The 72,089-nt window shown below is 42.5% G+C and overlaps 2 protein-coding genes and 1 pseudogene across 6 annotated transcripts; all 3 read left to right on the top strand.

Moving 5' to 3' along the window:
* The first annotated feature begins 27,299 nt into the window (after positions 1 to 27,299).
* Prnp (prion protein (Kanno blood group)) lies at positions 27,300 to 41,074 on the top strand. 3 transcript variants are annotated; one of them, XM_071608784.1, is made up of 3 exons: positions 27,300 to 27,484; positions 30,366 to 30,445; positions 38,701 to 41,074. In XM_071608784.1, exon 3 carries the CDS (start codon positions 38,711 to 38,713, stop codon positions 39,422 to 39,424), a length of 714 nt encoding a protein of 237 aa, XP_071464885.1. In that variant the 5' UTR covers positions 27,300 to 27,484; positions 30,366 to 30,445; positions 38,701 to 38,710; the 3' UTR covers positions 39,425 to 41,074. The 3 variants fall into 3 exon arrangements, with proteins under 3 accessions (XP_071464885.1, XP_027811457.1, XP_027811466.1); XM_027955656.3 differs by having other exon boundaries at positions 27,300 to 27,488; XM_027955665.3 differs by lacking the exon at positions 27,300 to 27,484 and adding an exon at positions 27,534 to 27,601.
* An 8,165-nt stretch (positions 41,075 to 49,239) lies between these two features.
* On the top strand, positions 49,240 to 50,426 carry LOC114107576 (heterogeneous nuclear ribonucleoprotein A3 pseudogene; annotated as a pseudogene).
* An 11,770-nt stretch (positions 50,427 to 62,196) lies between these two features.
* Positions 62,197 to 68,434, top strand: Prnd (prion like protein doppel). 3 transcript variants are annotated; one of them, XM_071608783.1, is made up of 3 exons: positions 62,197 to 62,250; positions 64,841 to 65,416; positions 65,773 to 68,434. In XM_071608783.1, the coding sequence occupies exon 2, from the start codon at positions 64,852 to 64,854 to the stop codon at positions 65,386 to 65,388; it is 537 nt and encodes a 178-aa protein (XP_071464884.1). In that variant the 5' UTR covers positions 62,197 to 62,250; positions 64,841 to 64,851; the 3' UTR covers positions 65,389 to 65,416; positions 65,773 to 68,434. The 3 variants fall into 3 exon arrangements, with proteins under 3 accessions (XP_071464884.1, XP_071464883.1, XP_071464882.1); XM_071608782.1 differs by having other exon boundaries at positions 64,841 to 65,424; XM_071608781.1 differs by having other exon boundaries at positions 64,841 to 68,434.
* Positions 68,435 to 72,089: the final 3,655 nt, after the last annotated feature.

Raw genomic sequence — 72,089 nt, 5'->3', positions numbered from 1 at the left:
TCAGTCTGAAATGGACCTGAGATTCTGAATTTTGCACCAGCAACCAGGAGAAGCTAATGTTGCTCATCCACAGCAGTAAGGCCATAACACACTCTCTTCTTTTGACCTGCCATGATTTGGATGTGATTTGTCTCCCAAGGGTTCATGTGTTGGAAGCTTGGTCCCTAGGGTGGCAGTGTTGGGAGTTGGTATGGACCTTTAAGAGGTGGGGTCCAGAAGGAGGTAATTAGGTCATGAGGGATTAAGGTGGTTCTCCTGGGACCCTGAGTGAGTTCTCATCAGAGCGAGTTGCTGGAGTGAGACTGACCTCTGAATTGTTCTCTCTGGCTTTTTGTCCAGCTATGGGATCTCTCTTTTACACACCTCCCACCTCCATGATGCCCTCACCAGAGATGAGCAGAAGCTAGGCTGTGCCCTCAACCCTCCAGAACTGTGAGCTAAATAGACCTTTTTTCTAACTCTTCGGTTACTCACAAGAAATCTGTGCCTTGACGGGTTTCTGTAACAAAACTGGAAATAATTCTAAGAGTTTTAATTCCAAACCAGTAGATTTCAATTGCAGACATGTAAACTCAAGTTCTTAATTGCATCCTTTATGGCAGATGACTTTGCTCCAAGACTACTTAGGGATCAAGAATAAAAAAACTCAAAGTGGGAGATTTCATCCCAGGATCTAGAGGAGAAGGAAGGGGACCCAGGAGGCCCCTCAAATGAGGAGGCAAATCCCTTGTGTCTACGGGATTCATTGCAGAAAGAGGAACGAGCAGGGAAGCCACTATTAGAAGTCAGAAGGAGCCAAGTTCAGGGAGCAGTTCCTTTGGGCAGTTTGTCTCAGCTGGAGGTTGTGTGGTGTAAAAGGAAAACAGAGGCTCAGAGACTCCCCCCTGGTGTTTGTGTTTTTGTTTTTGTTTGTTTTGATATTGGGGTTGAACCCAGGGGTGTTTAACCACTGAGCTGCATCTCCAGCCCTTTTTATACTATATTTTGAGACAGGATCTCTCCAAGTTGCTCAGGACGTCACTAAATTGCTGAGGCTGGTTTTAAACTCTCTATCCTCCTTGCCCCAGTCTCCAGAGCCACTGGGATTCTGGGCATGTGCCACCATGCCCAGGGGCCAACGTGTCTTGATCAGCGATTGAGTCATGACTGTGGAAGGTGGAGAAAGTAGCTATTCTCAAAACTCCTCTTGCCCAGTTCTTTTATGAGGACTCACATGTCAGGGGAAAATATGTAGCTCTCAGGCCTCTACCTGTGCCCATCTGCGTCTCTGTCTCTAGTGTTCACAGATGCACAGCTGCATACAGCCCTGTGGTATCAAGAGAGGAAAGAGCATCTTAATGTAAAAAAAAAGGAAAACTGCTACCACACCAAGAAAGAAAGCTTTCCTCTCCTTTCATGGAGCCCTTGCCTCAAGAGGTCCCAGCCCCTGCTGCTTATTGAAATTAACACCTCATTACATCTAAAGGCGCTGTCATTAGCTCCCCATCTATCATCTCCATGAAGGAAGTTGCAGAACCTGTGTTTCAAGTTCAAGTGTAATTCCACGGACATACTTGCATCTCTTCAACATGGATTGTATAAGTTTATCTCTTATCACCAAGGATGTTAAAGAAATTCTGGCTTAGGGATATGTATGTAGTGCCAGGGTGCCAGGTACATGCCACATCCTATACACTTTGGAAATCTAGATGCATCATGTGATCCCATTCTGACTATAAACATACAGTCTTACCCAGAGGACAATTGCTCCCTCGGTGACGCACGAACAGACCCCAGACCACACATTATCCCTGCTACTCCTCAAAGCACCAAGCAGATTCCACCTGTGGCGCCAGCACTATTGTTCCCTGTGTTGGAAAAAGAACTTTTCCAGATATTCATAGGGCTTGCTTCTCCTTTCCTTCTAATATGAAACAGAAAGAGAGAAGGGCTGGAGATGTCAATTTGGATGTTATCAGCAAGTAGGTATTGTTTGAAACCATGAGGGTAGATGAGGTAGTGTAGACAGAAGCAAAAAGGAGACCGTGGCTGAGGTCCTGGGGCACGTGTCCAGGAACAGCAGTGAGGGCGAGCAGGCAGCAACAGAACGAGAGAGAGATGCCCATGAGGAACAAGGGAACCAGACATGTGGCCCTGGAGAAGCCAGGGGAAGAGAGTGGCTGAAGGAGGACAGGGTGATCTGCACTTCAAATAAAAATGGCAGTTTGAACACATGTTCAAACACAAATGTGCAAACAGGGAAATGGAAGAGGAGACTGCAGCAAGGACATTTTGAAAAGTATAAAGTAGCCACCTGTAATCCCAGCGACTCAGGAGACTGAAGCAGGAAGATCACAAGTTCAAGGTCAGCCTCAGCAACTTAGTAAGGCTCTAAGCAACTTAGCAAGATCTTGTCTCAAAATAAAAAATAAATAAAAAAGACTGGAAAGTATAGCTCTGTAGTAAAGCAATGGCTTCAATCCTCAGTACAGAAAGAGAAAGAGAGTAAAAGAACTGAAAACAGGTGGATGAGACGTAAATAATGGCACTGATCCCTGGAAGTGAAATCCTAAGTTGGCAGAGGAAAAAGCCTAAAACCTTCCCTATTTATACTTTCAAATTCCCCAAATCCTGAATAATTGGTGAGACCTGGTCCTTCTGAACGTGGAGATGAAAAGGGCTAACATAAAGAGAATTCATCAAAATACTGTTAAAATGTGGTCAGATCCCCAGATCTTGCCGACTGTGGTCAGACAAGCCACAGGCTCTTGCCCGCCCCAGCAGAAGCCTACAGAGACCTATTTCCTCAAGTGGGTGAACAGAGGCCCGGTTAGGAGACACCAAATTTGGTGGAAAGCAGGTTTGCCACACAGAATAGAGGAATTCATGAATGTGGGTGCTCTGGATGCTGGGACAGCCCTTCCCCCAGACTCAGGCCTTATTTGGTTTCCAGAATGCCTGCCACCAAACCAACAGGAAACAGAGAGAAATTTCCAGGGGAAGGGCTCAGACAGCTGAAGCCTGGGCATTCAAAGCATCGAATCAGCTGTTCAGTGCTCATTCTCCAGCTCGGCAGGCGGGCAGGCAACGGGACAGCTGAGAAAAACCTCTACCAGGAAAGGGACATCCCAGGCAACCAGAGGAAATCAAAATGAGACAGAGAAGAAAACTTCTAAAAAATTGTCACAGACTCCCTAAGGGAGATAAGACAGGAAATATTGTCCATGGAATAATAACAGGATGTTATAAAAATGAAAATCCAGGGCATGAAAAGAAAACTTAGAATATTAAGATCATTGTGATAAAACCAAAACACAAAATAGAATGGAAGAAAGTTGATGAATCCTTCTGGAAGTAGAGGAAAAACAAGAAAGAAACGGAAAATATGGGGGAAAGATAAGAAAAAGACCAATCTAGGAGGTCTTCTGTATCTGAATAATACCTAGAACAGGGCTGGGGTGGAGCTTGCCTACCATGTGCAAGGTCCTGGGTTTGATCCCCAGCCTCACAGTAATCTAAAATAAAGAGAGAACAGGGAAACCAAAAAGAAAGAAATCATCCACAAAACCATGTAAGCAGATTTTCCTGAACTAAAGAATATGCTTTTATATTGCGAGAACAAAAAAAAAAAATGGAGCCATTCCCCCATAGTGTTACCACCATGACATTTCAGAACACTGGAGCAAGGTGCAGTGGTGCACACTGGTAATCCCAGCCACCTGAGGTTGGAGGATTGCAGGTTCAAGGCCAGCCTGGGCAACTTAATGAGACCCTTTCTCAATATTAAAAAAAAAAAAATTAAAAGGGTTGGAGGTGTAGCTGAGTGGTAGAGCATCCCTGAGTTCAAGCCCCATTACAGGGAAAAAAAAAACCAGACCACCAGAGACAAAGAAAATATCTTTCAAAGCTTCCAGAGGAAAACAGGTCACATACAGAAGACCAGATAGTTTTGGACTAAACAGCAACTCTGGAAGCCAGAGACAATGGATAATGCCCACCAAACACTCGGGATAGGGGCAGGGAGGAGAGACACGTATCTAACCCAGAATTCTAGACCCAATGAAATTAAAAATTAAATTTGAGAGTAGAATAAAAATATTTTCCAAAATGCAATAATAAAATGTTCATCTCCAAGCTCCCTATTGCAGAAAGCCACAAGTGGATGTTTCTAGGGAAATAGAATTAAAAGAACTTCTCCCAACCCACAAGTCATCTTCAAAAAGATAGAAGGAAAAGAAGAGTTTTATTATTGAATGAGCATTAAGCCAGAATGCAATGCACCTCAAAGGAAATATGCTAAAAGGCCTCAAAGACAGAAAGAAACTGTCCTTTTGCATAATCAAGGAGACAAGATGTTAAGTACCTGTTTTCAATGATGAGCCCTCACCTAGGAGAACCTGACAGCACCCTTTGTCACACATTGTTTATCCTAAATTCACCTGGCATTTGGGGTGGCCATCTGGTGGATAATTAGGTTTATCCAGAAGAAAACTACACTTGGCCTATCTTCATGACAGGAGGTAATTTGGAAGAAGACATCGCCTAAGTTAGGCTCCTTCCCTTCTGTAGAAACTGGGAGACAGGAGCATTATTTCACTTTATTACTCTTGGTGGTTCCATTTCAAAGACAAGGCTCCCAGCTGCTTGAGAAAGACATTTCTGGGTTGCAAAGCTGCCCAGAGTTTTCTTTAGCTTCTTAAAAGATTTACCTACATTCCAAAAAAAACTTGCAAGTGGGGCTGGAAATGTTGCTCAGTAGTAGAGCACTTGCCTAGCATGTGTAAGGCACTGGGTTCAATTCTCAGCACCATATAAGTAAATTAAAAAATAAAATCCATTGACAACTAAAAAAAAAAAAAACTTACAAGTGTTCTAAAGTAAAATCTTGAAAAGGGAAGGAAGGAAAAATTAAGCCCCTTATTTTATTTATTTATTTATTTAATCTAATTAGGCATATAGGACAGCAGAATGCATTTTGATTCATTGTTCACAACTGCAGCACAACTTTTCATTTCTCTGGTTGTACACAATGTAGCATCGCACCATATGTGCAGTCATACACCTACCTAGGGTAATGATGTCCATTACATTCCACCATCTTTTCTGTCCCCATACCCCTCTCCTCCTTTACCTCCCCTATGCCCAATCAAAGTTCCTCCATTTTTCCCAGGCCCTGCCCCCATTATGGATCAGCATTCACTTATCAGAGAGAATATTCGGCCTTTGGTTTTTTAGGATTAGCTTACTTCATTTAGCATGACATTCTCCAACTTTATCCATTTACCTGCAAATGTCATAATTTTATTCTCTTTTAATGCTGAGTAATATTCCATTGTGAATATATACCACAGTTTCTTTATCGATCCGATTATTGAAGTGCATCTAGTTTGCTTCCACAGTTTAGCTATTGTGAAAAGAACTGCTATAAACATTGATGTGGCTGCATTACTATAATATGCTGATTTTAAGTCCTTTGAGTACAGACCAAGGAGTGGGATAGCTGGGTCAAATAATGGCTCCATTCCAAGTTTTCTAAGATTGGTTACACCAATTTGCAGTCCCACCAGCAATGTATGAGTGTGCCTTTTCCCCCACATCCTCACCAACATTTATTGTTGCCTGTATTCTTGATAACTGCCATTCTGACTGAAGTGAGATGATATCTTAGAGTAGTTGTGATTTGCATTTCTCTAATTACTAGAGATGTTGAACATTTTTTCATATATTTGTTGATTGATTGTATATCTTCTTCTGAGAAGTGTCTGTTCAGCTCCTTAGCTCATTTATTTATTGAGTTGTTTGGTTTTTTGAGTTCTTTATATTAGTGCTCTATCTTATGTGCATGTGCAAAAAATTTGCTTCCAAAATATAGGTTCTCTCTTCACCTCATTGATTGTTTCTTTTGCTGAGAAGAAGCTTTTTAGTTTAAATCCATCCCATTTATTGATTCTTGATTTTTATTTCTTTAACTTTAGGAGTCTTGTTAAGGAAGTCAGGACTTAATCTGACATGATGAAGATTTGGGCCTACTTTTTCCTCTATTAGGGGCAGGGTCTCTGGTCTAATTCCTAGGTCCTTGATCCACTTTGAGTTTTTATGCATGGTGAGAGATAGGGGTTTAGTTTCATTTTGCTGCATGTGGATTTCCGATTTTCCCAGACCATTTGTTAAAGAGGCTATCTTTTCTCCAATGTATGTTTTTGGCGCCTTTGTTGAGGATGAGATAACTGTATTTATGACGGTTTGTCTCTGTATCTTCTGTTCTATACCATTGGTCTACCAGTCTATTTTGGTGCCAATGCCATGCCATTTTTATTACTACAGTTTTGTTGTATAGTTTAAGATCTGGTATTGTGATGCCTCCTGCTTCACTCTTCTTGCTGAGGATATAGCACTCTTTTCTGTTCAAAATACTAGAGAAACTAGGCATAGTGGGAACATAGCTTAACATTATAAAAGCTATCTATGCTAAACCCAAGGCCAACATCATTCTAAATGGATAAAAAAATGGAAGTATTCCCTCTAAAAACTGGAACAAGACAGGGATGCCCTCTATCACCACTTCTATTCTACATAGTCCTTAAAACTCTAGCTATACCAATTAGACAAAAAAATTAAAGGAATACTAATAGGAAAAGAAGAATTCAAACTATCATAATTTGCTGATGACATGATTCTATACGAGGATCCAAAAAACTCCACCAGAAAACATCTAGAATTAGTAAATGAATTCAGAAAAATAGCAGGATATAAAATCAATACCCATATCAGTGATGAATCCTTGAAAGAGAAATTAGGAGAACTACCCCATTCACAATAGCCTAAAAAAAAAATAAAATACTTGGGAATCAATTTATCAAAAGAGGTGAAAGACCTCTACAGTGAAAACTATAGAACAGAAAGAAATTGAAGAAGACCTTAGAAGATGGAAAGATCTCCCATACTCTTGAATAGGCAGAATTAATATTGTCAAAATGACCATCCTACCCAAAGCACTATAGAGATTCAATGCAATTCCAATTAAAATCCCATGTCATTCATTATAGAAATAGAAAGGGCAATCGTGAATTCATTTAGAAGACCCTTATTTTTGTTTTGTCCTTACATTGTGCCCCACTGAAGTGAGAGTGTAAACAAAAAAAAGAGGAAGACTGAGTGGTGACAAGAGGCCCTGCTGTGCCAGGCAAAGATCACCCCTGCGGTGGTGGGCAAGCACAAACCCAGAAAATGGCAGTGCAGACTGGAACCGTCAGAATGCTGGATAGCCTTCTTCCGGGAGATGAGATTACTATTCCTGATGCACCAGAATTCATGGAAATATAAGAATAAATAGGCCAGGTACAGTGGTCAATGCTTCTGCAGTCCCAGCTACTCAGGATGCTGAGGAGGGAGGATCACTTGAGCCCAGGGAATTTAAGACCAAACCCTTCTCCAAACCAAAGCAAACCAAACAAACAAACAAAAACAGCAAACAAAGACATAGCAACTTCTAGGCACAGTGGCACATACCTATATCCCAACAATTCAGGAGGCTGATGCAGGAGGTTTGCAAGTTTGAGGCCAGCCTGAGCAATTTAGTGAGACCCTGTCTCAAAATAAAATTAAAATCACTGAGAATGCAGTTCAGTGGCAGAGCACTTGCTTAGCATGTTCAAGGCCCAGGGGTTGACTCCCAGTATTAGAAAACAAAATAAAACAAAAACTAACTGTTAACTCTTGGGGAAAAACAAAACACAAAAGTTGAAGAGGATAGGAAAAATGATCATAGTCTACTATGTGGCTCAGTTGTGTGTAGCATTTTCAGACCCTGTCAACTTCAACACTAAATATTAATTCACATAAAATGACAACATATCTTTATTAGAATGATGGAAGTAGGGTAGGAAGGGGAAGGGTATGTGGGTAGAGACAGGGATGGCCACATCAGAAAGGGCAAAAAGAGAGATAAATTTTCACCTTCTGCAAGGCAATGTTAAAAGGTCACCTTTATAACAGAAAAATCAAGATCTAGCAATGGAAGTATGTCCAATACAAGTATTCCAGTACAGGAATAAATATTAAAATAATTAGCGAAAAGAGACAAAAGTCTTTGCTTTCAAGTGGGCAGGGGAGTCCCGCTAATTTCTTCCCAGACCCCAGGGAGCTCTTTGACCATATGAACTATGTATTACTGGGGTTCGGAAAAAATACCCCTCAAAAGCAAAGTCTCTCTCTAACTTTCTCCTGCCTTCCATCTCTCATCCCTCACTCTCCCCTGAGGCAAGTCATAGAAATTAGAATTCCTCTTCCCTTGCAGGTCACAGAAATCAGAATTCTTTCCCCCCACAAAACAACCCATAAAACCTTCAACTTTCAGCCTCCCACACCCACTGTGTAAGCATTGGCCATAAAAATTGACCTACCTTGATTGATAGTAGTTCATATGACCCTCATTCTGAATGGTCCTACCCCATTCCTGGAGGAAGATTGCTGCAGAGAGGGGCCAAGAAGAATCTGGACGGACAGTCCTCCTGGGGTTTCCCCACTCAGTCCATTCCCATGAGATCAGACCCCTTTTGTCCAGTGACATTTCTACCTGGTTTTCCTTGCTTCATTAAATCCAAGCATAAAGATGGATGGTTCATCCTGGGTCTTTGGATCTTCAATTTGAATTTGCCATGTCACATAAAGCCATGATCAAATAAGTTTGTAAGAGCCTTTCTCTTGATCATCTGTCTATGGAGAGCTTATCTCAGCAGACTCAAATACCCAACCTGCAGAGGGAAAGTTAAAACTTCTCTAGAGGATATATAATTTTGTTAAAAATTAGGAAGTTTAATGATAAAGACTTTTCAAAATCTATCATTAGAGACTACATTCCTGAGATAGAGGAATAAGACAGGATGCTTATCTTTATGGAGTTCAGAATATAACAGAAAAAAATTATAATGCAGTATGATACAAGTGATGGACTAGTATGAAAAAGTTTGTTCATCACTTGAAGGTAAAGACTAGACTTTTAAAATGTTCTTATTAGTGCATTATGGTCATTCATTGTAGTCAACAATAGTGGGGTTCATTTTGACATAATCATACATGCATGGAATATAGTCTGCTCCATTTTAGTCCCCATTGCTTCCTTCCTCTTTCCTTACTGCCCTCCTCCCTCTCTTCCCTTCTCCTACTCTATTGGTCTTTCTTTTATTTGTTTATTATTTTTTAATTGGTGCTTTATAGGTATACACAAAGGTGAAATTCATTATAGTATATTCATATACGTACACAACATTATTTGGTCCATTTCATTCCAAGTTCCTTCTTTTTCCTGTCCTCCCTCATCCTCTATCTCCTTCCTCTATTCCTCTGAGCTCCCTTCTATTTTCTTAGGATCACCCCCACTGCCTTTTCCCCCCCATATTTTGCTCCAGCCTCCACCTATGAGAGAAAACCTTTGACCCTTGACTTTCTGCATCTGGCTTATTTCACTTAGCATGATGTTCTCCAGATGGATTTATTTACCACCAAATTCCATAATTTCATTATTCTTTATGGATGAGTAAAACTCCACTTTTTCATTCATTCATCTGTTGATAGGCACCAGAAATGGTTCCATAACTTAGCTATTGTGAATCGCACTGCTGTAAACCATGGTGTACCTATAACACTATAGTATGCTGGGTTTAGCTCTTTTGCATAAATAACAAGGAGTGGGATAGCAGGGCCATATGGTTAGTTCCATTCTTAATCTTTTGAGGAATCTCCAAACTGATTTCCAAAGTGGTTGTACTAATTTGCAGTCCTACCAACAATTTTTGAATGTAGCTTCTCCCCTACATCCTTCCAGCAATTATGGTTATTTGTATTCTTTCTCTATTCTAACTGGAATGAGAAGAAATCTCAATGTAGTTTTGATTTGCATTTCCCTGATTGCTAGGTATGCTGAACATTTTTTCATATATTTTTGGTTACTTGTATTTCTTATTTTGAGACATTTGCATTTTGTTTAAAGACTAAATTTAGTCATATCTTCAGTATCCTGCATGGCACGTGGCAGGAAGAGGCATGTGAATGACAGGTGAATGACAGAAGGAATACACCCAAGCATTTTGCACTGAAAACAGAAAATAGAACATTTTACTGCTACAGTATTGGAATATAATAAATACACATTTGATCTCTACCCCCTGGTTCCTGGCAAAAAGTTCCTAAAACCCTTTCCAATTCTGAGCTCTAAGGGTGCTGGGTGCATCTTTTATTCTAATGGTTGGCCTTTGACATAGAGCTAATGGTTGGTTCCTGACATAGAACTCCTAATCCCTTGGAAGTTCCCAGATGATAGGAGCATCTTTGGTTCTAATGAGGTGACTCTGCAAGTTCCTGAATGGGGGCTGGTCTCCAGAAAGATCAAGCCAAAATTAGAAGCTTGAAACTTTCATCCTCACCCCACTCATATCCTCCAGGAAGAGAGAGGGACTGAAATTAGAGAGAGGAGATTGAGTTAATAATTTATCATGCCTAACTGATGAAGCCTCTATAAAAATCTTTGAGATGCTGGGTTTGGAGATTTTCAGGCTCTGAACATGTAAAAGTGCCTGTAGAGGGACCTTCCTGGAGCAGGCATGGAAGCCCACATTTCTTCCCAAATACCTTGACCTATACTCTCTTCCACCTGGCTGTTCATCAGCATCCTCTATAGAGGATATTATATATATATATATATATATATATATATATATATATATATATATATATATATAATATTATATATCCTATTAATAGGATATTATATTAATATCCTATTAATATAATAAACTAGTAAATGGAGTTGTTTCCCTAAGTTCTATGAGCCATCCTAACAAGTTAGTTGAACTCAAGAAAAAAGTCATGGAGATCTTGATTTATGGGAGGTTGGTTAGAAGAATAGGTGACAACTTACTATTTGTGATCAGCATCTAAAGTGGGGGCAGTCTTGTGGGACTGAGCCTTAACTTGCAGTATCTGACACTAACTCCACGTAGAGAGGGCAGAATTGAGTTAAATTGTCAGCCATCTCATTGGTATCCATTAGAGAACCATTTATTGGTAAGAAGAAATCCCCATACCAGAGGTGAAATATTCTATTGTGAGTAAAAGGATAAGAATATTTTTAAAAATCTCCTAGTCCCATATCTTTATAGCAGAAGAAAACAAATCCAGGAATATTTCACAGCAGATCTAATATTTGAATGATGAGCTGAAAATATGCAAAGAGTTTCCTCCACATGGACAAAGCTTGGGAGAATATTCAAAGCAGAGAGAACAATTTATACAAAAAAAAAAAGATGGAAGGATAATAATGTGGTATCAGGTAACACATCGACCCAAAGCTGAGTACCATTCAACATTAAATATTTGTTTCTCACTCCTGCATCTGCAGGTTGGTTAGGATGGGGCTAACATGAACTTAGTTTAACGGGCTTGGTTCTGAACTACAGGTTGGATCCAGATGTATTCCATCATATTTGGACCAAGAGTTTCCTGCAGAAGCTCTTTTCATGATAGAGATGAAAGAACAAGAAGTCAAGCATATTTCAACCCTGTAGACACATTGCATCCACAAACATCCCACTGACCAGATTAATTAATGTCTATGGACAAGCCCAACATCAATGGGTTGGGGAAGTAACTTGTTCCCTCACTGACGTGTTGTTAAACATTATTCCTAAACAATAATCCAAGATCTAACAAGTATTATGGGGATGATGAATTTCTATTTGCATTTTCCTTGTTTTTTGTTGTTGTTATTGTTGTTGTTTGTTTGTTTCATTAATAGGATGGTCAATCAAATATGGCCACCAGAGGAAACAGGAGTGGCTCAGGAAAAAAAAAGTTTACTGTACTCATACATCCTAGAGACGGAGGCACAACATGCCACAAAGAACCAAATGGGAAAGACATAGGGAAGGTCAGGAGTGAGGGGATGACATGAGGCCAGAGCCTGTGTTGGGGTGTCCGTGGGAAAGGTAAGGTAGAACATGGTGAGCAGTTTTGTACTGGCTAGTTTGAATCATTTTCTTGGGCTCTAAACTATATGGATGGTTTCTAGTTGCCTAGTCCCTGAAGCTGGAATGATTAAGGCAGAAAAATTTCCCTCGGGAGATGCATAGGAGGGTCAAAGAGACGAAGTATGGTTTAGTGATTGAATAGTTAGGGTACCAAAGACATGCTTCTGGCTAGTCGTTTGCTATCTGTAAGAGAAGACTAGCTCAGGGAAGAGCAATCTCTTCCTAGCCAGGTGTTTATTAAGATATCAAAACCTACTATATAAAAAGTATAAAATATATACCCTACAATCCTTTAAAACAAGAGTAAAAGCTACTCAACTAGCACCAGACACAAGTGACTATTGGGCCTACTATGATTTGAATAAGTATTCCCCAATGGCTGATGTATTAAAAAGTTGGTCCCCAGTCCATAGTGCTATTGGAAGGTGATAGAACCTTAAAGAACCAGTTCCTACCAAAACCAGACAAGGACACATCAAGGAAATCAAACTACAGACCTGTATCCCTGATGAACTTAAATGCAAAAATACTGAATAATATATTAGCAAATCATGATCAATGACATTAAGAAGATTGTACACTATGACCAAGTTGGTTTTATTCCGGATGCAAGCATAGTTTAATACATGCAGATCAATATATGTAATTCATAACATTAATAGGAATAAGGACAAAAAAATCACTTAGTAATTTAATACGCATTCATGATGAAAAAAAACTGAAGAAACTAGAGATAGAAGGAACCTACCTCAATATCACAAAGGTTATATATGAAAAACCCAAAGCCAACCTCACTGTAAGTAAGGAAAAGCTGAAAGCATTTCCTTTAAAATCAGAAACAAGACAACGATATCCACTCTCACCACTCCTACGTGATACAGTGTTAGAAATTTTAGCCAGGCAAGAGAAGAAAATGAAAGAGATAAAAATGGAAAAGAAGAAGTCAAATTTTCACTGTTTGCAGGTGATATGATCCTATACCTAGAAGATCCAAAAAACTTCACCAAAAGAATACTAGAGCTAATAGACAAATTTGGCAAAGCAGCAGGTTACAAAATCAGCATAAAATTCAATAGATTTTCTATATACCAACAACAAATTTGCTGAGAAAGAAATCAGGAAAACAATTCCTTTCACAATGGCCTCAAATAAAATACCTAGAAATAAATCTAACCAAGGAGGTGAAAAACTTCTACAATGAAAACTATAGAACATTGAAAAAAGAAATTGAAAAACACCTCAGACGATGGAAAGACCTCCCATGTTCACAGATAAGCAGAATAGTTAGAATGGCCATACTACTAGCAAAAGCAATTTATAGATTCAATGCAATCCCCCTCAAAATATCAATGACATTCTTAACAGAACTAGGGGGAAAAAACCAGTTCTAAAATTCATTTGGAAGAATAAAAGTCCTGGAATAATCAAAGCAATTCTAAGCTTAAAAATCAATGCTGGAGGCATCACAATACCTAACTTCAAATTATACTACAGAGCGATAGTAACAAAAACCATATGCATTGGCACAATATTTTTTCCCTTTAAAAAAAACACAATGGTACAGACTAGAAGACACAGAAACAAACCCACATATCTACAGTTATCTGATCCTTGACAAAGGTACCAAAGAGATAGCCTTTTTAACAAATGGTGCTGGGAAATGGGTTATCCACATATAGAAGAATGAAACCAGACCCTTGTCTCTCACCTTGCACAAAAATCAACTCAAAATGGATCAAAGACCCAGAAATTATACCAGAAACTATGCAACTCCTAGAAGAAAATATAGGGTCAACACTCCAGCTTTTAGGCCCAGGCAATAACTTTCTCAGTAGGAGCCCTAGAGCTCAGGAAATAATGCCAAGAGTAATAAATGGGATGCCATCAAATTAAAAAGCAAATTTCTGCACAGCAAAGAAAACAATTAGGAATGTGAAGAGAGAACCTACAGAATGGGAGAAAATGTTTCCTAGCTACTCTTCTGGCAGAGGATTGATATCTAAAATGTTAAATATTAAATAACTCAAAAAACTTTACCCCAAAAAATCAAATATCTCAATTAATAAATGGACAAAGGAATTAAACAGACAATTTTCAAAAGAAGAAATACAAATGGCCAACAATATATGAAAAAAAATGTTCAACATCATTAGCAATTAGGGGAATGCAGATGAGATTTCATGTCAGACCAGTCAGAACCATCTCATCTCAGACCATCAAGAACACAAATAATAATAAATGCTGGAGAGGAAGTGGAGAAAAAGGAACACTTTTGCACTGTTAGTGGGATTGTAAATTAGTAGAACCACTGTGGAAATCAGTGTGGAGTTTCCTCCAAAGGCTAGACATGGAATCACCATATGAGCCAGCTATGCCACTCCTCCATATTTATACTAAAGAATTTAAGGTCCTCATACTGCAGTGATACATGCACACCCATGTTTATAGCAGCACAATTCACTATAGCCAAACTATGGCACTAGCCTAAGTGTCCATCAACTGATGAATGGATAAAGTAAATGTGGTATATATACACAATGGATATTCATTTTATTAACCCATAAAGAAAAATGAAATTATGTCATTTGTAAGAAAATGAATTGAACTGGAAACCATCATGTTTACAAAATAAGTCAAACTCACAAGATGAAGGGTTATGTTTTCTCTCGTATGTGGAAACTAGAGAGAAAAAAGGAAAAGAAAAATGAAGGTGGATCTCATGAAAATCAAAGGGAGATCAGTAGAGGAAAGAGATGGAGACGTAGGAGGCAGGGAGGGATGGGGGAAATTCTGGGAGTGATAGTGGCCAAATTATATTGTTATGTTGTATATTGTGTGCATGTACAAATATGTGATGACAAATCCCATCAGTATCGACAATTATAATGCACCAAGAAAAAATATGAAAAAAAGATGAGGAAAGAAAGAAGGAGAAACAAAATAAAAAGAAAGAAAGAATATTCATTAATGCATACTCTAAAAAAAGCTGGGGCCTAGTAGGAGGAAATTAAGTTATTGGGGGCCTGACCTCAAGTCTCTTCATCCTCTCTTTATTTCCTGGCTGTCATGAAGTAAGAAACTTCCTGTGTCATGTGCTCCTGTCGTGTGTTGCCCTGACGCAGGCCCAAAAACAATGGGCCAACTAACCATAGACTGAAATCTCTGAAACTAAGCCAATATAAACCTTTCATCTTTATAAGTTGATTATATCAGGCATTTTGTTCCAATAACAGAAAGCTAACTAATATAAAGTACTCAAAATGGGGCAGGGATTTACTTAATAACTGAATTTTAGTTGCATTTAATTTTAAGTTAAATTTAAACAGCACAAATGGCTTACAGCTATTACATGGAACAGGAAGCCGTAAACAGTAAAGTTCAAACCGATATTTTGATCTGAGAGTTGCCTTTATGAGATCAATTTCAAAATGCTTAGTTTTTCTGCATGTCTATGTCTGTTCTATGATGAATTTTAGGATTTATCTTGATGATGTTCTTATTCTTTTGAAGCTTAGAAACAGCGATGAGGATTATGTGGGCAAATTAGCCCAATTCCTAAACAAAGGACTAACCCCAACCTCTTTGCTGATGTGTATCCCTGGGATAAGAAAAGCTAGGAGAGGGGCTGGGGTTGTGGCTCCGTGGTACAGCACTTGCCTAGCACAAGCGAGGCCCTGGGTTCGATCCTCAGCAACACATAAAAATAAAGAAAGAAAGAAAGAAAAGCTAAGAGAGGCTGTGAACAAATTAAAATAAGTCAAACAACATCATTAGAAAAATAACTCAGAGTGAATCCCTCTTCTGATGGTCAACATCAGATGGCTACAAGTAATGATGTTGTTTTTCCTAACTGAATAATGTTTTGTTTTGTTTTGTTTTTCTGTTTTGGTCCTGAGGTACTAGGGATTAAATTCAGAGGCACTTTACCACTGGGCAATATCCCTGGCTCTTTTTGGTTTCGTTTTTGTTGTTGTTTTTATTTTGAGACAGGACCTTGCTAAGTCACTGAGGCTGTCCTTGAACTTATGATCCTCCTGCTTCAGACTCTCAAGTTGTAGTGATTATGGTGTGCACCATCACACTTGACTCTATATGAATAATCTTGTATTATTATTTTTATGTATAATTCACATTCACAAATTCCACAAATATTAATCAAATACTGTGTGTGTGTGTTTGCTGGGAATTGAATCCAGAATTTCCAGCATGTTGGAGCTACAAACTAGCCCTCACATACTTCTTTATGGGGAAGGAATATAACAATTCCAACCAATAAACACAAAAGCAATTTGTGCGTAAGAATGCTTCTATACAATTTTTCAAGCACCAAAATCTAAGAAAAAAGCCAGGCACAATGGCACCTGCCTGTAATCCTAGTTACTCAGGAAGCTGAGGCAGGAGGATCCAAGTTCAAGGCCAGCCAACAACTGAATGAGACTCTGTCTTAAAATAAAAATAAAATAAAAAGAGCTAAGGATGTAACTCAGTGATAAAGTATACTTGGGTTCAATCTCCAATAGCAAAATTTTTTTTAAACTATGAAAAATATCAATAAAATAGAAGATTCCCTGTCCCCCCCAATTAATGTTCATTCTTTGGATGGGAAAGAAGAAAGGAGAAGGAATTAAGAAAATTGTCCAACAGAATTGCTAAAACTGACATACAGTTTCCTACAAAGAATACATTGAAAGAGAAACATTGCCTTGGCAAAATATTTTACATAAATGAGAGGAATTTAAAAAATAAGAAGATAATTTCTCATAGAATTCTGTCCAGAAAAAAAACCAACTTTTTAATCATAATTCCACATATTTCTGTGGCTCATTTATGACAAAAAAAAATATTTAGATATAATAGCACTCACCAAGATTCTGGAAGACATAGGGCATAAAATCAATAAAAGTAGATGGGTTTTGTCTAAGTAAGAAAAGAGACCAACAACTGAATCACTAGAGATTTAAAAGACTTTTAGGAAGTGCTTCCTTTTCACATTGTCTCATGAGGTTCTTTGTGAAAGCCAGGATTTCATAATTTTCTAGCAATCAAAAAGCTTTAATCATTTATTAAAACAAATATCATTTTCACTTACCAAATTGGCAATTATTAGAAAAAAGTGATGATAATAAAAAATGAAAGAAAAGAAATAAGTGATAATACCTTCCTAGGAGATTCAGAGAAACTTTTTATGGGAGTATAAATCGATATGACCACTTTGACTACATGCTTCAAAAGCTTGAGAGTCTGCCTTCTACTCCTGGCAGAATGTTTAGCTGCAGGATCTTCTTCCCAGATGCATAATGGAATACTATGCATCCATTAAAACAGTGTTGCAGAATATAGTGTTATACGGAAAGAGACTAGTTCAAAAATTATGATTGTATCAGGGTAAGTAAAAATTATATCTACACATAAAAGTACTATGAAAGGGGTTGAATTATGAATACTTTTATTTTCTTTGTATTTTCTAATGGACCTATTGAACATGTGTTACTTTAGCAAGAAACAACAACTTAAATGATCATTAAAAAGGAGGCCAGCTGGGTGTGGTGGTGCACTCCTGTAATCCCAGCTACTCAGGAGGCAAAGGCAGAAGAATCTCAAATTTGAGGCCAGCCTCTGCCATTTGGGGATGTAGCTCAGAGGGAGGCTGGCCTGGGTTCCATCCACAGTACAGGGGGCAGGGAGGGAGCAAAATGGAACAAATGTTTCCATGCTGATGCATAAAGCCTGGCTGTCCTCTGTGTGGTGATTGTCATCTATCACTTGAGCCCAGCTGAGTGGGTTTCTCTTCCTTGCCATCAGTGTTCTCTAATATTCTAACCCAGAGTTTGAATCATCTGGAGGTCGAAGAATAAACCCATATGTTGATTTGTGGAATCTCAGCTGCTCTGCCTCTACCAACAAAACACCTCTCAGACTTGAGGTAAGCTACAAACCTTTCTTTATTTTTTTTATTTTGAGAGACGTTCTCACTAAATTGCTGTGCTGGCCTGGACTCCTGGCTCAGCCTCCCAAGACACTGGGATTACAGGCATGTACCCCTGTACCCAACTGTGAAGTTTCTTTTATAAAGGCTTGGATCCCATTTATGAGGGGAATAGGAGCCCTCATAGTCTAATTACCTCTTAAGGGCTCTTTTTTTTTTAACCCATTAAGCACTAAGTTTTTAATTCTGTGAATATTTCAATGTAATGGACACAAGTGCATTAAAATAGATTGGAAATTATAATCTAGAGCTTCTATATATTATTACATTTGTATTAATTAACAATATTTATAAGTATTATAATACAATATAGTTCTAGTCTTATTATATAATTAATTTCTTAATTATATTCTATTATTACATACTCTATTTAAGTATTTATTGGTGTTCTGCATCTGAGACATTGGAACAAAATGGAATGATATTAATACCATCACATGGGAAATATTTTGGAGGGAACACACTCAAGTCATAGCACCATCTTATATATGTCTACATTATTATGCTATCTTGTCATCTTAGACCATTTCTAAGAAGGCAGAGGTTTTTCATTTGAAGTCTGACAGTTCACTCTCATGCAAAAGTTGCTACTTCCCCAAGATATAATTTAAATAGATTGGGATACCTGAGTGCATTTACTATAAATGCAGGTTTCTGTCTCTCTAATAACCCATTTGAGCCCCCAGGTCTCTCCTACGCCAGTGCTCACTCCACCCTTTTCCATCCCAAAGTATCTCTCCTTGCAGGAAAATCAGAAGCAAAATATAGAAAAGAGTAAGCCACAGTTTTCAGAGTCATTTTCAAATTGCTTCAAATGGTATTATTTCCAATGTTGTTTTGTCTCTCTTTCTTCTTTTTTTTTTAAATATATTTTTAAATTGTGGATGGACACAATATCTTTATTTTTATTTATTTATTTTTATATGGTGCTGAGGATTGAACCCAGGGCCTCATGCGTGCGAGGCAAGTGCTCTACCCAGCCCTCTTCCTTTCTTTTTTGAATACGAGAAAAAGGGTGGGGGAAGTGGCATATTAGCTTTGACAACACTTGCAACCATTTTTACTTTCTCCTATTATTAATTTTGCCATTCAATTTTGCTTCCTCTATCTGTAGTTAACTTTTTATTAGGATGTCACTCATTTAAAAATTTTGGGTGCATCCCAGACAAACAATTATAACTTGCATAAATCCATCCCTGCTCTCAATTAGTCTTGGCATAAAGTCACATTCAAAGTAATAACAGTCCATCAGGAAATTAAAACAATTAAAATCATTATATGCCTCTCAAGAAATTACCATAGGGCAAGTAAACAAAACCTCTTAAAACAAGATAATGTAAGTTGGTGCAGAGTTAGAATTGAAATGCATGACACATCCCCAGTAAGTCCATTAAGGTTTTTGGTGAAACTAAAGGTGTGGTCAGAGGGGCAGACCTGGAAGCTGACCCTGGAAGGCTGCACGCAAAGAAAAAAATATAAAGATCTAGTTGAGAAAGAAGGCCCAGAAAGCAGCTGCCATTGTCCTGAGGAAGGATGGTCAAGCACAGGGTAAAGATGGTGGTGGAGGAGGAGACAGAACAGCTTGGAGCCCCATGAAGCATCCCTGAAGATATACCTTGCAAACCCAACATCTGAGCACATGGACTTGCAAAACTTACTGATTAAGGAATGGTCCATGTTACCAAATGACAATTTGCAAAGTTAATATACTTTTGACATATTTTCACTCGTTCATTACAAAAACAATCTTAAATTGCATGTAAACTTTCAGGAACCCATCAAAAGCAAGTTTCATTTATAATGTAGCTGTAATTACATATTTTGTGACTACAGCATGTTATGGTTTAGATCTAGAATGTCCCCCAAAGGCTCATGTGTTGAAGATTTGGTCCCCAATTCAGCAATTTGAAAAGAAATGGGGATTTGGGGAAGTGACTGGATCATGAAGGCTCTGACTTCATCAATGGATTAATCCATTGAGGGATTCATGGATGAATGGATTATTGGGAGATGGTGAACACAGTAGGTGGTGGAACCTGATTGGAAGTACTGGATACTTGGGGATTGTATCTTACTCCTGGGGGCTTCTTCTCCTTTTCCTCCTCCTCCTCTGCTTCTGCTTCTTATTCTCCTTCTCCTTCTTTCTATTCTTCTCTCTTTCCATTTCTTGGCTGCCATGAACTTTCTCCTCCATGCTCTGCCACCATGATGTTGTTCTGCCTCACCTCAGATCCAAACCAATGCAGCTAGCCAACCATGGACTGAAACCTCTGAAATTATGAGCTGAAATAAGTCTTTCTTCTTTTTTATTTTAATTTTTTGCTACTGGGAATTGAACCCAGGGAAATTTTACCATTGAGCTCCTGTGAGGATGGCCTAAGGCCTGAGCCTAAGCAACTCCATTTTAAAAACTCCAGTTTGAAACCTGCAGTCTCACCAGGCATGCCTAACAGAGCCCTCCAGTGTGGCCCTCAGGCACAGACAAGTCACTTCTCCCCACCCTGACAAACTCAGAGTGAAGTCTCTGAGGGAAAGACTGCAGATAAGAGGAAAAGGCGAAAAGATCAGGTTGGGGACCACAAGACCAGATGTTTTAACCCCAGGGTAAATGATGTAACTGAGAGACCCAGTGGCAACTGATAAGGATTGAAAGGGGGGGGTCAAAAGCCCCAAAATTTGGTATAAATAATAGAGCAAATGAACATTCAGCCAGACAACAATGATGCCCTCACACTGAGAGCCTGATGAGGACCTGGACTGATATCCCAACACTTTTCATCGTTTACTGATCCTCTGCATTTTCCCACTGATCTCAAACTCTATAACCATATCTTGACCCTGGTGAGAGCTGTGACTTCTCCCTATGACCCTCTCCTCCACCGGCCATCAGCCCCACCCCAAGAGAAGCCTGCCTTGGTTCCTGATCTGATCACCAAGGTCTGAGTGAGTGTGCATCTGCTGGACTAAAAGCCTAAGGCTTGAGACTTTTAATCTGACACTTGAACTTAGCATGCAGAGGGAATGTCTGTCATGAGCCTGTCATGATTAAGTGTTTACAGTACTTAGAATTAATCTAGAATTGATTGCTGTGAATCAATTAATCTAGAATTGTTTGCTGTGAATTGATGATGTCTATTGCAGTGCCAAGTATTAAGGAATGTCGTTTTCTTGATTAAGAACCTATAGAGTGAAATGGTATGGAGTGATTTGAGTGAATAAAGCATTGACAAAGGCAGAAGCATGTGACTCTTTCTCTCCCTTGACTGCATAAGTTGCACCTTTTGCCCATCACGACAACTACATCCCATTTTTATTTTTATTTTGAGACAGAGTCTTCCTAAGTCATTGAGGCTGGCCTCAAACTTGATCCTGCCTCAATCTTATAAACATCTGGGACTATAGGCATGTGCCACCATCCTCAACAAATCGTCCCTTCTTTAAGTTGTTTTTGTCAGATATTTTGTCACAGTGATAAAAAGCTGACTAACACACAGCATCAGTAAATCAGACTTTTCTTGAGAGAAATCAGGGAAGAAAGTGCAAGGGGAGACATGTTTCCAATCTAAATGCTTCTTTATTTTTATTGCCCCCAGTAAGACTGATACAGGTGAAGTTTCCAGTTGCAGGAGAATAGATTCTGGGCATCTTGAACAAAGAATTGAGCAAGACACACAGAAGGAACATTTATTGATGGTGAAAGTTAAAGTAACATTCCCTAAAATGGAGCCGAGTGGATCAAGCCAGAGAGTGGTTTGCATCCTATGTCTGGGCAAGTCTTGTCTTATATGCTGAGCTGCGCCTTAGTCCCCTCTCTGCATGGACCTGATTGAATGAAGACCTTGCCCCATTTGTTCCCATTGGTTACTTTATTTTTGCCTAATTAGAATACAGAACCTGTGGCAGGCGTTGCCATGGTGATAAGCCCTCAGGGGGTGCAGTTGTCATGGTAATGGGACCTATTGTAAACAGGGACATAATGACTCATCTGTCTTGTGCTCCAGCTGGCAGTTTTCCTTGTACCCTGTCTCTGCCATCTTGATGCCCCAAATTCCTACCTCAAGACAAGTAAAGATCTGGGAATAGAATGTTAGAGAACTAGCAATAGATTTGGACAACACCTGGGTCCCCAGCCTCAGGATACCCAGGGCCTTCCCTCCCCACAGACCTGGTGTGCCAAGCAGAAGTGAAAACACTCTCTTCCTCCTTCCCTGTTCTGCTACAAACCCAGTGGCTTCTAAGGTTCCTGTGGTAAAAAGCCTTTTCGTGTTAAACCCACAGCATCCTGTGCAGAGGACTCAGAACTTTGTCCACAGGGACTGGAACAAGACAGGCAAAGACAAGGAACAAATTTCTTTGCTACTAGGCCAAGTTTTGCTGGTAAATTTTTTCACCCCTCAGATGAACTATCTTCCTGGGGGCTTGTGGCAGCAAGACCCACTAAGGCTCCAGGCCCCTGACTCCTCTGCCACCCAGAGCTAGACATAACTCAAGCAAAAGCTGAGGCTCCCTCCTGGGCCCTCCCTTCCCACATGTGGCTACTCCCCCAGTGCAATAGCCATGCAGAAAGAAACCCTATGAAAAGCCATGAGGATCCATAAAACCCCCAAAAGAGTAAGCTAGAGTCAGGGGCCTACCTTCTTGGGCTGCACCTGAGAAGACATGACCACCTTCAGAGAAGAACAACATCAACATGGAAGAAATATTTTTTAAAAGCAAAGCAAGGATGTTTTGACAAAGGATGCTGTAAGACTGGAAGACGCCGCACTGCACTACGAATGGGAGACACCACACGACACAGATCACAGAAGAGGTTCCACTTTATTACAAAAGGCTGTGGGTTTATATAGACCTAAGGAGAGGTAGCAGGGCTTAGGTAGATAACAGGTCGCCCGTTTATTGGCAAGCTCTTCCATATGTCAGTTCCAGAGCCCAAGAAGTTAATTCTTATTGGGGCTACGGTTTCCCACCCGCAGGATTTGAACATTGGCGCCAGCGGGAACGTTTCGCGCCAGTGAAAGAAAAAAAGAGGAGAAAGAGGGTCGTTATGCGCCATGTTAGGGTTTTTCTCTGGGGTGCTGCTGCCGTTATATGTTGTCCCAACAGATGCCAGAAAAAGATCTGAAATACAGAAAATATCACATTCCTTGCCCTGTACCATACCCCAGAACAGCCCTGGGAAAGCAGAAGACTGTTCAAATCCTTTTATCCTTATAATAGGTTCACCAACCATATGCTGATTTTAAAGTATTCTATTTCCCACTAGGAATGACTTCCCAGCTAGCAACAGAAGCATTCCTGAAGCCCAAAGGGCCTCTCAGTGGTCGTGCTATCCAGCTCTAATCTTGTACTGCCTAGATGACCTAGCTGCATTTCTACCCCACCCTTATCTCTGCGGAGCTGGATCTAGGATGGCTGTCAGAAGGACCTCCAGACAACCTCTAACTTCATTATAATCTCATCTGCATGCTAAATGGCACCCCCACACACCACCACCACCCTCCACGCCACTCCCACACACAGCGCCCAGACTGTTGACAACTGCTATGACCACAACTGGAAAGAACCATAAAAGAAGCGAAAAGAGGTGGCATCTGAATTACCAGAAAATGAATATTATTCTCCTTTATTAACCTGTTATTCCCCACACCGCTCCCCCACCCCAACCCCCACCCCTTCTTTTTTTCCTTATGCAGTGCTAGGAATTGAATTCAGAGCTTTATACATGCTAGGCAAGTGCTGTTCCACTGAACTATATCCCTAGTCCTCCCCCTCACTTCTTTTACCCTATATATAAAACCTCTTGACCCCCCCAAGAGTCAAGAAATTGATTTGTGAGTCTATCTCCCATGTCTAATTTTGCCCAAGAATAAAAATCTCCTAGCTGCTTAATCAACACTATATCTTATTATTGGTTCCACAGTTCCAAGAGGAATAAAGGACATAGACTGGAGACCCTTACATGAGGTCTGGGCAGTGAGGATGACTCTCATCATCAAGCCTGTTGCTTATAATCTTGAATATAAATCCCTGCCTTTTATATCCAAAAGAATGGGGCTGCCCATTCCTTTCTATTTATTATGGCCCTTTGTGTCACCCTACCTCTTGTATACTGTTGCTATCATAGAATCGCCTTTGATGTCTGAGGTCAGATTTTGTAACTGACTCACAGTAGGTACTCAAGAAATTATCTGTTGGATAAAATAATTCTTCTTAGGCAAATAAGATAAATTTAGGTGTTGAATTCTTAAGTGTCTCCTTTTTTGCTGAGGAGGATCTGTGTGATGTTGATAACTTTAAACCAGGACCCAGGAGATGTTCTTGATGGTGCTATGAACCATCAAGAACAAAGGCCAAATGAGGTCCCAGATGACAGAGGACAAATCCTCATCGCCACTCCCCACTCAGTCCATAAAATGAGCTTTATTGTTTATAGTACATACTAGCATGTGTGTGTGGTGATGGGAAAGATAATTAGGACTGAGGTTGAAATAAGGAATGACATTTACATAAGGACATTGATATAGCTTCCTCTTATGGACTGTCCATCTCTGGTGCTGTTCAGGAGTCAGTGAAAACTAAGAATGTATAAGCCTGACCCCACTGTGGCAGATTTTTTTTTCCAATACTGGGAATTGAATCCAGGGGTGTTCTACCACGAACCAAATCTCCTAGATCTTACTATTTTTTATTTTGAGGCAGTCTCTCAAAATTGTCAAGGTTGGAATCGAATTTGCAATCCTTCCTCCTCAGCCTCCAGAGGGCTAAGATTACAAGTGTGCACCTCTGCACCTGGAATTTGGCAGATTTTTTTTTTATACTGGGGATTGAACCCAGGGGTGCTTTACTACTGAGCTCCATCCCCAGTCCTTTTCATTTTTTACTTGGAGACAGGGTCTCACTAAGTCAGTCACTGAGGCTGTCCTCAAACTTGTAATTTCAGCCTCCCCAATCACTAGGATTGCAGGTGTACATTACTGAATCTGGCACAAGGCAGATTTTTTTAAGTAGCCACAGATTCTTTGATACTCCTCCCATTGAGAGGTGGGGGTCCATGTGTCCTCCCCTTGAATTTGGGTTGGTTTGTGACACTTTTGGTCAATAGCATACAGTTGAAGTGATGCTCTGTGACTTTCAAGTCTGGGTGGGAAGTGGCAATGTTGCTTCCATCTTATTTACTGAAACACTCAGTAAATGTAAGAACTACATCTAAGCCAAGAATGCCATGCTATAAGGACACCAGAGCACAAGGAGCACACAGAGCACACACAAGCACCCCAGTGCCACTCCCACAGTGAATGAGCTTTCTGATGATTCCAACCCTTAGCTATCCAGGAATTACCAAACTTGGAGTCTTCACAACTGAGACCCCAACTATCATGAGGCAGAAGCAAGTCCCTACTGTGCTACTCCTTGTCTGCACAATCAATGGGCACAATAAAATGGTGGTTCTTTTAAACCACTAAGTTCTGGAGTAGCTGCTAAGAATGGTATACAAGGCAGTCAACCGCTTTGGTTCCCTAATTCATCACACACACACACACACACACAGAGAGAGAGAGAGAGAGAGAGAGAGAGAGAGAGAAATCTTTTGCATTTTGAGCCATTTCCTGGTGAGAAAAGAACAGTCAGCCAGTAGATTAATTATTCTTTTGGGAAAAGGCTGGGTTTTGGGGTCCTCCTAATAACCAAGCTTTATAGAGCCCTTTCTGCCAGGGGGAAGCCATCCACTTGCCCAGTATGATCTGTTCATCCAGAAGGTAAGGCCCTAAAAGTATTGTCAATCACCCAAGAAGACAATTTGGATGTCAAACAACCACCTGCACTGCTGCCAAATGCTCATTTCTTTTTTCTGCTATTATTATTATTATTTTTCTTTACTGGTGATTGAAGCCAGGGCTTTACATATGCTACACAGGCACTTTACCACTGAACTATATGCCCAGCACTTTATTTTTGTATTTTGCCCAAAGTGGCCTTTAACTTGCATCCTCCTGTCTTAGCTCCCCAATAGCTGGGATTACAGGCAGGAGCCACTGCTCCTTCTCCTAAGGCTCACTTCTAACTGGCCACAATCCTGTTTTCCCTGTTACTGAATTATCTCTATCCCAAGGCCATATTTCCAGCCCTCTCATTTCCCCTTCCCAGCAGACCTGTCCATGCCCACCTACCTTCACCTAAATATCAAGCAGACACACACACCCTTTCACATCAAAGCTACAATTCTCCTGGCGCCTTCCTTCCCTCACCACTCATTTCTTCCCACTTGAGTGATGGCTCCTGAGATAACAAATATTAATCCAAATCCTATTTTAAGTGGGTGCCTTAATGTTCTTAAACCTCTTTTTTTCCCCTGTTGTTCTTAAACCTCTTAAACTTTTTGTAAGCCTCTTGCCCATAATGTGAGCCTAGATGTCCTGTTTTTCCCCAGAACAGTCCTAATTTATGCCCCTTTCCTGTTCAAAAGTGCCTCAATATAAGCAACAATTTATATGGCCTGCCCAACTAACCCTGTCCTTTCACTTTAACCCTGGCCCTCCTTCAAATAAGACAACCCACATCTCCTTTCCTCTTTTTTTTTTAATTTAAATTTAAATTTTCCTGTATTGGGTATTGAACCCAGGGTTCCTCTACCACAGAGATACATCCCCAGCACTTTTTATATTATATTATAAGACAGGGTCTGGCTAAGCTGCCCAGGCTACCATTGGAACTTGCAAACCTACCTCAGCCTCCTGAGTAGCTGGGATTACAAACCTGCAGCTCAGCAACAGCATCTAATTTTTCAGCAGGAATCTTAGCAAGAACATACCTTTTGCATCATATAAACTGCCTCAGGTCATGTGCAGACTTGTTAAATGTATTACATGTTTTTCATCTCTGTCAATGTCATAATCCATATCATCCCCTTTGTATGTGAGGAGCAGAAAGTGAAATGGGGGGTGGGGGGAAGTAATGGCCAATGTCCTTTCCAGGTCTCAAATTTTAAGGATTTAAGTAAAACATATAAATTTGGGGCTCAATCCAGGCTAGCCAATTATCCTCTTTAGAAATTTCTGGTTACCCAAAATTCCAGAGATTGCTTTCTCAATCTGTATGTAAACCTTTCATATTCTCGAGTTTCCATTATATAACGGAGAGCTGGCCGAATCATTAAAGATATTTTTTTTATAGTCAATGAGCAACGTCAGGAAGCATGACACCGGGAGGCGTACCACCTGATGCAAGTGTTTAAGCGAATCTCAACACGTTTTATATGGTGACTCATTCCCCGCCCTGCTCTGGAGTCCGGCACCCTTTAAGGTAAAGCCGGACGCCTGCCCAGAGCCAGGGAGCGTGCGCTGGGCGGCGAGGTAATTGGTCCCCGCACAGACCTCCGCCTGCGAGCGCCGCCGCCTCCCTTTCCCGCCCCCGCCCCGCCTGCGCCCTGAGCTTTGCCGGCTCCCTGCGCCAGTTGCTGACAGCCGCGGCGCTGCGAGCTTCTCTCCGAGCTTCCGAGGCAGGTAAACACCCAGCGCGGCCGGGGGCGGGATCCTAGGAACTCCGGCGGGGGAGCCGCGAAGGCCGAGAGTGAGGCCCCGGGCCTTGGGGTCGAGGCGCGAGGGCGCACAGCTGGGTGAGGTCTCCCGCGGACCCTGGCGGTGGGAAGGGGCTGGGGGGGCTGGGGCGCCCGGAGCGCGCGTGACGCGTCTGAGGCCTGCCCTGTGTTTGTCTCTTCGGATGAAGCTGCTTGGCTTGGCATTTCGGTTTAGGAAAGCCCCCCTTTTTTTCGGAATGGGAGAGGGGGCTGGCGGGGCCCCTGTGGAGGGACGTTGGTGGTACAGAGGTGTCTGCCTGATCTCTTCCCCCACTCCACCCGGCTGCGGGATGGGCGAGACGCGCGAGACGCGCGACCCTCGGGCCGCTGGGGAAGTAGGGGAGGGATAGAGATAATTCAGTAACAGGGAAAACGGGAGGGCAGCAAACGTTCGGAGAGGCCAGGCCCCTGGGGGACGCGGAGCTCTTGACTCCTTGCCAGTTAGTCTCCTTTGGAGCCGGAGGGCAGACGCCAGGATGCCCCTTAGCCAGGACGGACTGCTCCCCTATACCCAGAGGGTAGTGAGGAGACTGGGTACGCGAGCGCCTGCTCCCGGGCTCGCCCCCCCAGCCGTTGAGCGCCCCCCGGGAGTCCGCGGCGCCCCCCATTTCTGGCCACCGAGACTGTACCGGGGGAGGCCGCAGCCCCGCCCCTTTGGCAACCTCCTGGGGACCCAGCCACGCTCCCGGGGGCGGGGCCTCGTATAGGCTCCGCCCTTCATTTGCAAAGCCGGCGTCGCCCGGGTTCTTGGGGTTGGGGGTCTGCAGCCCGGCTTTGGGCTTTGGGCTTTGGGGGCTGGGCTCTCCGTCCTACCCCCACAGCGGACCTTCAGCATCGTTTTTTACATTCTCTCCTGCTCTTCAGAAGGGACAGAACTGGGCCATCCGTGGGGCTACAAGGGAGGAGCCCGTGGCCAGCGGATAACCAGCCTCTGCCACCTGAGAAGCAGACTCCACGTTTCCTTTCGTTATGAAACAGTGTGGGAGGCGGGGGATTCATTTCTACTGTCTCTTTGATTTTTTTCCTTCATCTCTGTAGTAGTCCAGCAAACATAATTTTTACCGCGTAATTCCATGGTCATCACATCACATCCTCATCATCGGAAAGTCAGCTGCTTTCTATTTTTCGGTGTCATGCACAGTGAAATGCAATTTCATGGCTGCTTAATTTTCTTGTAGTTATAGTATCATGGCTTAATAAACAGTTCCCCATGTGCTGAACGTTTGAGGTGTTCCTCTTTTCCTTATACAAAACTCCAGATAGATAGAATTAAAGATTTGTATAAATTTTAGTCATCTGAAAAATAGGAACAGAAAATTGAATAAATGTCAGACATTTAGAAAAATCAACTATTCTCCCAGATTTGAAAAAAAAAATGTCATCAAGGAAAAGGAATGATTTTATCTACACAAATACTGAGAAGCTCTCAAAAACCAGAATCCGAAAGGAAGCAGGGTAGCTAGAATGGAATTTGTATGTTATTTGTACCTGACACAAGCTTTCTATACTTGTGAAAAGAAAATATCAGGGTTATAATAGATAAATAGTGAAATGATGAGTCATTTACATAATAAAATGCAAATTGAAGCAAATTTAGGTTACCATTTTACATCTGTTAAAGACAACAGTGACAGCAAGCCCTGTTGCTGGAAGGCTGCCTGAAACTTTTGACTATTCAGACATCCGGGCAAGTGGCAGGGCTTTCTGGTTAGAAATATGGCTTTGCAACCCACTTTGTGACTTTGGGCAGGTTACCTGATTTCCTGACCCTCCTTTGCCCATTCATAAAAAGGAGAAAATGATGTTCTTCCAGGCATAGTTACAAAGATTAACCATCTGCTGAAAACTGACCTTTGGTACCCATACTTTGTTCTGTTTCCTAGTCACACCCACTGGAGACAGTGTGAATCAATACAGACCTTTTATAAAACAATGTGAAGATGCATTAGTTGGAAGCTGTGACCCAGAAATTCCTGGGAATTTACCTGCAATGGAAGAAACAAACAAGGAAAAAACAAAAAACAAAAAAAACCATGCAGGCACCTATTCCAAGCAGAATGATCTAAAATTAGAACCAATTGAGAAGCAACCAAAATGTGTAACAGCAGGACAGCTAAGAAAAATGACACATTAACTGAAAGGAACATTATGTAACCATCAAAAATCTGGATTTGGAGCCAGTGATAGATGGGGCCAGGAGCTCATGCATGAATACATAGGTAAAAATACAAAAGGGAAAGCATAGTAAATGAAAGCGCCAAAAGAAATTATACATGATTCTAATTTTTTGTTGTTGTTGATATATTGCTTTCACTAATTAATGTTATTGAACCCTGGGACAGGTTTTTGGTTTGTTTGTGTGGTCTTGGAGATTGAATCTAGGAGTAGCCTACCTCTGAGCTACATTCCCAGCACCTCCCTCCTTTTTTAAAATAATTTTATTTTGAAATAGGCTCTCAATGAGTTGCCCAGGTGGCCTTGACTTTGCAATCCTCCTGCCTCAGCCTCACAAATAACTGGGATTGCAAGTAAGAGCCACCGCACCTGACTCGGTTTCAGATTCTAAAATGAAATGGACCCACAGTTTTCTGTGTGTTGGAAAAAGAGGGAGAGATCATTATCATGTTTGCTTCTTAGAATAAAACATTTTTAGCTGACCTTGTTTCCTTTCTCAAATGCTATTCATTTTTTTTCTCACGTAGATGTATTACTGGTTTAGTAATCTGTGTATTAGGTTTTTCTTTTTAAGAATCACTTCTTGGATTCATTTATCAATTCTAGTTTTTCATTGTTGTTTTTAAAGACTCCTGAATATACCTCAAACTGAACAATTTCAGCCAGGCCGAAGCATTCTGTCTTCATAGAGGCACCAGTCCAATTTAGGTGAGTCACAACAGATTGTACCCTGTAAAATCTCTTTCGTCTTGTAATGGTTGAAAGTCACCAACTGTCACAGCAAATCCCAGTCTATAATCACAAGCCCTTGCTCTAGAGGCCATTTGGTAATGTTTATCTTACACCTCATTGCATTATTGTTTCACGTAAAGTCAGCTTGATTTGGTTGAGCAAGAACCACCATAGCTTTCTTTAGAATTATGCTGAATTGTGTAAGGGAACAAGTATTTTTAAAATAACATAATAAAAAGCACAACAATAAAATAAACATCTCTGCATCAAATTGGCACTAATAGGACTCTCAACCAACTGAGAAAGCCAAGGCCAAGGTTTTTCTCAACTACAGTTTTAACTTACGTAGTCCATTCTCCCTTTTCAGATCTTATTTCTAATTCTAAGGCAACTATATCAGCTGTGAACTGCTGCATATTAAACATTCAACACATGTCTGTATCTAACCTGGGGATGGCAACAGCATTATAAAATAACCCTAAGTGAAGAGTGTATGTAGCAATTCTTACAGTTGGAAGAGTTTTTGCCTCAGTTTGTTAATCCTGTTGTCCTACTATATTCTTCTTCCTGCAGCCATAGTACTGTATGATCACTTCAAGGGAGACATGCCCCTTTTAGGAAGAAAAGTGTTATAACGTTAAGTGTTGCATTCCTGAGGACCTAACTGCAAGCCTGGCTAGGAATGTTTGCTAGGAAGCTTCCGAAATTCTGTTGCTGGAACTCTTGGGGTTGTGGCAATCTTGTTCCTTAAGTGATTTTAGTAATTTTTTTGGGGGGGAGGGGTAATTCTTATTGAACCTGAGGTGCTTAACCATTGAGTCACATCCCCAGGCCCCCCACCTCTTTTTGAGATGGGATCTTAAAAAAAAAAAAAAAATCTCTGCATCAAATTGGCACTAAGTTGCTTAGGGCCTCACTAATTTGCTGAGGCTGGCCTTGAACTTGGGATCCTCCTGCCTCAACCTCCCAAGCTGTTGAGATTATAGGCATGTACCACTGAATCTGGCTGTTCTTCAAGTAATTCTGATGATGGACCAGGTTGGGGGCCCTTTGTCCTACTTAATACAGAGCTGGATCTCAAGGTGCCAGTAAAAAAAAAAAAAAAAAAATCCCTATCCTAATTATTTTTCCAAAATTTTGTATGGCTTGCATCAAATTTAAGGATCAGTGACTTCAGAACCTTAAAAAATGTGACCTGTTATTTCTATTTAACTCAAGAAAGAACAGGAAGTTTCCTCAAGGACAATGAGGGACGGGAATGCTGTTTATTCTCCCCACTTCCGGAACCAATTAAACTTCAGGTTGTTACGTGTTATTCTGATTTATCAGATGTTTGACCGATGACACACTTCCTTAATGGTATTGAAGGCCATTAAGACCACTAAATTTTGATCTCAGCCCCATTATCTTGGGTTATTATGACCTTGAGACAAGTTCTTTCCAGCTCTGGCCCAGTCCCCATCAATAAATGAGAATAAGCTGGGTGCAGTGGTGGATACAACTAATCCCAATGAATAGGAAGGCTGAGGTAGGAGGATCACAAGTTTGAGGCAAGCCTCAGCAATTTAGCAAGACCCTCAACAACTTAATGAGACTCTTGTCTCAAAGTAAAAAGTTAAAAAAGGCTGGGGGTATAGCTCAGTGGTAGAATGTCCCAGGGTTAAATCCCTAGTACCAAAACAAATTAATTAATTTTTTAAAATTAAAATAAGAATAGAATCAGTGGAATAATTTATGAATCTTTTCGTATCTTCTCTCTGGTTCCATAACCCTGCCATTCTGCTCTTATAACCAGTGCCACATGATCTCACTGTAGCTTTGCATTCTATTACCTGGCAAACCAAATGCATTCTGCATTTTCTTCTCATTCCAAATTTTATTTGGTCCTTTTTGTTTTATTCAGTGCTGGGGAACCCAGGGCTGCACAGCTTTTCTTATATAAATCCTACTATTTATTTTGAAGTCAAATCATAGGTATTTTGAAATATTTATTGCCGTTATGAATGGAATGTTTTCCCCACTAAATCTTCCAAATAACTACAGGAGATTTAGGGACTCGCTGGTCTTTTCTATGTTGATTTCAAAAACTGTTATCTAATGAACTCACTCATTTATTCTAAGACCATTTAGATGATTTTCATGGATTTTCAGATAGAAAATCAAACCTATATGAACTTCCAAAACAATCTAAAATATTAACTGCGATAGGTTGCATTATTGTCTTGTTTGCCATATTAATGCAAATGCCTCCCCCCCCCCCTTTTTTAAGGAAAAAAACAATTAGAACAGGATACGAGCTTTGTGTTTGTGATAGCCTCTCTTGATGGAAAGGTCCTAGCTTTCAGGCTCTATATGAGTATGTGTGCGCATGCACTTGAGATGGAACCCAAAGCCTGCATGTGCTAGGGACGTACTCTACCCCTGAGCTACATCTCCACCCCCCATACAAACTTTCTTTTTTTCTTTTTACAGTAGTGGGAACTGAACCTAGGGGTGCTTTACCACTGAGCCACATTTTTATTTATTTTGAGACAGGGTCTCATGAAGTTGCTGAGGTCCTCACTTATTTGCTGAGGCTGACCTCAAACTTATGATCCTCCTGTCTCAGCCTCCGGAGTTGCTGGGATGACTGACATGTACCACCACATGGGGCTTCTATACAAACTTTTAAAAAAAAATAGCTTGAACTTTTTTTTAAAGTCAGGAATAGATATTGATTTAATTGAAAACTTTTTTTGACATCTGCAGAAAATTTGGGTTTCTTTTGTTTTTCCTTCTTGAGCTGTTAAGATCTATTAATATTTCCTGATTTTGAGACATTCTTTTTTTCCTAAAATAATCCTTACTGTTCACAGTGTATTCTTCTTTTACTAAACTATTAAAATTAGTTTGATGGTCTTTTCCATGGATGTGAAAATATCCCTATTACTGGAGGGGAGGCTGTGTAGCTGAATGCCAGCCTTCATACTAGGGATTGAATCTTTTCTTTCTCTCTCCCTCTCTCCCTCTCTCCGTGCACAGTAGTGGAGATTGAACCCAGGGCCTCAACATGGTACACAAGTGCTCTACCATTGAGATACAGGTCTTTTCAAATTTTATTTTGAGACAGGGTCTCACTAAATTGTCCAGGCTGGCCTCAAACGTGTGACCCTCTTTTCTCAGCCTCCTGAAGGTTGTTGGGATTACAGTTTGGGCCACCTTGCCCAGCAAGAATTTTAATCTTGTCCCTTTATCCTATTGGTTATAAACCCTGTGTCTCAGGTAAATATGTCCAAATGTTTATCTCTCCTCCTTTCCAGATTCTTTAAACAATTGCCTGACTCTCTCTCACTTGATCCTCCCACTTGAATATCTTACAGATATGGCAAAGTTTATGTGTCTAAACTAATACTCATAGTTAGGTTTGCCCAGCTCTGGTGTTCCTCTGGTTTCTCCTATTTCAGAGATGGTATCACCACCATATCACAGGTTATGAAAGCCACAAGCCTGGGCAACTCTCATTCCCCTGTCTGCTCTATCAGCAGGTCTTATGGGTTCTTTCTGCAAAATGCATCTCATTTATTAATAGCTCATCAGTTACATCCCAGGCATGCCACCATGTTCCTTCAGTAATTTTCTAACTGGTCTCTCCATTTCCTTTTTTGTCCTGCTAAACCTTCTTCTTTATACTACAGTAGGATGAGCTTTTTTGAAAACACAATTCTATGGTATTATTCTCCTTCTAAGACCTTTACCCACTTTTCCAATTTCAGCAGTCCACTTTTCCTCGTATTTCATAAGACTAGATGCTCAATATCCTTTTTGGTCTTCGAACCCACTAAGCTCAATATCTCACTCATCATTGTGTCCTTGGCCCCTCGCATAATTCTACAATCTTAGAAGAAATTCAAAATATGTATAAAACTCATTGTATGGCTCCATTTTGTTACTATAATGAAATACCCTAGGCTAGATGACTTATAAAGAAAATAGGTTTGTTTAGTTTACAAATCTAGAGGTGGAAGGTGTGCTCCCAGCATCAGCTTAGCTCTGGTGAAAGCCTCATAGTGGATGGCCCCCCAGTGGAAGGAACGTGTGTGAGAAGCAACTCACTCTCCAGAGAACTAATCCATACCCATAGGAGTTCCCCTAATCCCTTCTGGGGGCAGCATCTCCAGTGGCCTAAGGACCTCTCACTAGTCCCCACCTCTTAAAGGTTCTGTTACCTCCCAACATTGCCACAATGAGGATCAAGCCTCCAACACATGAACCCTTGGGGGACAAACCACATCCAAACCATGGCAGGAGTCAGTAAGTTTCCATACTATAAACATTATATGACTAGATAGATGGATAGTTCTGTTGATGTTTTGGGGTTTGTTGTTTTATTTTGTTTTGCCATACTGGAGACTGAACCCAGGTGCTCTTATCACTGAGCTACGTTCCCTGCCCTTTTTCTTTTATATTTTGAGACAAGATCTCACTAAGTTGCTGAGGTTGGCCTCACATTTACTATTCTCTGCCTCAGCATCCTGGGTCACTGGGATTATAGATGTGTACCACAGTGCCCAGTATAATATATGATTTTTGACCACTTTTTTCTCCATTTTTCTTTGCCTATTGGTCAATTCTAGTTTTATTCCCCTACACACACACTTTTCTTTTTCCTTTTTGCAGTACTAGGCATTGGATCCAGGGCCTTGTACATGCTAGGCCAGTGCTTTTCTGTTAAGCTACATTCCCCAGCCCTTTTTATTTTATTTTTGAGATAGCCTCATTAAGTTGCTCAGGGAGGCCTCAAACTTGGGATCCTTCCACTTCAGCTTCTTAAATAACTGGGATTACAGGCATGTACCACTTCACCCATCTTCTATTTCTTAAAACAAATAGCATATACTAGTTATTGCATAAATATATGTCAAATGGGTTAGTTCCGAAGTTGATTTTTGTAATTTATATTTTAATGGGAAGGCCATCCATCTCACACAGATTTTTACTTCGTAAAACAAACAGTATACAGTAATTTGTTGTCCTTTCAAAACCTCCTTTTTGTTTCCCCTTCTCATTTTCAATATAGAGCTGGCCATAGATTTGGCATCTGAACTGTGACACTTTGAACAATGGAAGAGGCAATATGTTTGTTTGGTTGGTTGGTTGGTTGGTTGGTTGGTTGTAGTACTGGGGATTGAACCCAGGGACACTCAACTGCTGAGCTCTCTTTGTTTAAAGACAGGGTCTCTCTAAGTTGTTGTGGGTCTTGCTAAGTTGCTGAGCCTGCCTCAGACCTGCCAGGGCCCTGTCTCACCACCTTTCTCGATTCTGAAAACCTCTGTGCCTGGTTTTTCTCCTCTGTGCCTTTGTCACTGTGGGTATCATTGCCTGGTCCTGTGTCTTCATGAGCTTACAGAGCCCTAACTCTTTCTCTGTACGTGTGTGCTACTGGGGATTTAACCCAGGGCCTCAGCATGCTAGTAAAGCACTCTACCACTGAGCTGCATCCCCACTGAGCTACATTTAACTCTTACAGCCTTAAATAGGATGCAAGGCCCAGCTCAGTGTGGTTCCCCTGCAGCCTCCTCTTCCTGCCTCCTCCCATTTCCAGTCATACTATATCTCTAGCCAGCCAGAGTCTGCCACTGTGGCCAGCACATAAAACAAATGTTTGTTTTATTGAATTGATGCTGTCAGCTGGCCATTGGAGAAAAGAATAGTTTGTGAATTTATAAATATGATCCTCTTTAGATAGCCATTGTCAATACTTTATAGTTTGCTTAGTCCTTACACTCCAATATAGAGCAGTTTTCATGGTCTTTCATTCGTTCAGCATCTATTATGAATCAGGCGCCAAGTCCAGGGACATTCTGTGAACAGAACCAAGCTGCTGCCCCGGAGGAGCCTCTGCTCCAGTGGAGAAGATGAACAATAGCGACAGTAAATAGTGTGTCCGGTAGCCTTGACAGCTCTGGAAGGAATCGAAACAGAGAAAGGAGATAGGATGGGGTGCTATTTCAGGCAGTTGGTGTGAAGAGCAACACTAAGATATTTGAGCAGACTTGAGCCACCTGAGTAGCAGTAGCAAGTGCAGAAGCACAGAGAAAGTGGTTTGCTGGTTGGTTTGAGGAGCAGCAGGAGGCTGGGGAGAGGAGGTCAGTGGAGCCAGGCCCTGTGACCCAACTGGCATGGTCAGGACTTTGCATTTTATCCTGAGTACAAAGGAGTGTCACTTGAGGGCAAGGGAATGGCACCATGTAACTGCAGTAGGGGCCAAGGGAGAAGCAAGGAGGTTAGATGGGAGGCTGGGAAGGACTCAGGTGAGAAGTGATGGAGGCTTCAGCCAAGACTGTCATGTTGGAACATGTGAGAAGCCAAGGTGCTTAGGATTCTTGTCAAGGTGGAGCTAATTAGATTTGCTGATAGAGTCGATGTATGCTGTAAAGAGAAAATTCAAGAATAACCCCAAGGTATAGTCTGGGTTTGGCTCACTGGGGTAAAGAAGGAAGGGGTTGACCTAAAAACGTTTCAGACTGTGAACTATTAACTGAGGAGATGGTTCCCTGGGGTGTGTGAGCAACAGAGGCCAAGAGCTGGACCCCATGAGATGATGAGTGGATCTGGGAAGGAGGCCTGCAGAGGGTGGGGTGGGAACAGGAATGGGGCTCCCCAAATCCAAATTAGTAAGATCTGAATACTTTAATTTGGCTTGTAATTTTCAAATATATTTTGATTTACTTATGACCACCAGCACTTCCAATTTTAATATGTTAGTAGAAACATAAGCATAAACAAATAAATGAGTTATATTTATTTTTCTTAATAATTATCATGACTAGTTTCCAGTTTAATTGTAAATTCTGCAGGATATTAAAACAAACTTTATCTTTTTTTTTTTTTTAATTTGAAGATAATCTCAGCACTGGGAACAAGATGGTATATGCCATTTTAAATCTTGGGGCACACAGTGATATCTTGAAGATATGATTTGATCTGGGCTACAGTAGATCCTGTTTAATAATCATTCTACTCTGCCTTTTACCTTTGTTCTTGGAACTTAGCTCTCAGTAAATGAGATTTATAATTTGATGAAGAAACATTCTAAAATGGGTCATAAATTGTGATCCAGGATGTTTGGTTCACTGTTGATTTATATACTGTGCTTTTATAATATAAAGTATTTATTTCCTACCAAGAATTGGAAGAAAAGAAATCATTCATAAAACGTTAAATACTGACATAAAACTCAGTCACCAAGTGTGTGATTGCACTTCTGTGAACACGCCCAAGTGTCAACAACCCCACCTGTCTGTTTGTCTGTCTATAGAGAGAGCAATGAATTTACAAATGGGCTTGCAAAATCCTGGATGTTTCCTATTTCTAGTAAAATTGTACTTAGAATTCCTTTGAGGAAGTTATTCTTGGCATTTGTATGTTCAGGGGATATTAATTCTTTAACTTAACAAGTATCTATTGTGTCCTGCTCTGTGCCAGGCACTGCCCCAATCTCCAAGAACACAGCCACAAACAAGAGCCACTTGCTCCCTGCCTACATCCCAGCAGAGGAAATAAGACACTGGGCCTATGTTTTTCAGTTACTTAATTCCTGCCACACCCACCTGAGGAGCTTCCTAACCAGACTCATAAACTTACACAGGCCTTAGGTTACTCTGAAGGGGATGCACCAGGGTCTTTTGATGTCCACACAGCAGCTGGGGGCTTATCTAAACCCCCAGCCCCTGCCAGTGACTGTTCAGATTCAAGGGAATAAGATCCATATTGGTGTGTAAATGATTCCCCTGGATATAGAAGGCCCATGCCCCACAGGAGCTGGTGCCCCTTATAGCAGACCGATGGCACAGCTTCCAGTGCCCCTATGAGGATGTGCCTACTTCCTAGATTGACTGCTCTAAAGAAGCTCAGAGCCATGGTAAGCCCACCAGGAGTAAGTAGTTCCTCCCAGAACACATGCAGGTTACCAATTGGCAATCATTTTTATACTAAGGAACACTGCTGGCATTCTGCCTCTTTCAAGTTTCAGGAAACAGCTTGAAATTAACTTAAAGTCAAATTTGTCTTTAGAGAATGAGAATAAGTTGTGTTGCCCTTTGCTTACAATTGCTTTTATCCAGAGTGCTTCCGAAAAGCCCAGGGTGTGAGGAGTTTGTCGTTGCTGTGCCTTCATTCATAATGAGCAAACATTAGGTGGTTTCAGGGTAAATGTAGGTCACTCACGCCATGCCCTCTTCTTCATTTTGCAGATCAGTCATCATGGTGAACCCTGGCTGCTGGCTGCTGGTTCTCTTCGTGGCCACATTGAGTGACGTCGGCCTCTGCAAAAAACGGCCAAAGCCTGGAGGAGGGTGGAACACTGGGGGAAGCCGTTACCCTGGGCAAGGCAGCCCTGGAGGCAACCGCTACCCACCTCAGGGTGGTGGCTGGGGGCAGCCTCATGGTGGCGGAGGCTGGGGGCAACCCCACGGTGGTGGTTGGGGTCAAGGTGGTACCCATAATCAATGGGGCAAGCCCGTTAAGCCAAAAACCAACATGAAGCATATGGCAGGTGCTGCTGCAGCCGGGGCAGTGGTAGGGGGCCTTGGTGGCTACATGCTGGGGAGTGCCATGAGCAGGCCCATGATGCACTTTGGCAGTGACTATGAGGACCGTTACTACCGTGAAAACATGAACCGTTACCCCAGCCAAGTGTACTACAAGCCCGTGGATCAGTATCCCAACCAGAACAGTTTTGTGCATGACTGCGTCAATATCACAATCAAGCAGCACACGGTCACCACCACCACCAAAGGGGATAACTTCACCGAGACCGATATTAAGATAATGGAGCGTGTGGTGGAGCAGATGTGCACCACCCAGTACAAGCAGGAGGCCCAGGCTTACTATCAAAGAGGATCCAGCATGGTCCTCTTCTCCTCCCCACCTGTGATCCTCCTCATCTCCTTCCTCATTTTCCTGATTGTGGGATGAGGAAGGACTTCCTATTTCCAAGTCGTCTTTATCTTGCTCCAGGGTCGGGAGGGGGTATCCACCTGCAGCCCTTTTAGTGGTGGTGTCTCATTTTTGCTTCTCTCTCTGTCCCCCATAGGCTATACCCTTGGCACTTATGGGCACCCAAAAATGTAGAGTAGACTTGGATACTGTTTATTCAAGGGCCCTTTGATTGAGTCCTTCGTGGACCAAGGCTAATGCTGAGCCTGCAAGAGTATAACAGCAAATAATCACTGGTTAATCTAGGCTCATTTTTGGTCTATTGCAACAGACAAAGGCTAGAATAGATCTTAAAATGGTCCTCAAATACCTTTGCCTGAATACCTCTGGCTCTTTTAGTAGCCAGAGCTCAAGGCATGAATGTCCCAGCTTAGCAATGATTTCATAGCAGTTTGGAAAACTTTTCTCATCTCTTTTAAGAAAACTTGATATTATTTCTGCCAAATTTGGAAGGGGGCCACATGATACTCATTCAAAAGAAAAAAAAAAAAAAAACACCAGAAATCTTCAACTCTTGGGCCACAGGCTCAGCCCTGGAGCATGTGCTGTGTTTTTGCAGAGAGCTGCGGTGACATTTTGCTTTTTGCAGTAGGGACTACACAGCAGTTGCTGAATCGGTAAATATTATTGTGACCCTATACCTCCTGGCAGAGGACATATTTGCCGGGGATGGACATAATTAACACAAGCAAAAGACTTCTGGGACTGAAAAATCCAGCCTTTGGGAATGGTGCCTTTGGAGACAAGCTCCCCTCTGGGATGTGTAGAGCATCCAAATGTGGCATTCCTTTCTTTAGTAAATAAATTGTAGATAACTAAGGCAGCAAGATTGCCTCCTAAATACTGAAGGTAAATCTTGGTTTCCTGGAAACTAGAGTGATGTTAACCATGTTTGGGTGATGCCAGGAGATGGGACTCCAAGGAAGTCTGCAAGGGCAGACCCATGATCCTCTTGGAGGATTGTGAAGTGAAAGAACGCAGTTAGCATACAAAGAAGAGCTCCGTTTCTTCATTTCTGTCCCATAATTGTTAAAACCCAGGATTAGGTTGAGTCTTCAGTTTCTGTAATTGGCTTTTGAATCAAAGAACAGGGAGACAATCTAAAAAATATCTTAGGTTGCAGATGTCAGAAATGTCCATTCTAAGTGGAAAAGGAAATTCTGTAAATGTTATTTAGATAAGGTAAAGTTGTTCCCTAAATTGTTCAATATGGTCGCCTAGCAGATAAATATTACTATTCTACAGTGTAATTGGCTTGCACTATATGGGTGTTTAGTGTTAAATATATATATATATATATATATATATATAAAATATATATTGCATATGACAAACTTAGAAGTTTTGTTTAGAGCAATTAACATCAGAAATGTCTAACACATTAATGGTTTCCTGAGGTACTAAGTACTTAATACGTGGGAAAGCCTTTTTTGTGGCCCTTAGGCTTACAACGTGCACTGAATAGTTTTGTATATGAATCCAAAGTGGACACCACTAACTGGTCTTTGAAATATGCATGTACTTTATATTTTCTATATTTGTAACTTTGCATGTATTTGTTTTGTTGTATAAAAATTTATAAATGTTTATTATCTGACTGAAATTAAACAAGAGCTAAGATGAGCACCACCCACAGAGTTTGAAGTTGTATTCATTGGTGCTGACCCTGTGTTGGTAGGATCACCTGGGGGTTGATCTGAGCCAGTGGCACTTTCAGCCTCGGGTGATGGCTGATTACATGTACCTACTGTGATCCTGCCATCATCCTTACTTGCAATTAGGGACTAGTTTATTTCTGCTGCCTTCTCATTTTTTCCCCCTGCAAGTATCTGAGTGCTCTCAGCCTTGGGTAAACTGTAAAAGTACTCTTGAGGAGGAACACAATTCACATGCTCCGGGAACATTTTTCTGTCATAGATTTCAAAATGGATTTTTGCAGTGCTGGGAATTGAACCCAGGGTTCAATTAAATATTATTAAATATTAATAAGCATGTTAGGCAAGCACTCTACTACTGAGCTACATGCACTCCCAGCCCCTAGAAATAGACTTTCTAGATAAAATGAAGCTTAACAAGCTCTGAATTACCCACTTTATGCCCCTAACTCAATTTCTAAAACATTCTTAGGTCCTCTGATCCCCAGTGACAATCACTTCTCAGATTCCATATCTTTGGACCAAAAGGCCACTTCTCTTCTACCACAACCTCCCACCTCATTCTGAACATGTTCTTCCTTCCTAAGTTGGAGGCACCAGGATTGTGATGCTTTTGGTTATCTTCTGTAGAGGTTTCCTTTGGCAACTCTAATTCACCAACAGCAGGAAGTAATCTTAAGAAAACCGCAGTATTGGTGCCTTAGCAAGTGCCTGTATTGTGCTGGGGAAGGAAGTTCCCCTGGTGGGTCTTTGAACTATGACTCCAGTATGGCTGGGGAAATCAAACTCAGGCATATGAAATTAAAGGATTTATGATGCTCAGGTCCCAGGAAAGGTAAGCACAGCATGCCTTGTAGCAGCCAAATAGGAGGAGCAGCTCCATCAAGCACATGGGAGCAAGAGACAGAAGCCACAGGCAAGTGCCTTTACTAGGGTTCAGGGTGCAGGACACAAACAGAAGGGGGATTGTATGGGTGTGTTTGTGTGTCACTAGGTCAGAGCCAGAGGACTTTTAAGAAAGGCAACTTTGGCAGATAGAGCTTTACCACACTGGTGCATCTGGTGCCTGGGCCGGGAACACAGCATGCCTGTTTGTAGGGATGTTGACAACAGAAAAATATGTGGTTTTAAAAATATATAACACAATGCCAATATCCTTCAGTGATCAGAGGATCAACTTTGTATTAAAGATGGAAAGAAGAAAGTCAACACCTGAAGACCCTGCCATTCCCAAAACTACTAAATCAAAGAAAACAGGAAACCTCAAAAGCACTACTCACAAATGGACCACCACAAAGCTAATCCTTAACAAAAATTGTCAGAACTATTTTCTATCATTTTTGCTATTTTCCTTCAAAAAAAATTTTTAAATAAATTCATTATCTGACAATACTAATTTCTCAAAACTAGCCCATGGAGAAGAGTGAAATTATCCAGAGCATAGGTATTTATTTCTCAGGCCCTCGAGTTTTCTTCCTGTCATCTCTGACTCCTGAGAGTGTTTCAAATAGAAAGTTTATTTTACAAAGTAAACAAAAAATTTTAAATAAACTAAACTGAGTCTACCCCCAGAGAGGGTTCTGCCAAATGCCACCTTTGTTTTCCCACATCCCTGTCTAGGGATGAGACCAAAGAGGTGTCCTCTGCCTTTGGAGGGAAATTCAGTGAGAGCCTTAATCCAGAACCCAAGCGTCTCCAGATCCAGGGCCTGACCTTGCCCACTGATCTGAGCATGCAGTGATTCATTTCCACTCAACAAATCTCCCTTCCTGTCTGACTCCTAGAACTTTTCTGCTAGGACTCAGCTAGCTCATCCTGCATTATCCTCATTCTTTGCCCGCCTCCTGTGAGACCTGCCCCTGTTCTTGGAAGCCACACCTGCTCCAGATGCTTGGGTAGAACTTACCTGAAAGGGAAGCAAGGAACCGGAGATGGGCGAGTGAGAAATGAAAGACGGAGACCACCGCGCAGAGATACACCCGAGAGTTTATTTGTCAGAGGTGACAAATAAAGGCACATCTCTCCATAGACAAAGGGAGGCAATACAGGCTTGGGTTCTTTGACTTTTATGGGGGAGGTCCTAATGCAGGCAGTGAAGTGTGGGGTTGGTATGAAGGAGTGGTGAGCCTTTCTCAGAAATGCCTTTGCGCAGTAAAGTGAAACTTTTCTTAAAATGGCAGCTATTAAGATGGCCGTCCAGATGCTAGCTGTTGGGAAACGTATAAATGGCAGCCGTACCCCAGAGAAAAAACCCCAACATGGCACCTAAGCACCTCTTCTTCCTACCTTCTTCTTTTCTGCAGTGGCACAAAAAGTTCCCGCCCGTGTGAACTCTCCGCCGGCGCCAATTTCAAATCTCGCTGGCGGGGAACCTTAGCCCCAATGAGAACTAATTCCTGGGCTCTGGAGCTGATATCTGAAAGAACTTGCCAATAAACGGGTTGCCTGCCATTTATCTAGACCCTACCATCTCCCCCTTAGTTCTATATAAGCACACTGCTTTTTGCAATAAAATTGGAATTCTCCCGGCGAAGTGTCTTTGCGTGGGGAATTCTTTCACTAGCAAGGACCTTACATTACCCTCCCTTCTTGCCCTGGAGCAGGGCTCCTTGAACCCAAACATACAAGTGAAACTGCAGGTAGGTTCCCTACTCACAGGTCTGGTCTGGGACCCAATATTCTGCATTTCTAGCAAGCTCCTTAATGATGTTGTGCTGGACCCATGGACTACCATGCAACAAGGCTCTGGGGTTCCCACCCTGAAACCTGCATCAGAAGCCCTTGTTGAGCTTACTAAGCACAGAGGGTTGGGCCCCACCTCCAGAGCTTCTGATTCCCAAGTACTGGGCTGGGGCCTGATGATCTGCATTTCTAACAAATCCCCAGGTGATGCTGATGCTACTGATATGAATCTTACACATGAAAATCCACTGCACAACTGGAAGTTGTAATAGAAATAGAAGACTACCCCAAGCCCTGAAATATTCAAAAAGCTCGATAGAAACCAAACACCTGACCCAGAAACAAGAAGCTGGAAATTCCCCTGGAAAAAGGAGAGAACTGGGAGCTTATTGGGTGAATGACAATAGGGTTATGAAGAGGTGGTTAGTTAACTCCTGCTGTCTGAAAAGCACAAGTTCATCTGAATCCTAAGGCCCACCCCTCCTGAGCGATTGGGACAATACCCAGCCCACCAATGAGGGCTTCTCATGCCTAGTTGGGCCCATGATCACCTGAGGATGTTGTTAAATGCAGGTTCTGAAATGTCAGATCCGAGGTGACTCTGAAGTTCTGTGAATTCCCAGGTGATGGGATGATGGGGGGTTTTGAGGACTGCTGAGAGCCATAGCCGAGTCCGAATGACGCATGGCATTTTTGCCAGAACGGAGTGGTTGAAAGGTGATGCCAGCAAGCCATTGAGATGATAATGGTTATGTTAAGCTGTGTATATTAGACCCCTGCTGTCCGCCTCGGCCTGCTACTTTGGAGTTCTCTGGGATTCCCGAGAGTTCCCATTGGTTGGGGAAGTGCCAGAGGCGGGATTTCCGGGTGGTGTGTGGTGTGTCTGGAGAGAAGGCCACATGGGTGGCGTCCGGGAGAGTTCCCGGGGAGCGTGTGTGGAGTGTGCTGGTGGAGTTCAGAAATAAAGTTTGTTCCTGATTCAGTGGCTCGTGATTTGTGCCCAGCCAGACTGCGGCAGAGGACTATATCCTAAAAAGGACCCAGAGGCCCAGGTCATCCTGGAGAGGCTGAATAGTCCTAGACAGTTATTTGAGGGAGCACTGAGGGCTCAGGGCCTGGCAGGGGAGCCTTCACCTTCTCTTATTTCTAAGGACTTCTTCCCCTGCACAATTCCCCCTGACTGCTCAGCAGTAGAATCAGCCCCCCACAGGCCGTCAGACCTTGTAGCTTTGCTCAGAGCTAAGACAGTCAGCTGACTGCCTGAAGGATTCTCTCTGAGGAAGACTCAGCCCCTTGCTGCAATATCTTCATCCTCCCTGAGACTCTCAATTTCTTTGAACCTTCAACAGACTTGCTTGTTGGCCCACAATTTCCAAGATAAGAGGACTAGGAAAGTGGCATTTGCACCTATGTGGCTTCTTTAAGATGAATCCCACCTTGCAGGGCTCAGGGTGGCATATATGAGATAGATACAGCCATTTTCTGTCCAGACATAGATGCAGAATTATGCTGAGAATTTCTCAGAGGCACTTCCTTTCAAAACCAAAGACCTATGAAAAAAGGTCTCTGCTTCTTGTCCCATGAGTATGTGGCTGATTCTTAGGGTTGCTGCTTCCTATCTGCCATTACCTGAGTTCTGAAAGCCAAATGGGGCCAGAAGTTAGGCCTCAGATGCCTGATAGTGCTGCTATCGCTGCTCCACACCGTCTTGGGTCAGACCACACCCTTTGCCTGAGACACTGGCTTCTCCACATGGTCCTCAGACCCAGGACAGGGGACCCAACCTTCACTGCTTTAAAGGTCCCCACCCCAGGCTTCTGCTCAGAGCCCACTGCCCTGTTCCTAAACCACATTCCAGGCATCCAGGATGTTGGAATTCAGTGATATTTTACAAATATCTCCAAGTCCTGAAAATATGGTTTGGATATGAGGCAACCCCCAAAAGTTCCTGTGTTAATGCAGAAATGTTTGGAGGTGAAATTGTTTAATTGTTAGAGCTATCACCTAACCAGCCCATCCTAGTTTGAATGAACCAACTCGGTGGTCACTATAGGCAGATGGAGGTAGGTCACTGGGGGAGTAACCTGGAAGGGTACATCCTCCCTGCAGCCTCTTCCCTTCCTTCTGCTTCCTTACCAAGTGGTAAGCAGCAAACATCTGCACACGGTTCTGCCATGATATTCTGCCTCACCTTAGACCCAGAGCAATGAACTGGGCCAACTAGGGACTAAGCCTCTGAAACTGCAGGCCAAAATAAACTTAGCCTCTAAGTTCTTCTTTTCCAGGGCTTTAGTCACAGTGATGCAAAGCTGACTAACAAAACCACTGACACTTGCTTCTAAGATCTGACCCGCAGGAGCACCGATGACACATCAGTTCAATTTTAGAAAGTATGTAAATCACCGTTCTTTGTGTGTGCGTGTGTGGTACTGGGGATTGAACTCAGGGTAACTCTATAACTAAGCTACATTCCCAGCCCTGGTTTGCTTTGTTATTGTTTGTTTGTTTTTGAGACAGGGTCTCACTAAGTTGCCCAGACTGGCCTCAAACTTTCAATCATCCTGCCTCAGCCTCCTGAATTTCTGGCATTACAGGTGCCACCATGTAGGCAGGTGGGGTATGGCCAGAGGAAGGTGGATCACTGGGGGTATGCCCTGGAAGGGTGCATCATGTCTGGCTAGAAAATCACAATTTAAATTTTAAAAATGTATACAGTGCTTTCATGCAATAGAATGCTTCACAGAGACTAAAAATAATGCTTTTAAAAAAATATTCATCACATGAGGAAGCATGTGTAATAGAATTTTAAAAGAAAATCAGATTGTAAATCTATAAGAGCAGTATGTGTACATTTTGTTTTATTTTGTTTATTATTTATTTATTTTTCAGTACTGGGGATTGAATCCAAGAATACCCTACTACTGAGCTACCCACCCCAGCCCTTTTCATTTTTTATTTTGAAACAGGATCTTGCTACATTGCCAGGGCTAGCCTTGACTGCAACCCACCTGCCTCGGTCTCCTGAGTTGCTTCTGCACCCAATTTAAAGGTATGTTTTATAAAGCAAAGAAATTTAAAAAATACAAATATCCAGAAGAACAAATACAAGAAATATATAAGCATTTGTGTTAACAGTGGTTACAGCTGGGTGGTAAACAACAAGTGATTTTTATTTCCTTCTGCATTATTTTTATATATTTCAAAAAATTCACAGTTTGATGGATAGTTTTATGTGTCAACTTGCCTGGGTCAAGCGGTGCCCAGATTACTCTGGGTGTGCCTGTGAGGATGTTTCTGGACAAGATTAGCATTTGACTCAGTAGACTGAGTGGGAAGATTGTCCTCACCAATGTGGGTGGACAACATTCAGTCCATTAGGGGCCTGAATAGAACAAGGTGGAGGAAGGAAGAATTCACCCCCATTTTTTTTGTCCTGTCTGCCTGTGTTGGCTGGAACCTCAGTGTCCTCCTGCCCCTGGACCAAGATTTATACCATCATCATTATTGGTTCTCAGGCCTTTGGACTCAAACTGGAATATACCTCCAGGTCCCCTGATTCTCCAGCTTAAAGACAGAAGATTGTGGGACTTCTCAGCTTCAATGAACTTCCATGAGCCAATTTCTCATTTTAAAAAAAAAAATTCCCTTCTACACACACACACACACTCTCTCTCTCTCTCTCTCTCTCTCTCTCTCTCTCTCTCTCTCTCTCTTCTGGTTCAGTTTCTCTGGAGGACTTTGACTAACACATCTGGTGAACAAATACTGCTTTTATAATGAGAAAAAGATCAGTAACTATTATTTTTAATTCCTCTCATGGTATGCACCCTCCTGGCCAGGATGCCAGGCACTTAGCATATTTGGTCTTATCAGATCTCCATAACGATCACCAATTTAGGAAGCTGACATCCAAAGTCTTCATTCAGTCATTTGCCCAAGGGCACACAGTTATTAGTCTCCCCTAAAATACACCATGGAAATTCTTTGTCAGTGCTCTGGGTGATACTTAAGAGTTGGACATGGAGGCCATTTGCTCTCTGTCTTCACATGGTCTTCCCTCTGTGTTAATCTCCCCTTCCTAAAAGAACTTCAGTCTTATTGGATTACAGCCCATCCATATGACCTCGTTTTAATTTGATCACCCCTTAAAAGGCCCTATCTCCAAGGACAGTCACATTAAGAAGTACTGGGGAGCTAGGACTTCAGCATGTGAATTTGTGGGGACATAATTCAGCCCCAGGCACCATCTTTTTAGAAATGTCCTAGTGGTATATCTGTGTCATTTCCAGTCCAGTTCTAAGGCATTCCCAGGACCTTGAGGGCCTCATGGAGACCCCACATCCATATACTCTGTCACCTTTTATAACAAAGATACCATTGTCTGAGTCACTGTATATCCGTGCACAGATGGGTTGCTGACTGGCACTGACCCTAGCAGCGCCAAGAATGCCTACCTCCTAGTGCCCATTGCAGAGCAAGTAGAAATGTTTCAGTTCTAGAAATGGATCCTGAGGAATCCAGCCTCGATGCTCCCATATCTGGCATCAAGTGAAGTGTTTCATGATCTACGAAATTTATTTAATTTGGCTCACATCCATAAAGATCCAACACACTAAGCCAGATAATGCTCCTCCTACACACAAATACATTGCAAACACACCTGGCATAGAACTATGCCAATTATGAGCTAATTAAATGAAGCAGTGAGTGTCCACTGTAATTCAATGGATGCCACAGAAGGGTGGCCAGCTCCTCTGCCTTCATACTGCTAGGCATGTCCACCACCTTGTTCATCATAGCTCCCCACATGGCGAATGTGTCCACTCAGGTTTCTTCATGGCCAAAACTCACCTTCCCAAGGCCTTCCCTGCTGTGTGCCAGCTGGCTTGGCCATTGTCCAAACTCAACAGACCTAGAGAACCATAATCTATTTTTCTAGCTAAAGACTATTTTTCCCCTTTCTCCTGGATAATCTCTTTTTCTAGCCAAAGACGATTTCTCTCCTTTCTCTCCTTTTCTTCCAGCTCTTTGAGAAAGCCTGTTCTCACCAATCAATCTGAAGGCCCCTTTCTGGACACCACCTTCCAGGAAGTGATTGACCTGCAGTGGGGTTGCTGTTCTTGTGGCACCATGCAGACAGTGAGTTTAGTGTAGACCAGACCAGACCAGCCCAGAAGGAGGCTCTTCAGCCTCCAATTAGCCCGCCACATGGCAGAGCTGATGTTTCCTCTGGACCTTTGATGAATAAAGAAAAGAACAAATGACTACATGATCAGACTAGCCCAGATTCCCCAGAGAAAGTCTGAATGAGTCCATTCTCAGCAGGAGAATTTTAAGATTAAGATTTTTCACTGACCACCTAAGGAAGAGGCGCACTGTAGCTCTGCTACACATGTGATTTCAACCAGCCTGAGCTACCACAGTTCCCAGTAACTGCCAGGATGTGAACCAGGACAAATGAACCAGGACAAGCTGTTAGGCTCTGTCTGGGCAAGTTGTGGGAAATGCCTGTCAAAAACTACCATCTTGATATTGAACTCGAGTTGGAAGAGGCGAGTCCGGTCTCAAAATGGAGGTAAAACCATTGCCCGGTGGCCCCCCAGCCCTACTCCAGGGGGAGATGGGGGGAGGCACAATCCAAAAGATCCAAAGCAATTGAGGAAGATGTTAATTGGTGGTCTGAGCTTTGAAACTACGGATGATAGTTTAAGAGAACGTTTTAAGAAATGGGGCACACAGATTGTGTGGTAATGAGAGACCCCCAAACAGGATGTTCCAGGGGCTTTGGCTTTGTGACTTACTTTTTGTTGAAGAGGTGGATGCAGCTATGTGGGCTTGGCCACACAAGGTTGACGGGTGTGTAGAGGAACCAAAGAGAGCTGTTTCTAGAGCGGATTCCATACAGCCTGTGCCCATCTAACAGTGAAGAAAATTTTTGTTGGTGGTATTAAAGAAGATACAGAAGAATATAATTTGAGAGATTACTTTGAAAAGTATGGAAGACATGGCAGAGTGGGAAAAAGAGAGGATTTGCTTTTGTAACTTTCAATGATCATGATACAGTTGACAAAATTGTTATTCAGAAATACCCACAGTATTAATGGGCATAATTGTGAAGTGAAAGAGGTCCTTTCTAAACAAGAGATACAGTCTGCTGGATCACAAAGAGGTCGTGGAGGTGGATCTGGCAACTTCATGGGTCGTGGAGGAAACATTGGAGGTGGTAGAGGTAACATAGGCTGTGGAGGAAACTTTGGTGGAAGAGGGGCTATGGTGGTGGAGGTGGAGGCAGCAGAGGTAGTTATGGTAGAGGAGGTGATGGTGGATATAATGGATTTGGAGGTGATGGTGGAAACTACGGCAGTGGTCCTGGTTATAGTAGTAGAGGAGGCAATGGTGGTGGTGAACCGGGATATGGAAGCCAAGGTGGTGGATATGGTGGTGGAGGAAGATATGATGGTTACAATGAAGGAGAAAATTTTGGTGGGAACTATAATGATTTTGGAAATTACAGCAGACAACAGCAATCAAATTATGGACCCATGAAGGGGGACAGTTTTGGTGGAAGAAGTTCTGGCAGTTCCTATAATGGTGGTTATGAATCTGGTGATGGAAGTGGTGGATATTGTAGCAGAAAGTCTTAAAAACAGCAGAAAAGGACTACAGTTCTTAGCAGGAGAGAGAGTGAGGAGTTGTCAGGAAAGCTTCAGGTTACTTTGAGACAGTTGTTTCAAATGCATTAGAGGAATGTAAAAATCTACCACAGAAGGAACAGTGATCCATAGTCAGAAAAGTTACTGCAGCTTAAACAGGAAACCCTTCTTGTTCAGGACTGTCATAGCCACAGTTTGCAAAAAGTGCAGCTATTGATTAATGCAATGTAGTGTCTATTAGATGTACATTCCTGAGGTCTTTTATCTGTTGTAGCTTTTTCTTTCTCTTTTCATTACATCAGGTGTACTGATTGCCCTGTAAATTGTGGTAGTGGTACCAGGAATAAAAAAATTAAGGAATTTTTAACTTTTCAATATTTGTGTAGTTCAGTTTTTCTACATTTTAGTACAGAAACTCTAACAAAATGCAGTTTGAAGGTGTTTCCTTCTGAGTTAACAGCAAAGAAGATCATTGTTAATTACTATTTTGTATGACTTTTGCTAAAGCTAACTGTAAAGAAACATCTGCTGACTTGCAGTTTAAGGGGAATCTATTCTCCCCATTTCCAAACCATAATATGAATGAGCGCTGACATGTGGAGAGAATAGATATTTGTATGTTTAAAATGTGTGTTTTAGATAAATAGGATTGGGTATTCAAATTAGCGCATTTGTGAATTTGATAGCACTAAGATTACCTTCAAATGAAAAATCTCAAAATTCCTATTTGTTTTTTGTGCATTTTCTTTCACAATGTGATCTTGATTTCAGTGTGTTAGATTTGCTGAGTCCTAGCAGTGTTTAGAACATCTCCGTTCTACATTTACCTTGGTCACATTCAAACTGCTGCCATAGTTTTTGGGTGTAAATGATGTCTGCTGCCCTCTATTTAAATTCTGATAAAGGGTAGTGGATGTTTTCCCCCTCCCAGCTTAAAAATCATTGTTAACTTTTTAAAGATATAAGTCCACTAATCCTGCTCTGGAGCAAATTAGTGAGTACCTGCTTTTGTTTTCTTTTTAAAGCACATGAGGCTCATACATCTTGACTTGTTTTCCTTGGTTTAATTTCCCCCCCAGATAAAGCTTTCATAGCAAGAGAACAAAAATCATGCTACTGAACCCTTAACTGGCTGGCATGCTTTTCTGATTTTGTCCTATACATTTTGCTGAATAAACCAAGGATAGTTTAGGTATAATTGTCCAAAATAACTTAATGCAGCAGAAATGTAGCATAATTGCTTAGCACAAGCTTCTCACTTCCCAAAGGCCTGAATTCCAAATTTGGATAGCCTGGGTTCTTTCTTAAATTCCCAAAGAACACATTGTCATTCTTTATGTATATTTCAACCAAAATTGTGTTGGTGTGAGTTATAGATTTGTTTGGAAGACCATGATTGAGAAGAGTTATAAATAACAAGGTCATATGTACAAAAACCAATGTTTACTGTTTTGCACCAGCTTGTGCTTAAAATTTCATTCAAGCCCTAAGTATGTGCCCTGCTGTTATTCTTTCTTTGGTAGATGAACATTGAATTCAAGAGTTTTACTTGGTTTTAAAAGTCCTAAGCAAAACAAGCAATAAAAAAGGGAAATGGAGTGGGGGGGTTTGCTTTTGACACAACCACCCTAAAGAGCATATGAACAAATAAAAAATGTTAAAAGAGTATGTGGACAAGATAAATATTTCATTAAGCACCTGCCAGATTGTCATAGTAATATAAAGTAGAAGAACAATACTGTCCTCCAGGGTGAAGAGCAGCCTTTGTTATAAACCCACATAGACCATACAATATTATTCAACTATAAAAAAAAAATAAAGTGCTGTTACATGCTACAACCTGGAAAACCAGAGGCCAAGTGAAAGAAGCCAATCATAAAAGACCATATATTTTATGATCCATTTAGATGAAATATCCAGAATCAGCAAATCTGGAGAGACAGAAAGTAGATGAGTGGTTACCAGGGGTTGGAGAGAGGTGAGGAATGGGGAGTGACTGGGGATGGGTAAGGGGGCTTCTTTCTGTTGTGATACCGATGTGCTAGAATTAGATAGTGGAAACTCACGAGCAAGTTTGTGAATTACTCTAAATATTGCTGAAAATACATTTTGAACGGTGAAGCTCATGTTATATGAATCATGCTATCTCAAGAGAAGCTGCTATTTTTTTCTAAAGCATAGAATTACCTACCTAGGAATAAAGGTAATGAGAGGGTAGGGGAGCTTTAGGCATTTACTTGAGGTTAATCTGTTATGAGAACATTGCTGCCCACTTGTTTTTCTCACAGGTTTTTCAGAAATCAGTGTGTTCAGAAGCACTTACAGCCGGGGCTCCATCATATTCATAAACACTTGGACCAGAAGATTTTTCTGGCCACTGGGTCAAAGGCTATGCCAATGAAAGCCGGACCATGGAATATGATATTTTGGACCTTGAAGAGGGTAAGAGAAGTGTTTAATCATAGAGTACCTGAGTTTAAATTCTACTTGCCCTGTTGTGATCTGTCATGCTTCAAAGACCTGCTGGCATCAAGAGTGGAGAAGGGCCGATTCTGGTGGAAATGCAGTCCTCTTTATTCAGTGTTAAACACTAAAATTTTGCTGGGTGTGGTGGTGCATGCCTGTAATCCCAGCAGCTCAGCAAGCTGAGGCAGGAGGATCAGGAATTCAAAGCCAGCCTCAGCAATTTAGCCAGGCCCTAAGAAACTCAGTAAGACCCTACCTCTAGATAAAATACAAAAAAAAAGGCTGGGGATGTGGCTCAGTGGTTGAGTACCCCTGAGTTCATTCCAAGAAAAAAAGAAAGAAAGGGAGAGGGAGAGGGAGAGGGAGAGGGAGGACTGGGGCTGGGCATAGTGGTGCATGCCTATAATCCCAGCAAGGTAAGAGGTTGAGGCAGGAGGATTGCAAGTCCAAGACCATTCTCAGAAATTTAGTGAAGCCCTAAGCAATTTAGTGAGACCCTGTCTCACTAAATATAATATTATATATATATATATATATATATATATATATATATATAAAAAGGGCAGGGGTGCTGGGGTTGTGGCTCAGTGGTAGAGCGTTGGTAGAGCGTTGGCCTAGCATATGTGAGGCCCTGGGTTCGAACCTCAGCACCACATAAAAACAAACAAATAAATAAAGGTATTTAAATAAAAGTTTAAAGAAAAGGGGGCAGGGGATGTGGCTCCATGGTGAAGGGCCCCTGGGTTAAATCTATGGTATCAAAAATAGATAGATAGGGCTGGGGCTGTAGCTCAGTGGTAGAGCACTTGCCTTGAATGTGTGAGGCACTGGGTTCGATCCTCAGCACCACATAAAAATACATAAAATAAAGACATTGTGTACAACTACACCTGAAAAATAAATATTTAAAAAATAGATAGATAGATGCTAAAATTTCCTCAGGAAACAGCTCTGGATTCAGAATGAATGATGCATTCCTACATGCTCCGGGGCCTGGGAAATGACTTCATGTACCAGTTTTTGTGGCCAGTCTTGTGACTGCCTTTTCCACTACATGATAGATTACTCCTCCCATAGACTATTTCACCACCTTTCTTTCACCAGAAAACCTCACCTTTTTCCCCAACTGCTCCTCTTGCCCAGCTGTTCCTCCTCTACCTCACAGGGAAGTTATGCAGATGAGTCAGGACGCGCCCTTCTCTTGTGGTGAGACTGGGTGGGGTGAATGCCAGCTATGGTGACACAGAGGCCCTCACCTGGGCCTCAGCTTCTTGTCTTCCCACAGTGCATTCCTGTCCCACTCACCTGCACCTGCTTGCCCTCTTCCGAGACCTCACTAGAATTTTTAAGAAGGGGACATGCTGTCTGAGTCAGGTGGGTGATGCTTTGGCCTTGCCTACGTTGGCTTCTCTTTCTACCTGGTCTTCCTCCCCTCCCTCTGTGTCCTCTCACACCTGCATGTCATTTCCACCTGGGGTCAGGGAAGCAGAGAAGATTGTAGGGAGCGCTGATACATGTTTGGTTGGAAAATATAAAATATTTCCAGGTGGCAGGTAAAGTGAAAGAAGAGACTTAGTCAATCCTTCAAACCAAGGACAATGCGGTGCCAGTGCGTGTGGCTGTGAAGGTTCAGCTGGATCATCCTGCTTCTCTCCAAGAGCGGCCCTCCTCATTCACATTCACATGAATCCTTTCCTTAGAGGACCTACCCATCTGTTTTGTGCTGCTATCACAGAATGCCAGAGACTGTGTAATTTATAATGAACAGAAAGTTATTGGCTCACAGTTCTGGAAGCTGTGAAGTCCAAGATCAAGGTCACTGCACCTAGTGAGAGCCATCTTTTTTTTGGAGGAGGGGGTACTGGGGATTTAACTCAGGAACACTTGACCACTGAGCCACATCCCCAGCCCTATTTTATATTTTATTTAGAGTCAGGGTCTCACTGAGTTGCTTAGCACCTCGCTTTTTGCTGAGGCTGGCTTTGAACTCACCATCCTCCTGTCTCAGCCTCTCGAGCTGCTGGGGTTACAGGTGAGCACCACCGCGCCCGGTATAAATGAGGGCCTTCTCGCTGTCTCATCACAGGACAGAAGCACGAGAGCAGAGGATGCAAGAGGAAGCCAAACTTGCCCTTGTATAAGGGCACCGATCCCAATAATAAGGGTAAAGCCCTCATGGATGAATCACTTCCTAAGGGTCCTACCTCTTAATGCTGTTAAAATGGCGATTAAATTTAACAAGAGTTTTGGAGGGGACAAGTATTCAAACCATACCGGTCCTCTAGAGACACCCTTAAAGTGTTCCCATTCCATTTTTCTTGCTGTCCCCTCCACCTGGAAAGTCTGGAATGTCTTCTCTCCCCTCTATCTCAAGCTGGCAAACTCCTGTGTATACATCAAGACCCAACTGAACCGTGTATCCCTACCAACACTTTGTCAATCAGGTGGAGACTACAGATCTTGCTGAAGATAATGTTTTTAAGCACATAAAATAAAATATACACAGGTTACCAAAGAAACCATTTAAATTAAAGTAGTTATCAAAATGTAATACTCCTTAAATTTAAAAGATCAAAAAACTCACTAAGATCTACTGGTGGCCCTAATAACTATCATAATTTTACGGTAATAAATGCAAAGGCTATTTCAAGATCTTCTATGCTATGCATTACGATGGCCAACTCATCCTGGTTTGTCCATTACTTTCCCATTTTGGCACTGAAAATCCTTGTCCTGAGAACTCCTTTAGCCCCTAGAAAACTGGAAAAATTTGACACTCGACCTGTAATGTGGCATGAAAAATCTGTGATTCTAAGTGGCATTATAGTCACAAATGGCTTGTGACTGTGCATTCTTTTTTTGTGGTGTTGGGCATCGAACCCAGTGCCTCAGGCCTCATGCATGTTAGGCAAGTGCTTCTATCCCTGAGCTAAATGCCCAGAACTGCTGCTGATGTGATTGTGTTTTTCTGATCCACATTCATGTATTTTCCAAATTCTAGCATGGACAACTGGCTTCTAGGTTAGGAACCCCTGCAACCACTGTCCCCTAACCTGTAAACTTTGCACTTAGATCTATGATAATTTTTCACTGTTGTCATTGTGTAAACAACATAACATCACTTCTCCATCAATTGCCTTTCTTATAAGGTCATGGGGAGAATTTTTTAAAATCTACACAGGAGACCTGGCTTGTGGCTGGTCATTGTGACCCAAACAGTTCTCTTACAGTGGAATGGATATTGGTTTTGAACAACTTTGGAAAAGTGTTTGGCAGTTTTCACTAAAGATGAACAAATATCTCTCCTGTGATCCAGCATTTCCATTCCTGAGTATTTGCCCAAGAGAAATGAGAGCTTATATTCACCAAGAAACATGCACAGAATTTTCATAGCAACTGTGTTCACAATAGCCCCAAACTGGGAACAATTCCAACATCTTCTATTCAAGAGGTGAATAAATAAGTAAATCCTGGTCTATTTGCACAGCCATATACTACACCCAAATGAGAATTTTAAAATTGCATCCTAGACAACAATACTGGTGAATCTCATGAACAAAATGTTAACAAAAGAAGCCAGCCAGCCACAAATGGATACATATCACATGGTTTCATTTGTATAAAATACAAAAGACAAGTGAGACTGGCCTGGATGGTAGAAGTCAATACAGTGGTTATCACTGAGCTTCTAAGGGTTGTGAATAATCTCCTGGTTAAATAAAAGTCTTGAGTTTATGAAAATATACTGAATTTTGTACTCATGGTGTGTTCATGTTCTGACGTGGAAATCTGCAATTCCAAGTGCCTTTTTTTTTTTTTTTCCATGCTGGGGATCAAACCCAGGCCTCAGGCATGCTAGGCAAACACTCTATCACTAAGCTACATCCCTGGCCCCAATAGGAGTATATAAAATTTTGGATCCCCAGTTCCCATCTCTTGTCAGATTCAGCTACTGCAACAACCACTAGCAAAAAGGGACTTCTTCCTGCACTTCCTGGCTCTGCAGCTGGGGCTGTAGTTTCCCCCACTAAATGCAACCCATCTGGAAGGTGCTTTGATTCCCCCACCCCCACAGCCAACACTATCCCAGACCCAACCTAGCACAAACCTCTTTGTTCTTTGCCAGTTGCTGTCACAGCCATCGCTTTATTAGTCTTTGTGGCTTAATTAACGTGCAAACACAGGTCCCTGTATTCAAAGCAGTTTTTAGACCTTACCTTACTTAGTTTATTTACAATAAACTTTCAGGGGAAGGATGTGGAAATCTGCAATTCCAAGTGCCAAGCAGCATTTGATCAGCTTTCATCCACACCAGCGGAGACAATGGCGGGGAAGCAGGCATGATACCCCATGCACAGAGGTGAAAATCAATTCTCAGTGTGAACTTAGGCCTCCCTCAGAGATGCCCAGGAAGTGCATCATTTATCATCTAAGGCAGAGGGTGCCTTCCATGAGACCTTGACGGCCAAAGCTGTCCCCTAATAGAGATAATTGATGTCACGCCAGACAGAGCATGGCAGGACAGGAATTAGCACTGGGTCTCTGGCTCCTGTCTGCTCCCTTCGCAGGACCCTGAAGGACTCCCCTGAGGATAAAAATCACCCTGGGTAATGAAGATGTCACTGCTCTGAGATAAGAGCTGTCCCCACTCACTGTTCCAGGTGACCTCATCCTGGGGGCCGCCTTTTGTTTTTGGACCTTTTCCTGCTTGTTTAGAGAGAGAAGACAAGCTGCAGATCCATTTATCAGGTTAATCATGTTCTTACAAACGTCAAATAGAATGAGAAAAGGCAATGGGGAGGCTGAATCAGGAATTTTTAAATGGTGGCAACTGGCGTTCTTGAGGTGGGAGTCCGCCCTCTCCTGGGCCACTTCATTCTGGACACCCTACAGACCGCTCCGTAAAACCGGAGCCTTCTCTTCTATAAGCCAATGTCCTCCTTCACAAGCACACGGTGATGTCTGCCTTCCGCCCTCCCTCTGAAGCCACCACAAGGCCCTCACCTCCCTCCCTTACTCACCTCCGGTTCCCCACACTCCACCCCTCCCTGCCTCACAGCCAACCAGGGCAGGGCAGAGGGCACAGAGGAAATGGCTCTTGGGTGCCCACAGCCTTTGTTTCTCCAGGCTGTGGTCACCCTGTGGGTTCATATCTTGCCTCTAGCTAGACAACTTTATGTCATGAAATATCAACTATCTCCGTGACAGACCTTCACTGTGTTGCCTGCGGGATTCTCTCTCTCTCTCTCTCTCTCTCTCTCTCTCTCTCTCTCTCTCAACCAACTGTGAAACTGTCACATTTATCCCATTAGATTTCCTCTTGCTGCTTCTCTATATCCCAACCTGCTGTGGTTTGGAGTGTTGGGCCTGACCCCTGGCACACAGCCTGCCTTGGTAGCTCTGAGCTATTTGCAGATTGGACAATATTGTCCTCATCCCTGTCACTGCTAAAGAGGAGACAAAGGGAATCTAGATGCATTTAGAGCTCACAGAAATGGAAGGAATGTGTTTCATCAGTACAGCACATGAACAGCAACGGGATTCCTCAGATAACTACTGCAATAGGTTATGTGCCCAGTGCAATGGGAACCCATGTGGAAGTGTGTGACCATGTTTATGAAGAGAAGAGTGGACAACCTATAGAGGGAGGTGACTCTTAAGTTCTGCACAAAGCAGTAATTAAAACTCGAAAAACATAAAAGCCGAATGTAGATATATTCTATGACCCAGCAAGTCCATTATCAAAAGTACATGTTGAAGAGAAATACGGCCACCCAGAGGAATGGGCAAGAATGTTTCCAGCAACACTATTCACAAGAGCCCAAACTGGAAAACCCCCAAATGCCCATCAGTGGGAATGAATGATAAACTCAGGAACATTCTCATACCGGAATGAACCGCATAGAAGGTGAGTGGATCTTGAAGATATAAATCTGAGCAAAAAACAGACACAAAGATTATGTTCTATATTAATCTATTTATATAAAGTAAAAAAAAAATCAATCTGTTGTGTTGGAATCAGAACTATAATCAGTATAGGGAAGGGGCTAGTGACCTGAAGGAGCCAGGAGCAGGCTTGGAGAAAGCTATAGTGCTCAGTTACCGCATTTTATTGCTGAGCCACATCTCCATCCCTTTTTTGCTTTTTATTTTAACATAGGGTCTCAGTAAGAGGCTAAGGCTAGCCTCAAACTTGCAATCCTCCTGCCTCCCAAGTCGCTGGGATTACAGGCATGAGCAGGTTCAGTTTCTTAATCTGAATGCAGGATGCACTTTGTATTCAGTTTGTAAAAATGTGTAATATTTTATATTTTATATCTGTGCATTTAGAATGCATGCACATTTCTGTGTGGATATTGTCCTAACACCTCAAGGGAAAAAAAATGAGTATATCTATCATCTTAATTTGATTGAAGAGCTATAACAAAACACCACAAGCTGGGTGGCGTATAAACAACACGAGCTTATTTCTCATAGTTCTGGAGGCTGGGAAGTTCAAGATCAAGATGCTAGCAGACTCCATGTCTGGTGAGGGCCTTCTCCTGGTTCACAGATGACTGTCTTTTGTTTGTCTCGCATGACAGAAAGGACAAGGGAGCTCTCTCAGACTCCTTTTGTGAAGACACTATCATGATCACCTTCTCCTTTTTAGGGAGTAGGGGTACTGGGGATCGAACCCAGGGCCCTTTACCACTGAGCTACATCCCCAGCCCTTTTTTATTCTTTATTTTAAGGCAGGGTCTTGCTTAGTTGCTGAAGCTGGCCTCGAACTTGCAATCCTTCTGTCTCCATCTCCTGAGTCACTGGGATTACTGGTGTGCACAGCCAGGCCTGGCCCAAATGCCCACCTAATACAACCACCTTGAGGGCTAGGATTTCAGCATATGAATTATAGGGGGACACAAACATTCAGACCATAGCAGCCGTTTAGACCACTATACGTCTAATATTCTATTAGACCTTTCTGTTATTTCTCTATCATTAGACCATGAGCTCCTATGGCAACAGAACAAGTTCAATAAGTGATTTTCCCACAAGGAAACCTGCTTGGGTACATTGATTCGACATGGGAGGTGGCGTCCTAACACTTTATTTGTGTGTAAGTGCTTTCAAAGCCAGAAATTACAATCCCCCTGGCTCTGGCCTCTCCATTCATATGAAGAAGCCAATGTCCCCATGTGAATTCCTGGCTGTTCATTTTCACAGACAGGATAGCCAGGTGGTACTGGAGCAGCTTGGCATTCTCTGCATATGTATCGGTTTTCTTGCCTCCTTGGCACTCCCAGAGCTCCTCCCTTCTTCTTGAGCATTCCCTCAATCTTCCACACTCCTCTTTGCCTCTGAGAACAGCCTTTGTTTACGAACAAGAGGAATCTGCAGCCTCATCAGCTCCAAACCAAACTCCCACCATTCTCTGGACAAAGCCCTGCTCAGAAAAGCAATAGAAAGTGAGGGTGAGAAGGCTGGAGATAATGGTGTCTAGTGGGACCAGCAGGGTGCACAGGACACCAAGTTCAGAATGAAGCCATGGGCCTGCTGGGGCTGCACTGCCTGCTTGGTGTCTGGCTGAGTGACTTGGGTCTATCCGGACCTGTAACCTTGAAGTGCAAAGGAGCTAGACTAGATGATTCTGGGTCTTTTCCAGCTCTGAACACATCAAGCAAGTCCTAATCATGATGCTAAGCATGTACATATTGAACAAAATTGCCAGGTATGGTTGCACACACCTGTAATTCCAGCAAATCAGGAGCTGAGGCAGGAGGATCACAAATTGGAGGCCTATCTGAGCAATTTAGCAAAACTCTGTCTGAAAATAAAATAAATAAATAAAAATAAAAAGGACTGGGGGTGTGTCTCAATGGTGAAGCACCACTGAGTTCAATCTCAAGTACCAATAATAATAATAATAATAATAATTTTACTGGCACCGGTTTCTGGGGGATGAACTATTAGATTTCTTTTTCCTTCTCCTCTGCATTTTGCAAATAAGGAAGGATGAGATGGATTACACTACCAATGAGTTTGTGTTTTATGTGTTCACAAACACAAAAAGCACATGACTCTAAAACAAAATAAAAACATCTCTTTAAGGGGAGAGATTGAAATAATTTTTAAAACTAAAAGCAGACAAGAAAGAAAGGCCCAGATGGAGGCCCCAAATCCATCTGGAGCTCAGAAGCTCTGCAGCGCAGCATTAGCTCGGAGGTTTCCCACCCCTAGGCTGCAGTCCTTGTAAACTCCTCTGGCGCCATCTGCTGACCATCCCAGAAACAACATTTTACTTTGATTTGCAGCAGAGCTTTGAAGGGAATGAGTCAATGGGGTCCATTCAGGATCAAGATTGCATTATATTTGCAGGCAAATGTTACCAAAATTCACTTTTGATTTTACCTTGCAGAAATGATCAGAACAGGGACATCTGAGCAAGTTCTTTCTGTATAACACCCTGAGATAGTCATTAAAATAACTGATCCTCATGCCACATAAAGCCCCAAGAAAGGTTCCAGCTCCCTTCCCCACTGTACCCGGCATCAAGCACTCCAGGGACCTCACTCTTGGTCCTCACCTTCTGTGTACAAGGTTGGTTTCCATCTGGCTCTAGCTCTGCCTCCTGGGTTCCCACAGATGGGTAATTTGTTGGCCTTTGGGCTCAATTCAAGGATTCCTACATGGCCCCAAGCAACCCAAAGTGCTGGAAGTCCTCCTTTGTCCCTCCGCCCATTCATTAGTCTTGCTTTCCCACCTACCCTTTGAAAATGAAGCTCCCTTTCCACACTTGTGGAACCTTCTTTCTGAACTGACCACAGGCACTGCTTGGAAGAGACCCCTCTGCTGTCAGAGGCTGGTCTGGTCTTTAGGGGAAGGACAGTAGACATGCCCCCTATGCTGAAGATATTTATGGAAAGCTTTTGGGGTGCTCTACTACTAAGTTACATCCCCAGTCCTTTTTATTTTTTATTCTGAGACAGTTTCACTAAGTGGCCCAGACAGGGCTTGAACGTGCGATCCTCCTGCCTCAGCCTTCCTAGGGTCCACCGAGTTGAAAAAGCAAATTCCAGCTCTAAAGGCATCTCTCAGGTCTTGCTGAGCACCAAGATCTTCCCGTGTTTCCTATCAGTCCAGGGTAATGAGAAGGTCCATCCTTCTCAGGATGAAGGAGTGGCCCAGCAGCCCCTGATTGGTCCTACCAGGGAGGGAAGGGCTGCCATATTTGGAGGGCAGCAGAGAAGCCACCCCCCTCCCCACAGCTTCTATATAGCTGGGCGGGCCTGGCTGCTGGCCGGTGAGCTGGAGGACTGCATAGCTCCAGCCTGTGGCTCCAGAAGCACACTCAGAGCAGACATCCAAGGTACGTGGGGAGGCATTTCCAGGATCAGGGTTGCTCATTCTAATCCGATCTCTAACCCAGACTAAAATCTTGTAGTGACCTCTTTACTCCCTAATCCCAAGATGGGTCCCCAGTCAGGGGACACCTGTTCATTCATCACTGGCCTTGCATTTCTGTGCTTCGATGTTATAATAAAATGCTACTTTAGGGTTGGCTGGTTGAGATTTTTTTTTCTGCCTTTAAACCCTTGCCTATAAAAACAAAGTTTTGTTGTTGTTGTTGTTTTGAGAACTCTTATTATATTATTTTTCTTATTTAAGATTTTTCCTACCAAGAGGTAGAAGCTGATGATGATGATGTGAGTGTGGCCCCCCTATTTAGGAGCCTAATTAATGCTTCTTCACACTGGAGATCTCTTTGGAGAAAGCCAGTCTGAGTTCACTGCGGTTAGTGGCAGAAAGGAATGGGTGCTCATGCAAGGATGGGTAGTGAAGGCACTTTGCAGAGATGAATGACTGGGTGAGCTCACAGGCTGCATTTTTCCTTTTACTTTTTCTTTTTTCTTTTTTTTTTTTAACAGAACCAGTGTCACACCAGAGTTGAAGTTTTAACAGAGGAGAATGAATCCCTTTAGGGTGCTGTGGGAGTGGTAGAGGGTATGATAGGCGCTGTGCAAGCTTCCTCTGCCCCCTCCAGCTCTGACTCTCTGTGGACTCACTACTGTGAGTCCTAGAAGACAGCTCCGGCACGCCTCCTATAGGAACTCCTATAGGAACCCTCCCCTGTCCCTGGGTCACACGACAAAGGTCCAGGTGCCAGAATGCCCAGCCAGCTGGACTTGGGAGGTGGCTTTTCACAATAACTTGTAGTTTCAGAAGCCACATGTGACAAGCTACCAGGATTAGATCTGGAGTAGGGGGAATATTCTGACCTCAGCAGCCCCATGGATGCCCTGGGGCCACCTTGACCCAGGATCCCTGTGCTGTTCCCCCAGACCCTCCTAACCTCACCTTCAACTCATTTCCCTCAAAATTCCTCAAGAGCCAAGTTCTTCAGCTTACATCCTGCCCACCAGCATAAAACGTGAGCAACACCTCCCTCTTGAAGGGCAGTGGGGCACGGCTAGTGGCATGGGGAGTTAGCACCAGATGGAGCTAAGTTCAAATCTGCCACCTCTTACTGTGCAGCTTTGGGCCAATTCCTTTACTTCTCTGAATCCCAGAACAATTTTTTCTCTTGGTAGTGGGAATTGAACCCAAACACTCATGGATGCTAGACAAGTGCTCTCCTACTGAGCTACATCCTCAGCCCTTTAAAACTTTTTTTTTCTTTTTTAATTTAGAGACAGCGTCTCACTAAGTTACCCAGGTTTGATTTGAATTTGTGACCCTCCTGCTTTAACTTCCCTAGTAGCTGGGATTATAGACATGCACCACTACAACTAGCTTCTCATACTTTTATAAAATAAGAATAATAATGTAGCCATCCCATGTAAGGATTACCTTAGGCAATATCACAGAAGGGCTTAACAGTAGTGCAATAAAGCTAGAAGGATGATCAGGGGCACATTGTCCCCTGGGGTGAGATTGACAAAGATACGTCTAGTACATTTTCATCTCTTGACTTAGGGAGTGGCTGAGATGCCTTAACTATGTTTCTACCCTTCTCCTCCTCCTCCTCCTCCTCCTCCCCCTCCTCCTCTCATTACATAAAGCCTTTTAATATCAGCAACCCGAGATGTTCTTAGAATGGAGGCAGAATGTGCCTGAGACAGTGCAGTTTAGAGCAATGGAGAATAAAGAAGGAAGACTAAAATTATAGTCTATGACCAGAAGCATTTGATTCCAACTATTTATTTATTTATTTATTTACTGCAGGGCACAATACCTTTATTTTATTTATTTATCTGTAGTACTGAGGATGGAACCCAGGGCCTCACATGCTAGGTGAGCGCTCTACCACTGAGCCCACAAACCCAGCCCTGATTCCAACTCTTTTACCTGCCAGGGACCTCTTGATTCGAAAGTCTTGGAGATAACCAAAGAAACCCTATATGCCTTGCACCATAGCTCATTTATTTTCCCATGCATATTCAAAGGCTTTATAATTGCCAGTTGCAGCTTCTTATCTGCCTGAGAAAGTCAAGATCAACTCTATCCCTGAGCCGATAGAATTCCCAGCAAAAGCAAAGAAACCTGATATCTGAGTGGACTCTGTGCAGCCCAAGCATGGGAATATCATAGTGCTTCTGGGGAAATGTAAATGGTCCAAGGATGCCATTCATTTGCTTAAAATCTGCTACTCCAGGCCTGGTGGCATATGCCTGTAATCCCAGCTACTCGGGAGGCCGAAGGAGGAGGGTCACAAGTTTGAGGCCAGCCTAGGCAACGTAGACCCTGTCTTAAATTTAAAAAAAAAAAAAAAAAAAACAAGGAAAGAAGGAAGAAAGGAAGAAAGAAAGAGGGGGCTGAGAGGGTATAACTTAGTGATAGTATCCCCTGGGTGCTATGCCAAAAAAAAAAAAAAAAAAGTCTGCTGCACTTGGAAGAGTGGAGGGAAGGCTGGGAAGCCCAATGGGGAGAGTTAACTGCTCTGGCCATTTCTCCTGCAGATTCTGACACAATGAAGAAGCACCTGGGCACATGGGGGTTGGCTGTTGTCTGCGTCCTGCTCTTCAACCATCTCTCCGCCATCAAGGCGAGGGGCATCAAGCACAGAATCAAGTGGAACCGGAAGTCTGTGCCCAGCACCGTCCAGATCACAGAAGCCCAGGTAGCCCAGAACCCCCCAGGAGCCTTCATCAAGCAAGGCCGAAAGCTCCACATCGACTTCGGAGCTGAGGGCAACAAATACTACGAGGCCAACTACTGGCAGTTCCCCGACGGGATCTACTACGACGGCTGCTCCGAAGCCAACGTGACCAAGGAGGTGTTCATCGCCAAGTGCATCAATGCTACCCAGGCAGCAAACCAGGCCGAGTTTTCCCGGGAGAAACAGGACAATAAGCTTCACCAGCGGGTCCTGTGGCGGCTGATCAAAGAGCTCTGCTCAGTGAAGCACTGCGACTTCTGGTTGGAAGGGGGAGCCGGATTCCATCTTTCCGTGGACCAGCCATTGATGCTCTGCCTGCTGGTCTTCATTTGGCTCATCGTGAAATAATCCTGGAAGGAGACTGGTGGCCATAGAGGTGAGCCGGTGAGCAGACTATGGAGACAGGTACCCCAGTCCTCCCCCACCCCACACCCACATGTGTCTTGAAGGTACCAAAGAGAAGTGATTCATCAGCGCTTCAAATATCACTCCTAAGTGTTCACCTGTATTTGTATGGGATAAGCATGTGTCTGTGTGTCCATTTTCCGCCTGCTCTGTGGCGGCTGGGGGCGTGTTTGGCTCATTATACATTCTCAGCTCCCAGTGGAGGGTCTGGTACACCACCTTAGGCAACTGGTGAATCAATCCAAGAATTCATCAGGAACTGTGCTCAGTACTTCACCATACCTCCCACAACTCTTTAAAGAGTTAGATGTTGTTCCTCTTTTACAGATGAGGAGACCAAAGCTCAAAGAAGTGAAGCTCACCCAGAGTCACACAGCTGGAAAGTGGCAGAGTCAGGAATCAACCATAGCCTGTCTAATCTCAGGTTTTCTGTGCTGTCCAATCCCACAGCTGTCTCATGATTGCTTTGTGGTTTGCAAAGCCTAAATCCAACCTTGTTTCTCGAATGAAACTGTGAAAGCTCCACTTTTAGAAATAAATGGGAAAACCTGAGCCTGCCACTGTGAACTTTGATACATGGAAGTTTAGTTGAATCCTCCTACGGAAACTAAAATATAATAAAGGAATTAAACTAAAATAGAAATAAAAGTAAACAAAGGCCTACAAATCAGAAAATATTTCCTACCCAATTCCCAGAACAGACCAGTTTTATAGTAGGGTATGTATAACAGTTGTATAGTGTCTATACACCAAAATGGGTAAGATTCTTTTTCACAAAAAGGGTAAGTGACTGCTGTTCCCATCCCTACAATAGTCTGTGCATTTACAAAAGAAAATGTTTAAATGACACATTTGCTTCTAATGTTTCCCCTAGTCTTAAGTGCATGTTCTTATGTAAACTCATATGAACATCTTTAAATACATTCCCTTTATTGGAGAGTGAAATTGACCAAAGTATGCTGTAACAAATGTGCCACAATGAGACCCACCATTCTATATAATTAATATGCACCAATAAAAATTTTAGTAAAAAAAATACGTATAGTCGGGTTCCCTGATACACACCTATAATCCCAGCAATACTGAAAGCTGAGTCAAGAAGATCACAAGTTCAAGGCTAGCTTAGGCAATTTAGGGAGACCCTGGCTCAAAATAAAAAATAAAAAGGGCAGGGGATGTGGCTCAGTGGTAGAGCACCTCTGGGTTCAATACCCAGTAACTCCCCCACACACACACAAAAAAAACCCTTACATATATGTAAATATGTCTACACACATACACATACACCCTTATATAATGCTTTCCACAATCTCTATTATTCTTTTTAACACTTTAGAAGGGCCATAATCTCTGTAAATTAATAATCACTATAAAATATCATTATTTGCCAAAAAAGGCTTTTTTAAAAACTATTTCTTTAGGGAGCCCCAATGAAGAACTCATATCCACCCTAAGCAAGAGTTGATGCACCTCCTTACTAGTTTAAAAAAATATGAATATCTTTTAAATAAAAAGTAATGAATCTAAGGTTCCAAGATGCTCCCACAGGCCCTCTGGGGACTCTCAGAGAACTCCAGGAGTTGTTGAGCCATAACTGGAGATAACAGCTACTGAATATTATCAGTTCTCTTTTAAAGAACATCTGTAAGGGGAGGAACGTGCATCACCAGACAATTTATCTTGGGTTTTTCAGCACATGAGTGTTGAGAACGGTACTTCTTGTGCTGAGTCCCCACTGTTATCCGTTCTTCTCAAGGATACATTTGGGAGGTTTTTACATGAAATATGGGAGACAGACTTGCAGGGCGGGGAAGACCAGAGAAGCAAAGCAGCGTTCTACCCGCTCTTTCAATCAGGACAGCCCTCTACTCAAATAATGCAGAGGAGCCAACCTGGGGTGCGGTTCCTGCTGCTGCTGGCTCCACTCACTTGCACCCATTCTAGATCCAGAGAGCAAGAAAAAAGCACAGAACACACAGAGGTTATTTCTTGCATTCCAATTTTTTTAACACTAACAGTGGCAATAAAGAAAGAAAAAGTAGAGGGATGTTGATGACCTTTGAACTTCCCGGGTCCAACTTTAATTACAAGGGCACACACAGCCACTTTAGCAAATGACTCCATTTCTGATGGGAAAACACTTGGGCTGTGAGGGAGTCTGTTCCCTGTGATGGTTGTCTTTTCTCATTTCATTAATGATCCCACAAATCAGATATAAGTGGTGCATGAAGTGCCTTGGTACATGGTGATTTGAATGTGAAATTTTCTTATGGAGTTTTTTAATGGGAACCATATGTACTTGAACATCTTTGGACTTCCTGAGCCTGGCTTTTCAATTTGGCCAAGGGTTATCAGGAGCCTCCGTGTGCATAAGACATTGTAGGCTTCTCAGTTATCCTCAGTTATTTTCCAACATGAATAATGTCACCAGCTATTGTTTTCTGGGTTCTTCGGTGTTGACTTTTTTAAAATATAAGCTTATCATAAAAGTGGCATTCAAATTACAACAGAAATCCAAAACAACAACAAAAAAAAAAATGACTACAACTCCAACTTCTAATTAAGCCAGTGTTTTTATGTCCCTTGTAATCTCCTACTCTAACCATTTGCATATAGAAATGTACATATTTGTGATACTGATACCCAGATGAACGTCCACCTTCTAAATTTTTACTTAACTTCACTCAATGCTTCTTTTTTTCAATATTCCTATGAGTTTTGTTTTCTCATTTCACCATCCCTAACCCCTCCTTATACCCTGGGGTGTAGCCTCCACCCCTTTTCTGTGCTCAGATATATAAGCAAGGATTTGTTTTTTGTCTCATGCCTTTCAAAAATACTATAACTGTACATATAGTTTTCATTTGTCTGAAATTTCCCTTCCTATCTTAACATGGCATCCTGATACTCTCTGGGTCAACAACTAACTGTTAGCAGGTTTAACCTGTCCTTTTAGATTGCTGTATAATCTTCTACACAACCGTGTACTGTGGCTGATTAAGTCATTTCCTTGTTGGTGAAGCTTCAGATTGTTTCCTGGTTTTCTGCCACTGCAAACAATAAATGTCCTAATGAATACAACCTGGCAGTCTGGTGCTTTTATTTCTGCAGGATTGATTTACAGAATTTCTTGAACAAAGCCTGTGTGTAATTTGGACTTTACCAGACATGACCACAATGTTTCCATATATTTGGAGAACTCCCATTTCCACCAGAAGCATATGGCATTAACTTGGAAGGGTTTCTACGTCATTTAAGTATAAGAAGCCACCTTTTCCACAGATATTGCTTGTGAATCTTGTTTTTAAAGGACACACCTAAAGCTTCCTAAGTTACTCTGATCCTAGTGGTCATTGGAAATATCCTAAAACTGTTAACATTTCTCATTCTAAAAGGAAAACATCTGAAGAGAAGCCTGCACATCAGACAGCATGTTGGCTCTCTGCTAAGAGGAGGGTGGGTCTGTACATCTCCATATTTCCCCAAAACCAAGGGGCCTAGGGGAAGGTTGGTCCCTGGCCTTTTGACAAATTTATAGTAAAATTGCACTTGCAAGTGTCTGTAGTTCAGTGAGAATGACTTCTAGATCAAGGCTCAAGGAAATGGGCATCAAGCCCACTATCAAGATAGCCCACATTCTCTTTGGAGGTTGGGTAGATGATCAGATCTCACCAGACCCCCTCATGCCCCACTTGGCCTAGGCTGTGCCTGACGACATTGAGAAACTCCACCCTCTGGGTCTGCGTGGTATGTCCTGGGTAGTGGCCATACATTTGTCTTGAGCTGCCCACACACCGACCTTGAGCTGTCTAATAGCCAGTAACTGGCTTAGGGGAGTGGCCCATTGAGCCAGGACCCCAAGCTCTACTTCCTACCTGTGATGTGGTTACATCTCACTCTCAGCCCCCCACAATGCTTCTCCTCACTCCTTCTTCACGGCTGGACAAGGAGGCCCTAAGGTGCCCACGTGTTCCTGAATGGTACATTTTTCAGTTCTCTACTGAAACAATGACAATAGGACCCACATGGTTGCAGACAGGCAGCATGGTGGCAGGCCACACCCTCCAGGAGAGTGACCGTGTAAATTTGCACTGATGTGGCATCACGATGAGTTGCAGTGTCCCCTCCTGGATGTTCCGACACCACTGCATTGAAGAGCAGCCCTGTGGCCAGGTCAGACTCCGACCAGAGGTTTGCCCTCCTGACTCAAGCCATGAGTCACAGGCAAGCACAGGACTGGTCCTCCTCACTGCTGGCAGGAAACCCATTTCAGCTGGGCACCCAGATTCCCTGGTGGAAAGCAAAGGAGCCAAGTGCCATGCTTCTGGGAATGTGTGACCGTGGGAAATGGGAGCTAATCAGCTGCTCCCTGCACAATGGGAATAAACGTGTCTTTGAGACACCTCTATTTCAGGGCCATGCAAGGCCCGTCCTGAGATAACAAGACTCAGCTGTTTCCATTGGTGAAGGGGAGTCTTTGCCTGGGCTAGGGACTCTAGGGGGTCTCACCAGGGAGGACTGAGATCCTGCCCACTAGATACCAAAGCCCTGAGATCTCCTTCTCACAATGAGCCCCAGAACACAGGTAGAGAATGGAAGGGTGATTTGCTGGCATTGTGTGAGAAGTCTCCGGATGAAATAAACCCCACACGCTGACCTTCTGTCTAAAGGGACTTTCCCGGTCAGCACAAAAGCTAACCCCCACCCCCTGCAACTGCTCATCCTCTGATTCTTAAGAGTCATTGCCTCTCCCAGGTTTCCTTTCCTGCACCCTCGTCTGAATTTCAGAACCTCCATCCACCCTCCCACCACGGCCCATCCTTGGGATTTCCACATCTAATTTTAATGCTAACCCTTCTGTGGAAAAGCATTGCCCTCCTTAAACAATGCAGATTGTTTTAACTCCAGCAGGCTTGACCGTGAACTGTGGAAGGAAATTGGCAGGAGGCCAGAGAGGAATTAGAGGAAGCTAGAAACAAGCAGGTCAGTCAGTCGGGGCCAGAGGAACTAACACAGCTGGCCTCACTGGATGGAGGGAGACGGGTGGGGCTGGGGGAAGGCTGGTGAGGGCAGGGGAAAAGCCATCCATGAATGCCCAGGGGAGAATTCAATGCTCAGGCTCATCTGAAGCAATGGAGCATCCAGCAGGGAAGGGCATTATGCCCTCGGGGGCTCAGTTCAGCACCAAGGAGAGGGGTTTCAAGGACAAAGCTGAGGAGAGGGTCCAAGTAGGGTCTGGAGCTGTGATAGCTGCATCAGTTGTGTTGAGCTAGAATTTCTGGCCTTAATCTCTAATTAAGGTTCGGATCTTTTTAACTGGCTGCTTTAACTCAGAGCTACTTAGCAATCAAGAACAAAATGGGGCTGGGGTTGTAGCTTGGTGGTAGAGGGCTTGTCAGGTGGGCATGAGGCCCTGGGTTCAACCCCCAGCACTGGAAAAAAAAATGGAGGAGTTTATGGCATCTCTTAAATGTCATTTATCCCTCCCTGTGCTTAAGCCAAATCATACCATCACCTCTGTTCTCCCAGGGTACAGGGGGAAATACAGAGGAGCAGGAGCTAAGGGTGGGTGGGTTTTCCTAGGTGTTTGGCCCCCTTCGAATAACTAAAGGCTAGTGGTCCCACCCACCCAACATTAACAGACTTTTCTAGAGTCATTGGCAGAAGAGCAGAATCAAAGAAGTTCCTCCTGGAATTTTGAACTTGCTGTGTTGTAAAATCCTGTGCCCTCTCAGCTGGAAGGATGCTGACCTGTGCAAACAGATGTTTCCAGAAATTCAACTGTTGGAGTCTCACCAGTGAAGCTCCAACCTCCCTTGTATATCTGCTGGGCTTCATATCACATCTCAAGGCCATTAGCCCTCCTCTGCCTTGGCAGATGGTTTTTACTTAGAATTATAGGGTTGGGGGTTTTTTTTGTTGTTTTGTTTTTTGTTTTTTTAATGTTCAGCATTTCAGCTAATGTCCTTGATTGCCTCAGCAAAGGCATTCCTGGGTTCATCCATACCTTCAATCCACAAACATTTATTGAGTTCCTACTACATGCCCATCTACTCTGCTGGAGTTCTAATGGTGAGTGACAGAGGCACTGTCCTTATTTTCTGGGTGGCACCAGTTTTATGGTGTATCAGATGGTTTTTTACAATGATTCTGTCTCTTTCCCATCTCTCCACCAAGATACCCCCATCCATTCTTTCAGTCTCGCCCTGTCTGGAAACTTTTCTAGCTAATGCCCGGGTCTAGCACAGCACAGACACCACAAGGAACGGATCACTGCCACTGCCTTCAAGATGCTCACACCCGAGGGGGAAATGAATAATGATCATGTGGCATGCGAAAGTGCTGTGCTAGATCTGGGCAGAAGCAAGAAAGATTTCTACACAGGGCAAGTCTGAAAAGACAGATGGGGTGCCCAGGTAGAGAAATGAGAAGGAAAGAGTATCACTGTAAGAGAGAGAAAGGCAGGCGGGAAGGAAGGAAGGGAGGGAGGGAGGGAGGAAGGAAGGAAGGAAGGAAGGAAGGAAGGAAGGAAGGAAGGAAGGAAGGAAGGAAGGAAGGAAGGAAGGGCGGGCCCCTGGTGCATTCTGGGAGCTGAAAGTCATTCAGTGCAGCAGAGATAGGGTCGTGTATGGAGGAGAGCAATG

This window comes from Marmota flaviventris, chromosome 2, assembly GCF_047511675.1.
Source record: "Marmota flaviventris isolate mMarFla1 chromosome 2, mMarFla1.hap1, whole genome shotgun sequence".
Taxonomy (NCBI): Eukaryota; Metazoa; Chordata; class Mammalia; order Rodentia; family Sciuridae; genus Marmota; species Marmota flaviventris.
This window is presented reverse-complemented; position numbering and strand designations above follow the sequence as displayed.

Coding starts and splice junctions, on each gene's coding strand:
- Prnp (XM_071608784.1), top strand. CDS start 38,711: ATGGTGAACCCTGGCTGCTGGCTGCTGGTTCTCTTCGTGGCCACATTG.
- Prnd (XM_071608783.1), top strand. CDS start 64,852: ATGAAGAAGCACCTGGGCACATGGGGGTTGGCTGTTGTCTGCGTCCTG.